Source organism: Nycticebus coucang, chromosome 3 (genome assembly GCF_027406575.1).
Source record: "Nycticebus coucang isolate mNycCou1 chromosome 3, mNycCou1.pri, whole genome shotgun sequence".
Classification (NCBI taxonomy): domain Eukaryota; kingdom Metazoa; phylum Chordata; class Mammalia; order Primates; family Lorisidae; genus Nycticebus; species Nycticebus coucang.
In genome coordinates, this window is record NC_069782.1 from 73,407,410 (window position 1) to 73,468,357 (window position 60,948).

General features: G+C 37.7%; 1 protein-coding gene across 1 annotated transcript; it reads right to left on the minus strand.

The window, feature by feature from the left end:
- Positions 1-2,256: 2,256 nt before the first annotated feature.
- On the minus strand, positions 2,257-60,590 carry LOC128582430 (zinc finger protein 33B-like). Its single transcript, XM_053586351.1, has 5 exons — positions 60,400-60,590; positions 53,947-53,999; positions 50,086-50,230; positions 49,720-49,815; positions 2,257-4,727 (listed from the first exon to the last, which is right to left on the minus strand). The coding sequence occupies exons 1-5, from the start codon at positions 60,446-60,448 to the stop codon at positions 2,641-2,643; spliced, it is 2,430 nt and encodes an 809-aa protein (XP_053442326.1). The 5' UTR covers positions 60,449-60,590; the 3' UTR covers positions 2,257-2,640.
- Between the last annotated feature and the right edge of the window lie 358 nt (positions 60,591-60,948).

Below are 60,948 nucleotides of genomic sequence, written 5' to 3' on the forward strand. Positions count from 1 at the left end.
ACCTAGTCCACCCTTCAAAGCAATTTTGGAACCCTTTTCCTGTAAAGGCCAACAGAGCTGTCATTGTTAATACCCTGATGTCCTGAATGTCATCAAAATGTCTTCCTTTCAATATTTCCTTTATCTTTGGGTAAAGTAAAAAGTCATTGGTGGCCAGACCAGTTAAGTAGGGAGGGGGTTCCAATACGGTTATTTCTTTATTGGCTAAAAACTCCCTCACAGACAGTGCTGTGTGACCTGATGCATTGTCATGAAGAGCCATAAGTTACTGGTGAAAACTTCAGGTCATTTTTGTCTAACTTTTTCACTCAGACTTTTCAGCACTTCCAAAGAGTAAATTTGGTTAACTTGTTTGTCCAATTGGTACAAATTCATAACAAATAATCCCTCTGATATAAAAAAAAGTTAGCAACATCATTTTGACTCTTGATTTGGACAGAACTTTTTTCATTGTTGAGGACTGGCTGACTTCCATTGTGTACTTCGATGCTTTGTTTTAGGGTTGTATTGGTACATCCATGTTTCATCATATGTGATAAAATGGCCCAAGCCATTGTCTTGCCCCTCCAAAAGGTCGTGGCAAACTTCAGCTCTCCTTTGTTTTGGTTCATCGGTAAGCTCCTTCAGGATCATTTTTGTATGCGCCTTTCTCATACCCAGATTTTCAGTTAAGATTTTCCTATTTCTCTATGGATGTTCACTTAGTCTGCTATGCTTCTCACAGTCTGCCAATGATTTGATGCATAATTCAATGAATTTTTGCAATGTTTTCATCAGTTCTGTTTGTTACTGGCCACCTGACCTCTCTTCATCCGTGACACTTTCTCTTGCCTCAGAAAAATGTCCCTTCCCTTCTTTCTTCTTTTTTCAGGTTAAAAAAGGGTAGAAACAACTAGGTTACAATGTTTGCATTTATTAGGTAGTGTCCAGCTTGTACTTGTGTCCTGTACCCAAGAGGTGTGCCATATAACTTTACATTGTGCCCATTACGTGGGAGCACACCAATCCACTCCTGCTCAGGGCTCCCCCCTCTCTCATTCCCTTTCCTCTAACTTGAATTAAATCGAACTTTTCTCTTATGTGGGCATGTATTAGATCATATGTTGGCTTCATATTAGCATTGAGTGCACTGGATATTTGTTTATCCATTCTTGTGATACTTTACTAAGAAGAATGTGTTTTAACTCCATCCAGGTTAATACAAAAGCTTCAAAAAATGTTAATCCATTGTACATTGCTGTTTTCTTCATGGTATTATCCTATAAACTTGGATTAACATGAACCTGATTTTACTTCCACTCTTGCTGCGTTTAACAAGAAATTTGATGTTTGTTTGTTGCTCTAATTCAAGCTCCAGCATTCTTGTAATAGAACATAAAAACATGCCATTCAGCAAGATACTGCCACAGGTTGACATGAACACAGCTGAGAGACAATGATATACCAAATTTATTAAACCTTACCTAGCTGTTTGTACAGTGGTGACAACAGAAGCACATGGTGGCAAGTTCACAAAATTAATTATCAGACCGAGTATCTAAAATACCATTAATATACACATAGGTCCTATGCACTTCCGGGACAATAACGTATGTGTTTAAGTTTATTGTTGATTACTCAATTTATCTATGCCTTTAAAAAGCTTCACATGAAAAGTGGTTACTGGGTTTAAGGCTGCAAAAAGGTATGGTTATTAATACAAGTGAACTTCCTAAAATGAAATCCTGATTCCTTTGTGAATCTTGATGCAATACACATCCCAGATTCCCTTTCAGTTCTATAACCTAATTTTGTTGATGGTTACACAAATCTAAAAGTGGTAAAATTTTTTATAACTAAATACACACACAGGGTATATATAAAAACTGGTGAAATCTAAATAATATCTGTATCTTAGCACCATAGTATCATCAAAATTTCTTTTTTTTTGGCCGGGGCTAGGTTTGAACCCGCCACCTCCGGCATATGGGACCGGCGCCCTACTTCTTGAGCCACAGGCACCGCCCTCAAAATTTCTTGTACTTGAGCATATACTATGAACATGTAAGATGTTATCATTAGAGGATTCCTGGTGAAGGGCAAATGGGAATTCTCTGTACTCTTGTTATAACTTCTTGTAAGTCTGTTTTTTAATTTATTAAATATTAATGAAAACTAAAAACTTTTTAAAAAAGTTTTTAAAGCTTTACATTCCACAATATAAATCTATAAATTACTGTTTGCTATGTTTTCTTAAGACTCCTAGGGCATCAAACCCAAAACATAACTTGTAATATATTATTTGTAAGCAAAATTTTTAATTTATATTTCCCAAATTGACCAATTTCTCCTCAGTGTAAACTCTGACATAATCTTGTTCATGTTTTTGCTAAAAGCTTTCACAAATTCACAAAATCTGTAAGGCTGTATATCAGTATTAACCACCTGACATCAGTGGAATATCACTTCTTAGCAAAGGCTATCTTATAGTTCTTGTAGTTTATGAATTTATCCCCTATCATTATTTTGGAGTAAAATAAACTCACTTTGTGGATGTAGGTTACTGAACATCTGGGATGTCAACAGAACTTCCTCCACAGTGTGAATACTCTTAAAGTGTCAGGGAGGCTGACTTGTGGTTGAACATATCTAATATTCATTTCATTCAAAAGATTTTTCTCCTGTGTGTGTTCTCTGATGTACAATGAGGTTTGACTTTTGAGAGAAGGTTTTTCCACATTTATTACATTCATAAGGCTTCTCCCCTGTGTGTGATCTTTGATGTTTAGCAAGGTCTGATTTACGGTAAAAAATTTTCCCACATTCATTACATTGACAAGATTTCTCTCCTGTGTGAGCCCTGTGATGAACTGTGAGGGATGATTTGTGACTGAAGGATTTCCCACATTCATTACATTCATACGGTTTCTCCCCTGTGTGTTTTCTCTGATGTAAAATAAGCCCTGACTTCACACAGAAAGATTTTCCACAGTCACTACATTTATACGGCTTTTCTTCTGTATGGGTTCTCTGATGTACAATTAGAGCTGACTTATGGCAGAATGCTTTACCACATTCATTACATTCATAGGGTTTTTCCCCTATGTGAATTCTCTGATGCTGAGTGAGTTGTGACTTCTGGCAGAAAGTTTTCCCACATTCATTGCATTCATAGGGTTTCTCCCCTGTATGTGTTCTATTATGTTTGGTTAAGTATGATTTATTGTAAAATATTTTCCCACATTCATGACATTCATAGGGTTTCTCCCCTGTGTGTGTTCTATAATGTTGAGAGAGGGTTGATTTATGGCTGAAGAATTTCCCACATTCAGGACACGCAAAAGGTTTCTCCCCTGTGTGAGTTCGCTGATGTACTGTTAGGTCTGACTTCAAGCAGAATGTTTTTCCACATTCATAACATTCATAAGGTTTCAACCCTGTATGAATTATCTGATGCCTGGTGAGCACTGATTTGTGGTAAAAAGTTTTCCCACATGCATTACATTTATAGGGTTTATCCCCTATATGAGTTCTCCGATGCTGTGTAAGATGTGACTTTTGACAAAAGGATTTCCCACACTCAGAACACTCAAAAGGCTTCTCACCTGTGTGAGTTCTCTGATGTATTGTAAGGTGTGAATTCATACAGAAGGATTTCCCACATTCATAACATTCATAGGGTTTTAGCCCTGTGTGTGTTCTCTGATGTTTAGTAAGGTCTGACTTCTGGTAAAAAGTCTTCCCGCATGCATTACACCGATAAGGTTTCTCCCCTGTATGTGTTCTCTGGTGTAAAGTGAGGGCTGACTTATGGCTAAAGGCTTTCCCACATTCGTTGCATTCATAAGGTTTCTCCCCTGTGTGTGATCTCTGATGTTTAGTGAGGTTTGACTTCTCCCAGAATGTTTTTCCACATGCATTACATTGAAAGCGTTTCTCTCCTGTGTGCACCCTCTGATGACGAGTGAGATGTGACTTCTCCCAGAAAGCTTTCCCACATTCATTACATTCAAAGTGTTTCTCTCCTTTATTAGCTTTCTGAAATTGTGACATATATAATTTCCTCCTGAAATTATTCTTACTTTCATTATTTTCATAGTGTTCCATGTGTACCCCATGAAGTTCCAAAAAGGTAGACTTCATATGTAAGGATTTCTCAGAATCCCTAAATTCATAGTAATTTTCCTTTAAGGGAGGGATCTGATGAAACAAGAGAGATGAGTCATCATAGAAAGTTCTCCTGTATTCATTATATTCACAGCCACTCTCCTTTATATTCTCTCTCTTGTGTGTACTGAACATTGACTTTTCAAGGAAGGTCTCCTGACATGTATTATATTCAAAATTTTGCCCTAAAGTTTGCACCTTCTCAGGCTGCACTGGGTACTCATGATGACTGAAAGCTTTTCTATTGTTAAAACATTCACTTTTCTCTTTACTATAAGTCTTTCCATGCTTAATACTGAGTAGCAATTTCCCACAGGCATTACATTCATTAGGCTTTTTTCTTGAATAGTTGTTCTTACTGACAGCCAATTCTGATATGTTGTTCAAGCTCATTCCAAAAGAGTTGCACTGACAGAATATTTTTCTGGAAGGAAAAGAATTTGTGTCCAAGTTAAATGGTTTTCCTATTACATTACCTTGTACCTTATTCAGCATTTTGTTATTCATGAATACAACTTCCCACAAACGTGTAAGTTTGTTTTCTTGGTTCCTTTCTTTCAGGTGATCAGCTTTCCAAATGTCTAGAAATAAGAAAAATTAATCTTACCATATAAATACTAACACATTACTTATGAAATGAGACCTCTACACAAATGCCCCATGTCACAGCTGACTCTGGTTTTGTCCAATTTCTAAGGATGAAAATAATTGCAAATGCATTATTTTTTCTTATTTTATGGGTTTGAGGTAAAATAAAAGAAAACCAATGACCAGAAAAAAAATTCCTGCATAATGGGAAAAGGAAGAGGAATTTAGGTATTAGAACACATGCATTTGGATTCCAATATATGAATGATAACATCAATTGCTTAAATCTGAATTTCTCCATGCATCCCCCCACATTAAAGAAAAAAAAACTATGAGGAATAACACAAGGAAAATAAATAATATTACCTATAACAATTCATGACTTTAGCATTACTAGGAGACAGAGAACTACTACTAACGTCATATTGCCACTAAGTAAATAAATATTAGAACATAAAACAAATAAAAAAAAACCTTGAGCCGACATCTATGTAGAGACTCAGCTGGAGAGTGTGGCAATCACATGGAATAGAAGAGTTAGAGAGCTCAGAGGAGATGAAACAGAGTTATTCCAAGAAAGGGAAAGTTCTACCTCTGAGGGGGAAAATATTGAAATGTCATCTGAGTTCAGATATATCAAAACAATGGTTACTGGAAAATCGAAACAAAGGAACTTAGAGTATTTGGGAAACAAAGGGACAAAAGGCTGATCAAACTCAGGAATGAAAACAGCATGTAAATTACAAGGAATTTTAAATCTGTAGAACTCCCAAAATTTATATGTTGAAGCCCTATCTCAAAATACAGGGCCTTTAAGGAGGCAATTAAGATTAAATGGGGTTATATGGGTAAGTCTTTAATTAGATATGACTGGTGTCCTTATGTTAACAGGAAGAAACTCCGGAGTGCACGTATGTTCTCTCTCCCAACCCTAAACCACAGCAAAGGTACAGAATAAAGGACATGTGAGGACATAAGAAGGAATAATCTCCAAGTCAAAAACAGAGACCTCACCAGAAACCCAATCCTGCTGGTACCTGGACCTTGGACTTCTAGCCTCCAGAATTGTGAGAAAGTAAATTTGTCATTTAAGTCACCTAGTCTGGGGTATTTTATTATAGCAGCTTGAGCAGACTAATACAGAGCTCAAGGGTAATTTTAGTAAGAAAAATTTTAATAAACAGCATTGAAAAGGGGCATGAAAAGAGAAAGAGTAGCAACAACCAAAAAAGACTATAGAAACCAGTGAGGTGGCTCACGCCTGTACTCCTAGTACTCTGAGAGGCTGAAAAGGGAGGATCCCTTGAGCTCAAGGACTTCAAGACCAGCCTGAGCAAGAGCAAGACCCTATCTCTACTAAAAATATGAAAATTAGCCAGGCAATGTAGTGGGTTCCTGTAGCCTCAGCTACTTGGGAGGCTGAGGCAAGAGTATCACCTGAGCCCAGGAGTTTGAGGTTGCTGTAAGCTAGGCTGATGCCAGGGTAACAGAGCGAGACTCTGTGTCACTCCCCACCCCCAAAGAAAAAAGACTAAAGAAGAAAACAGGACCAGAAAGTTCTAGAAAAAGAAAATCTGCAACTTATCCTATATTATATACAAATTATTACAGCCTCTCGAGAGCAAAAAAGAAAATAATGGAAAAATCAAATATTAAAACTATAACCTAGGCACAGTGCCTCATGCCTGTAATCCCAGCACTTTGGGAGACTGAGACAGGAAGATCACTTGAGGCCAGGAGTTCACAATAAGCCTAGGCAACATACTGAGACCTTGTCTCTATTTTTAAAAAAGAAAAAAATTAACTGATCAAGGTGGCCTACACCTGCAGTCCCAGCTACTCTAGAGGCTGAGGCTACTCTTGTGGCTACAGTGAGCTATGATCACATTATAGTACTCCAGTGTGAGTGAAAGAATAAGACCCTATCTCTTTTACAAAAAAAAAAAAAAAAAGCCAGGCACGGTGGCTCCTGTCCATAATCATAATACTCTGAGAGGCCAGGGCAGGTGAACTGCTTGAGCCCAGGAGTTCAAGACCAGCCTGAGCAAGAGTGAGACCTGTCTCTATTAAAAAAAAAAAAAAATTGAAAAACTAGCTGGGTGTTATGGCAGGCACCTGTAGTACCTGCTGCTTGGGAAGCTGAGGCAGGAGAATCACTTGGGCCCAGGAGTTTGAGGTTGCTGTGAGCTATGATGATGCCAGGGCACTCTACTCGGTGTGACAGAGTAAGATTCTGTCTCAAGAAAAAGACAAAAAGAACCCCGTCCCCCCACCCCCCATCTAAGATAACTGTCCTAAAATAAAAGACTGATCCTGATCCACATATTCAAATGAACCACCATGAACCTAAAAAAAAGTAACGTGGAACAGTCCTAAGAATACCTTGATAAAACTAGAAGAAAAAGTTGAAGAAAAAGTTCCCTGGACAAAAAAGACCAACTCTCAAATTTTACTGTAACTTTATATAATGACTCTTGAAACTTTATAATGACTCTTGTATTACCTCTACAATTCAGCTTTCATTTTTCAGTTTTAGTATTTTGTACTTTCACATAAAGTTTAGAATTAGCTAATCAATTACTACAAGAAAACCTGCTAATTACCTCATGGAATTAGATTGATTTTTTTGAATCTACAGGTTATTCTTTTTGTTTTGTTTTGTTTTTTTGGAGACAGAGTCTCACTTTGTCGCCCTTGCGTCACAGCTCACAGCAATCTCCAATTTGGGCTCAAGCGATCCTCTTGCCTCAGTTTTTCTATTTTTAGTAGAGACCAGGTCTCGTTTTTGCTCAGGATAGTCTTGAACTCATGAGCTAAGGTGATCCACCCGCCTTGGTCTCCCAGAGTGCTGGGATTACAGACATGAGCCACTGCACTCAGCATCTATAGGTTATTTTAAGGAGAAAAACATGTTAACAATACTGAGCTTTCTGACACATAAACAGGGAGCACTGTTTACTTAGGTCTTTAATTTCTCTTGAAATGGGTTTTGAGTGAGGTTTTTCACATCTTCTTCCAGACATATCTCCAAAAAATATTTTGGATGCTACTGCAAACAGAATTTTTTTTTTTTTTTAACAATGAGACATATACAGCTTTATTTAATAATCTGTAACGAACAGAATCTTTTAAAATTTCAATTTTCAATTAACCATTGCTAGTATATAGAAAATTGGATTTTGTATATTTTTCTGCAACCTAGCTATATTCACTTAATGGTTTTAGTCTTTTCATAGACTCTAATTGGATTTTCTACATAGATAATCATGTCTTTTGTTAATAAAGATGGTTCTATTTCTTTTCTACTTTGTTCTCCTTCTATTTCTTTTCATTCCTGATTATACTAGTTGATTAATTACACTATCAAGCAGGAATGAACATCCTTGTCATGTTCCTTGTCAGTAGAAAAGAAACTATTCAGTTCTTTATAATTACATACAATGTCAGGTACAGGTTTCTTTTTTTTTTTTTTTGCAGTTTTTGGCTAGGGCTGGGTTTGAACTCGCCACCTCCAGCATATGGGGCCAGTGCCCTACTCCTTTCAGCCACAGGCGCTGCCCTGGGTACAGATTTCTTATAGATGTCCTTAGAGAAGGCACTTTCTACTCTTTATTTAAAATTTTTTTTCAGATCGATGGGGATACAAATGTTTAGGTTACATTGTTTTTATTTCTAAGGTAAAGTTCAAGCTGTACTTGAGCCCTTCACCCAGGGGGTGTGGGGAAATCCTCACATTGTGTACATTAGGTGAGATCCCACCAATCACTCCTTCTTCCACCTCTTCTTCTCACTAGATTATACTTGTGTTTTTCTTTCAGGAGAGCTTGTAGTTGTTTATATATTGGTTTCTTATTAGTATTAAGTACATTGGATTTTTTTTCCCCATTCATGTGATACTTTACTAAGAAGAATGTATTGAACCCCATCCAGGTAAACACAAAAGATAAAAAAGTCTCCATCTTTTTTTATAACTAACTAGTACTCCATGATATACATATGCCACAGTTTGTTAATCCATTCATGGGTTGATGGGCACTTGGGTTGCTTCCATGTCTTGACAATTATGAAATGAGCTGCAATAAATATTCTAGTGGAAATGTCCTTGTGGAAAAATGACTTTGTTTCCTCTGGGTAGATACCTAGTAATGGGACCGCAGGATCAAATGAAAGGTCAACCTTTAGTTCTTTGAGAACTCTCATACTTGTTTCTAACTAATACAGAAGTTGTATTAGTTTGCAATCCCACCAGTATCTGCACATCCATGCCAGCATCAGCAGATTCAGAACTTTGTGTGTGCACTAATCTCATTGGAGTTAGGCGATATCTCAGAGTGATTTTGATTTGCATTTCTCTGATGAATAAGGATGATGAACATGTTTGCTGTCCATTCATCTGTCATCTTCAGAGAAGTTTCTATTCAAGCCTCTTGTCCACCTATAAATGAGGTTGTTCGTTCTTTTTTTGATTAATCTGAGTTCCCTGTAGATTCTAGTTATCAGCCCTTTGTCAGATTTATAGCATGCAAATATCTTCTCCTATTTTGTCTGTTCACTTTGATTGTGGTAGCCTTTGCTGTGCAGAAGCTTTTCAGCTTGATCATGTCCTACTTATTTTTGGTGTTACTGCAATTGCCAATGGGACCTTCTTTTTTTTTTTTTTTATTGTTGGGGATTCATTGAGGGTACAATAAGCCAATTACACTGATTGCAATTGTTAGGTAAAGTCCCTCTTGCAATCATGTCTTGCCCCCATAAAATGTGACACACACTAAGGCCCCACCCTCCTCCCTCCATCCCTCTTTCTGCTTCCCCCCCATAACCTTAATTGTCATTAATTGTCCTCATATCAAGATTGAGTACATAGGATTCATGCTTCTCCATTTTTGTGATGCTTTACTAAGAATAATGTCTTCCACTTCCATCCAGGTTAATATGAAGGATGTAAAGTCTCCATTTTTTTTAATGGCTGAATAGTATTCCATGGTATACATATACCACAGCTTGTTAATCCATTCCTGGGTTGGTGGGCATTTAGGCTGTTTCCACATTTTGGCAATGGTAAATTGAGCTGCAATAAACAGTCTAGTACAAGTGTCCTTATGATAAAAGGATTTTTTTCCTTCTGGGTAGATGCCCAGTAATGGGATTGCAGGATCGAATGGGAGGTCTAGGTTGAGTGCTTTGAGGTTTCTCCATACTTCCTTCCAGAAAGGTTGTACTAGTTTGCAGTCCCACCAGCAGTGTAAAAGTGTTCCCTTCTCTCCACATCCACGCCAGCATCTGCAGTTTTGAGATTTTGTGATGTGGGCCATTCTCATTGGGGTTAGATGATATCTCAGGGTTGTTTTGATTTGCATTTCTCTAATATATAGAGATGATGAACATTTTTTCATATGTTTGTTAGCCATTCGTCTGTCGTCTTTAGAGAAAGTTCTATTCATGTCTCTTGCCCATTGATATAAGGGATTGTTGGCTTTTTTCATGTGGATTAATTTGAGTTCTCTATAGATCCTGGTTATCAAGCTTTTGTCTGATTGAAAATATGCAAATATCCTTTCCCATTGTGTAGGTTGTCTCTTTGCTTTGGTTATTGTCTCCTTAGCTGTACAGAAGCTTTTCAGTTTAATGAAGTCCCATTTGTTTATTTTTGTTGTTGTTGCCATTGTCATGGCAGTCTTCTTCATGAAGTCTTCCCCCAGGCCAATATCTTCCAGTGTTTTTCCTATGCTTTCTTTGAGGATTTTTATTGTTTCATGCCTTAAATTTAAGTCCTTTATCCATCTTGAATCAATTTTTGTGAGTGGGGAAAGGTGTGGGTCCAGTTTCAGTCTTTTACATGTAGACATCCAGTTCTCCCAACACCATTTATTGAATAGGGAGTCTTTCCCCCAAGGTAAGTTCTTGTTTGGTTTATCAAAGATTAGGTGGTTCTAAGATGTTAGTTTCATTTCTTGGTGTTCAATTCGATTCCAAGTGTCTATGTCTCTGTTTTTGTGCCAGTACTATGCTGTCTTGAGCACTATGGCTTTGTAGTACAGACTAAAATCTGGTATGCTGATGCCCCCAGCTTTATTTTTGTTACTAAGAACTGCCTTAGCTATACGGGGTTTTTTCCGGTTCCATACAAAACGCAGAATCATTTTTTCCAAATCTTGAAAGTACGATGTAGGTACTTTGATGGGAATGGCATTGAATAGGTAGATTGCTTTGGGAAGTATAGACATCTTAACAATGTTGATTCTTCCCATCCATGAGCATGGTATGTTCTTCCATTTGTTAATATCCTCTGCTATTTCCTTTCTGAGGATTTCATAGTTTTCTTTATAGAGGTCCTTCACCTCCTTCGTTAGGTATATTCCTAGGTATTTCATTTTCTTTGAGACTATGGTGAAGGGAGTTGTGTCCTTAATTAGCTTCTCATCTTGACTGTTATTGGTGTACACAAAGGCTACTGACTTGTGGACATTGATTTTATATCCTGAAACATTACTGTATTTTTTGATGACTTCTAGGAGTCTTGTGGTTGAGTCTTTGGGGTTCTCTAAGTATAAGATCATGTCGTCAGCAAAAAGGGAGAGTTTGACCTCCTCTGCTCCCATTTGGATTCCCTTTATTTCCTTGTCTTGCCTAATTGTATTGGCTAGAACTTCCAGCACTACGTTGAATAGTAAAGGTGACAGAGGACAACCTTGTCTGGTTCCAGTTCTCAGAGGAAAAGCTTTCAGTTTTACTCCATTCAGTAAAATATTGGCTGTGGGTTTGTCATAGATAGCTTCAATCAGTTTTAGAAATGTGCCACCTATGCCTATACTCTTCAGTGTTCTAATTAGAAAAGGATGCTGGATTTTATCAAATGCTTTTTCTGCATCTATTGAGAGGATCATGTGATCTTTATTTTTGCCTCTGTTAATATGGTGGATAACGTTTATGGACTTGCGTATGTTAAACCAGCCTTGCATCCCTGGGATGAGCCAATGGGACCTTCTTCATAAAATCTTTTCCCAGGCCAATTTTTTTCTAGTGTTTTCCCCACAATGTCTTCTAGAAATGTTATAGTTTCAAATGTCTTAAATTTAAATCTTTTATCCAACTTGAGTCAATTTTTGTCAGTGGTGAGAAGTGCAGATCCAATTTCAATCTTCTTCCTGTGGCTAACAAGTTCTCTGAGCACCATTTACTAAATAGGGATTCTTTTCCCCAATATATGCTTGTTTGGTTTATCAAAGATCAGATAGTGATATGTAGGTGGTTTAATCTCTAGGTTCTCTATCCTATTCCATAGATCTATATTTCTGTTTTTGTACCAGTACAATGCTTTTTTTCATCACCACAGACTTGTAGTATAATCTGAAGTCTGGTGATGTGATGCTTCCACATTTGTTTTTATTTTTTAAAATTTTATTGGAGGTCTGTATTTTTTACGGTTCCATGTGAGATGAGATGAAGAACCATTTTTTCAAGTTCTTCAAAGTATGATGGTGGTGCTTTGATGAGGATTGCTTTAAATCTGTAGATCACTTTGGGGAGTATGGACGTTTTAACAATGTTGATTCTTCCCAGCCATGTGCATGGTATATTTTTGCATTTGTTAATGTCTTCTGTTATTCTTTTCTCAGGGTTTCATAGTTCTCTTTATAGATATCTTTCATATTCATTGTTCAATATATTCCCAAGTATTTCATATTCTTTAAGAGTATATACCTTTAATTTGATTCTCAGTTTGAATGTTATTGGCATAGATGAAGACTACTGATTTGTGGATGTTGATTTAGTATCCTGAGATGTCATTATATTTCTTAATCACTTCTAAGAGCTTTGTAGTTGAGTCCCTGGGGTTTTCCAGATATAAGATCATGCCATCTGCAAAGAGCACGAGTTTGCCCTCCTCTGTCCCCATTTGAATGCCCACGATTGTCTCTTGCCTGAGTGTAATGGCTAGCACTTCCAGCATTATGAATAGGAGTGGCAATAGTGGGTATTCTTGTCTGGTTCCAATTTTAAATGGAAGTACTTAAAATTTTACTCCATTCAATAAGATATTGCCTGTGGGTTTGTTGTAGATGGCCTCTATCAGTTTAAGAAATGTCTCACATATACCTATTAAAGTGTTCTTATCAGAAAAGGATGCTGATTTTTTTTTTTTTTTTTTGTAGAGACAGAGTTTCACTTTATTGCCCTCGGTAGAGTGCCGTGGCATCACACAGCTCACAGCAACCTCTAACTCCTGGGCTTAGGCGATTCTCCTGCTTCAGCCTCCCGAGTAGCTGGGACTACAGGTGCCCACCACAATGCCTGGCTATTTTTTTGTTGCGGTTTGGCCGGGGCTGGGTTTGAACCCGCCACCCTCGGTATATGGGGCTGGCGCCCTGCTCACTGAGCCACAGGCGTCACCCAGGATGCTGATTTTGTCAAATGCCTTTTCTGCATCAATTAAGAGAACCATATAGTCTTTTTAAAAGTTACATTTGTAGCTTTATGTATGTTGAACCAACATTGCATCCCTCAGATAAAACCTCCTTGATATGATGTATAATTTTTGAATGTGTAGCTGTATCCTGTTTGCTAGGATCTTACTGAATATTTTTTGCATCAATATTCATTAATGGTATTGGCCTACAGCTTCCCTTTTTTGTTAGGTCCTTTCCTGATTTTGGAATCAGGGTGGTATTTGCTTCATAGAATTTGTTGGCAGGATTCCTTCCTTGTCTATGTTATGGAATAAGTTTTGCAATATAGGTACTAGTTCCTTTTTGAAGGTTTGGTAGAATTCTGGTGTGAAGCCATCTGGCTCAGGGCTTTTCTTTTTAGGAAAATTTTACATTGTTGATGTAACTTCAGTGCTTGATATAGGTCTATTAAAATTTTCTAATCCTTTCTGGTTGAGTTTAGGAAGGTGGTATGTTTCTAGGTATTGATCCATTTCCTCTACATTCTCAAATTTCTGGGCATAGAGTTTTTTGTAATAATCATTAGGTTGCGGGTGGCGCCTATGGCTCAGTTGGTAAGGCGCCGGCCCCATATACCGAGAGTGGCGGGTTCAAACCCGGCCCTGGCCAAACTGCAACCAAAAAATAGCCAGGTGTTGTGGCGGGCACCTGTAGTCCCAGCTACTTGGGATCTGAGGCAAGAGAATCGCTTAAGCCCAGGAGTTGGAGGTTGCTGTGAGCTGTGTGAGGCCACGGCACTCTACCGAGGGCCATAAAGTGAGACTCTGTCTCTACAAATAATAATAATAATAATAATCATTAGGTTGCTGATTTGCTTTATGTTTTCTGGATGAAGGCATCTAATGCTATGAATCTGTTGTTTAACACTATCTTTGCAGTAACCCACAGGTTTTGATAGCTTGCGGCTTCATTATCATTTTGTTCAAGAAATTGAATGATTTCCTTTCTAATGTCTTCTTTAACCCAGTTGTCGTTCAGCATAAGGTTCTTTAGTTTTCAAGACTTTATGTGGGTATAAAGATTTCTGTTGATGTTGAGTTCAACTTTTATTCTGTGATGTCCCAAATGATACAAGGAATAATTTCTATTCTTTCAAATTTGTTGAGATTAGATTTATGCCTTAAGATATGATTAATTTTGGAGGATGATCTGTGAGCTTCTGAGAAGAATGTGTACTCAGTTTTAATAGTCTGTAGATGTCTATAAAGTCCATTTGTTCTAGGGTTGTGTTTAAGTCCATTATTTCTTTGTTTAGTTTCTGTGTGAAGGATATGTCCAGTACTGTCAGAAGGGTACTGAAATCTCCAACTATCATGGAGCATATTGTTCAGATCATTTAGGGTTTGTTTTATATATCTGAAGAGTTACTTAAGTTGGTGCATAAATGTTAAGGATTGAAATCTCTTCATCCTGTATGCTCTAAGACGAGTATGTAGTGTCCTAGTGTCCATCCTTATCTTTCCTTACTTTTGTTGGTTTAAATCCAATTGTATCTACAAATACGACTGCAACCCCTGCTTTTCTCTGATTTCCATTTGCCTAGAATATTGTTTTCCAGCCCTTTACCCTGAGTCTTGTTTTATCCTTAGAGGTTAAGTGTGTTGCTTGGAGACAGCAGATATTGTATCCAGTCAGGTAGCTTGTGCCTCTTTGGTGGAGAATTCAAGCCATTCATGTTTACTGAGAGAACTGATAGGTATGGTGGAGTTCTTTGGTTATCCTGTTTTGCAGAGTTCTATTGTTTAGTTTTATCCCTTGCACCATTGTGGAAGCCAGGCTTTGTTCTTTAATTTCTGGTTGTATTTACTTTGGTGATGAATCATCATGCTGGTCAGTATGAAGAAGAGGTCTGAGTACTTCCTGTAGAGTTGGTCTAGTTGTGGCAAATTTCCTCAACGTTTGCATGTAAGTAAAATATTTGATTTTTCCATCACAAATGAAATTCAGTTTAGCAGGCTACAAAATCCTAGTCTAAAATTTGTTTTGTTTAAGAAGGTTAAAGGCTGATGACCACCACCTTCTGGCCTGAAAAGTTTCAGCTGAAAGGTCTCAGGTTATCCTGGTATTTTTACATAAGACTTCTTATGCCTCGTTGCTTGCAGGATTTTCTCTTTCACACTGACTTTGGCAAAATTAGTTACAACTTGTCTACAAGAGGCTTTGTTTGGATTGAGTGAGGCTGGGTTCTGAAACTACTCTGAATTTCTGTGTCTCGCATAATACTTGGGAAATTCTCCACCATGATGTAGAGCTTCACTGCTTTTCGGGCCATTCTCTTCTCCTTCATGAATCCCTGTAATTCTGATGTTTGATCTTTTGGAGTAATCCCATGACTCTCTCAGGGAATATTCTGTTTTTGTTCTCTATTTTTCTGCCTCTTTGAATGTTTGGGTTCATTCAAAAGTCTTGTGTTCAATTTCTAAAATTCTTTCTTCTCCATGTTCTACTCTGTCACTGAGGCTCTCTACTATGTTTTGAAATTCCCCGAATGCCTCTTTCAATTCTGTAAGCTCTGCTACATCTTTCCTAATAACGTCCAGATACTTGGTGACTTCATCTTTATTTTCTCTAATTTCTTGAGACAATTTTTGGATTACTTTTTGGTTTTCTTTTTCTCTCTTCTCCAAAATTCTATCCATCTTATATGCCATCCATATTCTGAATTCTATTCTGACATTTCAACAATTTCTTTATGGATGGTATTTTCTGCTCTATCTCCCTTATAATCTCTTCAGGGAATTGATCTACTTAGATTTTAACTCTTGCCCTATGCATTTTCATTTCAAACACTATAGTTTTCATTTTTAGACATTTTATTTCCATATTTTGTTATATAGTGCTGAATTTTGATCTTCCATGTCTTGAAAGTTTTAAAACATATAGAACCCAGTTATATTACTCTTCCTTTCTTTCCTTCCCTCCTTTGCTCCCTCCCTCCCTTCCTTCCTTCCTTTCTTTCAGACAGAGTCTCAAGCTGTTGCCCTTGATAGAGTGCTGTGGCATCACAGCTCACAGCAACCTCCAACTCCTAGGTGTAAGCGATTCTCTTACCTCAGCCTCCCAAGAAGTTGGGATAACAGGTGCCTACCACAATGCCCAGCTATTTTTTGGTTGTAGTTGTCATTGTTGTTTGGTGGACCCGGGCTGGATTCAAAACCACCAGCTCTGGTGTATGTAACTGGCGCCCTGGCCACTTGAGCTACAAGCACCAAGCCTATAGTACTGTTTCAATGAACTCACTGGCTTATTCTACCATCTATGGCAATTCTGAGTCCTAATTTACTGATTAGTCTCTTCGAGAAGATCCAGGTTTCCCTGTATGTTAGTATATCTGATAATATTTCAACAGATGAAAGATATTGTGAATTTGACTTTGTTGAATGTTGAATAGATTCAACTAAGTATTGTTGGATTCCTCTAAGTATTTATGTGCTTTGTTCTAGGACACCCTTAAGTTACTTGGAAACAATTTGATACTTTAAGGTCTTGCTTTTATAAATTTTTAGGTAATTCTGGGGCACATAAAATCCTATAATGAGACAAGACGTTTCTAAACACTTAACCCAATACTCTGTGAATTGAGTTTTTGCACTCTGGTGGCAATAGTTCTTTCAGTCTCTGTGATTGCTGTAGACTGTTTTCCTCTAATTCTTTCAGAAAACTCTTTCATTAATTTCCTCACACACAAGCTGATTAGTACCTCAGTGAGTAGGAGGTGGCCCCTTTACAGATCTCCAGACTTCAGTCTTTGTGTATGTATCTCCTTTAGGCTACAAGCAATTCCCAACCCTCACTGTTCTATGTTCATCCTCCACCAACCCTACCTGGAAGGTCCATCCCAGCCATGTAGGTCTGAAAATACTGGGGTACTAAAATCCTTGGCAAAGATACCTCATTGAGAATAGATTCCAAAGGAAACCAAGAAAAGCAGAGGCAATTGCTCCCTGCCCAAATCCCCAATTGTAAAGCACAGTGTCACTATGAGAAAAATAGGACACTGTTCCAAACCCCCAGATCCAGAATAAGGATACAGAGCATTTACCCAAGAGCATAGGCAAGCCATAATAATAAAGAGCTCTAAAGCTCTCCTCTAAAAAATTCACTTTGTTCAGAGAAGTGTGCAGGTTAAGTTTAAGCCTAAGGTCAACCCTGAAAAACATGGAATTTCAATGATAACCCCTTAAAAAGAGGCTGGCAGCTCCATGAAAACAAGCTAAACCACACACCAACTAAAAGTTTACCAAAGAGAACAAAGGAAAGTAAAAGCTAAGAAAGGACATCTAGGGCACTTAGTTTTGTTCCTTTCTGTCAGAAACATTTGTACAATTATATACACACCACACACAGACTTTCTCCAATAATGATTTTTAAACTTAATTTTTTTAACTAGATGATTCCTATAATGTCATGAAAAGCAACTTGAAAAACTGACCGCAAAGACTACCCTTTGAGGGGGGCCCACAATTAACTGGACCAAATAGTGAGCAGCATATGGCCTATGGCATTGTTAAAATCAACAGAGCAAGCAATAAGTTAGCAACTAATTCATAGCACAGTGTGATAGCAACAGAGACAGACAAGCTAATACAAGTGATCAGGAAAGGAGAAACTCAAAATGGGATACTCAATCTGTAATTATTACCTTGTATAATTTGTTTCAGATTTAGATTCTTTTCCCCCAAATTTTGGAATATTTGCATTACACTTCCTAACTGAGCATTCTAAATCTGGTAATCCAAAATCTGAAAATTTCCTTTAAGCATCATCATGTTGGACTCGGTATGTTTTGGATTTTAGAGCCTTTCAGATGTTCAGATTTGGGGTGATCAACCTGTATAATAATGCACTGTTGATATTTAAACATATATAGTTGTAATATGTATAAAAATAATGCCACAAATGAAGAAAAGAGATAAGAATTATATAAGTAACAATCCTGTACCTTACTGGAGTTGAGGTAGTATAAATCTGAAGTACATTTTGATAAGATACAATTTAGATAAATTCTAAAGCAACCACCAGGTGAATAATTTTTTAAAGTGAAATAGTCATTAAAGGAATTAGATTATTCTACTGAAATATATCCACTTCATTAAAAAGGCAGAAGTAAAAAGAATAGAAAATCAAAAACCATGAAACAAAGAAAATAAAAAGTAAGATAGCAGATGTAAATCCAACTACAGATGTTTTTGAGCTTATCAATCATACATCCATTCTGAGTTAAAAATACCATAGCTCAAAATGCATTTAATAAACCAATTTAAAGTTGAAAACTTCTAAGTCAAATCATCATCCAGATGCTTTTCCATTTACAGTTAGGCTACATCCTAATAAATGCATCATAAAATCATAAGTTAAGTCATCACAAGTTCAGATGTTTTTCAACTTACAATGAAGTTACATCCCAATAAACTCATTGTGAAGCTGAAAAATCATTAAGCTAAACCATTGTAAGTCAGGGACTGTCTGTATATTGATTATAACAAAATTGGAAATGGATTTATAAGTCCAATCAAAAGGCAGTCATTCTCAGGCTGTACAAAATGTGAAAATCCAAACACATGTATACATGAGTACACAAGAGATATACTTTAGGTTCAAAGATACAAATACACTGAAAATTAAAAAACAGAAAAAAATACACGAGGCATATGGCATTCATAAGGCTGGAGTATCTATCCCAACATCACATGAAATATAATTTAATGCAAAAACTGTTATTAAAGAGGGACATTTTGTAATGATAAAAGGGTCAGTTAATAAAGAGAGAACAATTCTAAACACGTATGTCACTAACAACAGAGCTTCAACATACAAGATGCAAAAACTGACAGAATTAAAATAAAAATATACAAGAAGACAGTAAGTGAGACTTTAATACTCCATTTTCAGTAATGGATAAAACAACTGGACAAAATATAAACAAGGAAGTAGAAGATACGAATGACACCATAAAGCAACCAGATGTAAGAGTTACAGACTGAACACTCCACTTTAAAACAAAGGAATGACATTCTTTCAAAACATACATGAAAATATTCCCTTCCCTGAATAGGTTTAAAGGATTTTCTGACAACAATAGAAATAAATCACAAAACAATAACACAAAGGAATTTTGAAAATTCACAAACAGGCACAAATTAAATAGCATATTCCTAAATTTGAAAAAAAGGATCAAAGAAGCAATGACAAGGGAAATTAGAAAAATATTTTGAGAGAAGTAAAAATGAAGGCATAACATACCAAAACTTATGGAACACAGGTAAAGTAATGCTTAGAATGAAATTTGTAGCTGTAAATAATCATGTTAAAAAGATCTCAAATCAATAAATTAACCTAAGAGCACTAGACAAGAAAAGCACTGTGAACCCAAAGCAAGCAGAAAAAAGGAAATAAGAAAGATTAGAGTAAAAATTAATAAAAGTGAGAACAGAAAAATGATAGCTAATTGTTTGAAAGATGCACAAAAACTGATAAATCTCTAGCTAAATTGATATTGAAAAAAAATGATTCAAATTACTAAAATTGGCTTGGCACCTGTAGCACAGTAATTACGGCACCAGCCACACACACCACGCATGGCGGGTTTGAACCCGGCTGGCACCAGCTAAAAGAACAATGACAACTACAACAAAAAATACCCAGGCTTTGTGGTGGGCGCCTATAGTCCCAGCTACTTGGGAGGCTGAGGCAAGAGAATCGTTTGAGTCTGAGAGATTGAGGTTGCTGTGAGCTGTGATGCCACAGCACTCTACCAAGGGTGACATAGTCTCAAAAAACCCTCCAAAAACCAAATTACTAAAATTGAGAATAAAAGACATCAACATCCCTTTTAAGAAATGAAAAGAATTATAAGAAACTGCTATGAACAATGTATGCTAACAAATTATATGTCAATAAAATGAAAAAAATCCCTAGAATAACAAAAATTAATGAAATCAATTCAAGAAAAAACAAAAGTCTGAAAACACTTATAGAGAGTAAAAACATTAAATTAGCAATTTTAAGAAGTCCCATAAAAAAAAGAAAGCCAACCAGGGGCAGTGACTCAAGCCTATAATCCTAGCCCTCCAGGAGGCTGAGGTGGCTGAATTGTTTGAGCTCAGGAGTTCAAGACCAGCCTGAGCAATAGTGAGATTGTGTCTCTACTAAAAATAGAAAACCTAGCTGGGCAAACTAGCTGGGCATTGTGGTGGCACCATCATCCCAGGTACTTGGGAGGCTGAGGCAAGAGGATCGCTTGAGCCCAAGAGTTTGAGGTTGCTTTGAGCTACGATGATACTATGGCATTCTACCCAGGGTAAGGGAGTGAGACTCTGTCTCAAAAAAAAAAGGGGGGGTGGGCAGAGGCAAGATGGCTCACTGAAGCCAGCTTTCCCCAGAGCCTCCTGTCCAGAAGGAGAGCGAAAGGACAGAAGTTTAGCAAGTAATCTGGTGGATTAGAGCTGAGCCAAGAGAGAAGATTGAAGAACACACATCAACCCTGCTGAGGCAAGCTGTGACCCCCAAGGATACAAACAAAAGATACAAAATCCATTGCCAAGTGGACGGGAGTTCCTCCTCCATGGAGAACATGGAGTACTGGAGAACAGCTTGCAGTACTCCATACAAACAAGCGAGCAGAGTTCAAAAGTCCTCCCATTATATCCCACAGGAGAGACCCTTTAAAAACTGGACCTATTTCCCCTACTAGGGTGCCATGGCGCTCTCCTGCCAGGCATAAAACTGTACAAAACTGTATGTATTCTCTATCTGCAATTCTGAACTCCCAGCACTCCCCTCCGCTCTCACTCTGAGGTCTGGAAGCCTGTCCTCCAGGAGTCCAGATTCTTGGGTATTTTCTCAAGAGGAGTGGACAGGGCATGGACTGCTGCTCGTCAGTGCTAATTCTGCAGAACGGGAGTGAGGAGAGGATGGTCAGCTGAGAGGGAACCATACAGGAGCAGTGGTGCTCCGAGACACAGAGCAGCAACCGCAGTGGCAACAATAGGGCTCACCCCTGGATATTCCGGAGTCACATCCCCTGTCTCTCTGGGCAACCAGAAGATGCCGGGAATCTTCTCTGGTGGCAGCCACTGGTGGAAAATATCTGGGACGGAAATGCAGGCCCCATGAGTAAAGGGTTTGCCTGAGGCGGTACCGGATTGGGCAGAGCGCAGGGACTAGAATAAGCATGTGCAGAGCTGGCAGATTCCCAGGGCGGGGCTCACCCAGAGGACAGCTTTACTGAGCCTAAGATGCAACGCACCTGACCCTCAGGGGATCATCAGCTGAGACAAAGGAGGGCAGGCAGAGGCTGGAACTTACAGCTAACCGTGCCGCTCCAATACAAACTGCAGCCAAGACCAGGTAGCAGCACAGACGGGGCCTGAGTCGCAGGTTCTGTGAACTCAAACAGCGTCTGTTCTGCAGGGGAATATAGCCGGGACAGAAACAAATTCTGTGAAGTTGTTCTGTTCTGTCAGTATCAATCAGGGGCGGGGCTGGAACTGAGTGAACAGCCCCAGCCTCCATTAAGCAACTGAGGTTGTCAGGCCTCACCTACCCCTGCCAGACAGTGGCAGAGAGTAGTGGCCTGGCTGAGGAGACACAGATCTCCCTGTGATTCAGGCAGGTGCAAAGGTCTAGAGTATCTGCTTATTGGAGGCAACTGGGTCACAGCCCTGCAAGGTTACACAGCTCTGACCGGCTGTGACAGAGGTGTAAGGTGGGGAAGGAGGCATCAACCTTTCCAGACTAATCTATTTGCTGGGTGGGTCCTCCTGACCTCACAGAGCACCAGAGTGAGTCATATTTAAGTTGCCAGAGACCTTCTGAATTCTCCCACCTGATACAGGTGCTGACTGACACAAATGATTTGGATCTCTTGAACTGGGTCAATCACCCGATGACTATCCAAGTGGTACCCTGGGTGTATGATTATGGGAAGGTTTGATTTTCCTTTTCCAATTGTTGTCTGGGGGGGGCGGGGTGACTTAATTGCTGGTATTTCTCCACAGCTGAGACTTCAACTCAGAGTAACTGATACACTAGGGTTGGACAGAGACCAGCTGAAAACAAGACAGAACCACTTAGCCCCACCACACCAAGCAGGTCCCCAGTTTCTCAGCACTGTATGGGTCCTTAGCAAAGCCCCAGGGGAAAAAGTACAGACACCAGTCCCAGCTTTCGGGAAAAGGGCTGGTTAATCACTACTCCTGGAGCCCCCAACCCAACTTCTCTTTATCTGCTCATCTAGTCAAACAGTGTAAAATAATCATGGGGCAGAATCAGCGGAAAAAATCCGGTAACATGAATAACTAGAGTCCATCAACTCCTCCAAGGAAAGATATGGCAGAAGGAACTGAAGATCCCATTCATAAACAGATGGCCGAGATGTCAGAAATCGAATTCAGATTTTGGATCGCAAACAAGATTAATAGAATAGAGAAAAAGTTGGAATTAGAAATTCCAGGAGCAATTCAAAAGTTGTCTCAAGAATTCAATGAATTCAAAGACAAAATCACCAAATATTTTGACACATTGAGACAAGAATTTGCAGCCCTCAAAGATCTGAAAAATATACTAGAATCCTGTATAACAGAGTGGAGCAAGCAGAAGAAAGGATTTATGCATTGAAGATAAAGCTTTTGAACGCTCCCAAACTATCAAAGAGGAGGAGAAATGGAGAGCAAAAATGAATCATTCTCTCAGAGAGCTCTGGGATAAGTCGAAGAAAACTAATATTCGCCTCACAGGAATCCCTGAAGGTGACAAAGTGGCTTTGCAAGGCACAGAGCCTCATCTCCATGAAATTATGAAAGAGAATTTTCCAGACATGCCAAGAGATTCTGAAATTCAGATAGCAGACAGTTTCAGAACTCCAGCACGACTCAACCTGAATAAGACATCCGCCAGGCACATCATAATTAACTTCACTAAAGTTAATATGAAGGAGAAAATTCTGAAAGCAGCCACACCTAAGAAAACCATAACCTACAAAGGGAAGCATATTAGAATGACTGCAGATCTCTCTGCTGAAACCTTTCAAGCCAGAAGAGGGTGGTCATCGACTTTTAATCTCCTAAAACAAAATAACTTTCAACCCAGGATCCTGTATCCAGCTAAATTGAGTGTTTCATTTATGATGGAGAAATTGAATACTTTAATGACATTCACATGTTGAAGAAATTTGCCATAACTAAACCAGCTTTCTAGGATATTCTCAGACCTATCCTCCATAATGACAAGCACAATCCTCTACCACAAAAGTAAACTCACTCAGAAACTTTTGATCAAACTCCAACTTCCATAGTGGTGAAAGGATTAAAAATGTCCACTGGACTTTTGAAAAACTCAATACCCAAAATTCTACCAGGCTTATCAATATTCGCAATTACTGTGAATGGCTTAAATTGTCCTCTTAAGAGGCACAGGTTGGATGACTGGATATAAAAACTCAGGCCAGATATCTGCTGCATACAATCTCATTTTACATTAACAGATAAATATAGAATCAGGGTGAAGGGATGGTCATCTGTGTTTCAGGCAAATGGAAATCAGAAAAAACCAGGGGTTGCAATTTTATTCGCAGATACAATAGGTTTTAAACCAACAAAAGTAAGGAAGGATAAGGATGGTCACTTCATATTTGTTAAGGGTAACACTTAACATGAAGAGATTTCAATTATTAACATTTATGCACCCAACCAGAATGTTCCTCAATTTATAAGAGAGACTCTAACAGACATGAGCAACTTGATTTCCTCCAGCTCCATAATAGTCAGACATTTTAACACTCCTTTGGCAGTGTTGGATAGATCCTCCAATAAGAAACTCAGCAATCGAATTTTAGATTTAAACTTAAATCATTCAGCATTTGGATTTAACAGACAACTACATAACATTTCATGCCAACAAAACTGAACACACATTCTTCTCATTAGCCCATAGAACATACTCCAAAATGAATCACAACTTAGGTCACAAGTCTAACCTCACTAAATTTAAAGGAACAGAAATTATTGCTTGCATCTTCTCAGACAACCATGGAATAAAAGTTGAACTCAGTAACAACAGGAATCTGCATATTCATACAAAAACATGGAAGTTAAATAACCTTATATGAATGACAGCTGGGTCACAGACGAGATTAAGAAGGAAATAAACAAATTTTGAGAACAAAACAACAATGAAGACATGAATTATCAGAACCTCTGGGATACTGCAAAGGCAGTCCTAAGAGGGAAATTTATAGCACTGCAAGCCTTCCTCAAGAGAACGGAAAGAGAGGAAGTTAACAACTTAATGGGACATCTCAAGCAACTGGAAAAGAACATTCCAATCCCAAACCGAGTAGAAGAAAAGAAATAAGCAAAATTAGAGCAGAATTAAATGAAATTGAAAACAAAAGGATTATACAACAGATCAATAAATCAAAAAGTTGGTTTCTTGAAAAGATCAATAAAACAGATAAACCTTTGGCTAATCTAACAAGGAAAAAAAGAGCAAAATCTCTAATTTCATCAATCAGGAATGGTAATGATGAAATAACAACAGACTACTCAGAAATTCAAAAAATTCTTAATGAATATTATAAGAAACTTTATTCTCAGAAATATGAAAATCTGAAGGAAATTGATCACTACTCGGAAGCACGTGACCTTCCAAGACTTAGCCAGAAACAAGTGGACATGTTGAACAGGCCTATATCAAGTTCTGAAATAGCATCAACTATACAAAATCTCCCTAAAAAGAAAAGCCTGGTACCAGATGGCTTCACGTCAGAATTCTATCAAACCTTTAAAGAGTACTAGTACCTATATTACTCAACCTTTTCCAAAATATAGAAAAAGAAGGAATACTACCCAACACATTCTATGAAGCAAACATCACCTTGATCCCCAAACCAGGAAAAGACCCAACAAGAAAAGAAAATTATAGACCAATATCACTAATAAATATTAATGCAAAAATATTCAACAAGATCCTAACAAACAGAGTCCAGCAATACATCAAACAAATTATACACCATGACCAAGTGGGTTTTATCCCAGGGTCTCAAGGCTGGTCCAATATACGTAAATCTATAATATACATAATCTATATAAATATAATTCAGCACATAAACAAATTAAAAAACAAAGACCATATGATTCTCTTAATTGATGCAGAAAAAGCTTTTGATAATATCCAGCATCCCTTTATGATCAGGACACTTAAGAAAATTGATATAGAAGGGACATTTCTTAAACTGATAGAGGCCATCTACAGCAAACCCACAGCCAGTATTATATTGAATGGAGTTAAATTCTAATCATTTCCACTCAGATCAGGAACCAGGCAAGGTTGCCCATTGTCTCCAGTGCTCTTTAACATTGTAATGGAAGTTTTAGCCACCACAATTAGGGAAGAAAAGGCGATCAAGGGTATCCATACAGGGTCAGAAGAGATCAAACTTTCGCTCTTCGCAGATGATATGATTGTATATCTGGAAAACACCAGGGATTCTACTACAAAACTCTTAGAAGTGATCAAGGAATATGTCAGCGTCTCAGGTTACAAAATCAACACTCATAAATCGGTAGCCTTTATATATACCAACAATAGTCAAGCTGAAAAAACAGTCAAGGACTCTATTCCGTTCACCATAGTGCCAAAGATGAAGAAATATTTGGGAGTTTAACAAAGGACGTGAAAGATCTCTATAAAGAGAACTATGAAACTCTAAGAAAAGAAATAACTGAAGATGTTAACAAAAACATACCATGCTCATGGCTGGGAAGAATCAACATTGTTAAAATGTCCATACTACCCAAAACAATATACAATTTTAATGTAATTCGTATTAAAGCTCCATTGTCATACTTCAAAGATCTCGAAAAAATAATGCTTTGTTTTATATGGAATCAGAAAAAAACTCAAATTGCCAAGACATTACTCAGAAATAAAAACAAAGCAAGAGGAATCATGCTACCAGACCTCAGACTATATTATAAATTGATGGTGATCAAAACAGCATGGTACTGGCACAAAAATAAGAGAGGTAGATGTATGGAACAGAATAGAAAACCAAGAGATGAACCCAGCTACTTACTGTTATTTGATCTTTGACAAGCCAATTAAAAACATTCAGTGGGGAAAAGATTCCCTATTTAACAAATAGTACTGGGTGAACTGGCTGGTGACCTGTAGAAGACTGCAACTGGACCCATACTTTTCACCATTAACTAAGATAGACTCTCACTGGATTAAAGATTTACACTTAAGACATGAAACTATAAAAATACTAGAAGAAGGTACAGGGAAAACTCTTGAAGAAATCAGCCTGGGCAAATATTTTATGAGGAGGACCCCCCCCCCCGGGGCAATGAAGCAGCATCAAAAACACACTACTGGGACCTGATCAAACTAAAAAGCTTCTGCACAGCCAACACAGTAAGTAAAGCAAGCAGACATCCCTCAAAATGGGAGAAGATATTTGCAGGTTATGTCTCTGACAAAGGTTTAATAACCAGAATCCACAGAGAACTCAAACGTATAAGAAAAGAACAAGTGATCCCATCTCAGGGTGGGCAAGGGACTTGAAGAGAAACTTCTCTGAAGAAAACAGGCACACAGCCTACAGACATATGAAAAAATGCTCATCATCCTTAATCATCAGAGAAATGCAAATCAAAACTACTTTGAGATATCACCTAACTCCAGTAAGATTAGCCCATGTCACAAAATCCCAAGACCAGAGATGTTGGTGTGGATGTGGAGAAAAGGGAACAGTTCTCTACACTGCTGGTGGGAATGCAAATGAATACATTCCTTTTGGAAAGATGTTTGGAGAACACTTAATAGATCTAAAAATAGACCTGCCATTCTATCCTACAATTCCTGTACTAGATATATCTCCAGAAGACCAAAAAGATATATAACAAAGATATTTGCACCAGAATGTTTATTGCAGACCAATTCATAATTGGTAAGTCATGGAAGAAGCTCATGTACCCATCGATCCACGAATGGATTAATAATTTGTGGTATATGTACACCATGGAATATTATGCAGCCTTAAAGAAAGATGGAGACTTTATCTCTTTCATGTTTACATGTATGGAGCTGGAACATATTCTTCTTAGTAAAGTATCTCAAGAATGGAAGAAAAAGTATCCAATGTACTCAGCCCTACTATGAAACTAATTTATGGCTTTCATATGAAAGCTATAACCCAGTTATAACCTAAGAACATGGGGAAAGGGGCAAGGGAGAGGAGAGAAGGAGGTTAATTGGTGGGACATCTACGGTGCATCTTACAAGGGTACATGTGAAACTTACTAAATGTAGAATATAAATGTCTTAACACAGTAACTAAGAAAATGCCGGGAAGGCTATGTTAACCAGTGTGATGAAAATATGTCAAATGGTCTATAAAACCAGTGTATGGTGCCCCATGATTGCATTAATGTAGACAGCTATGATTTAATAATAATAAAAATAAATTTAAAAACAGTCAAGTTGGCTTCACCAGTGAATTTCCCCAAGCATTTAAAAAGTAACATCAATTACTAAAAAGTAACATCAATTACTAAAAAACTGAAAAAACAACAAAGAAAGAAGGAAAGGAAAAGGAAAAAGGGAAGGGGAGGGAAGAGAACTGGGAATTGCATTATCTTGTTTCTGTTAATTTGAAGGCTAATTCATGTTGCTGATTAGTTATGGTTCTCCTTTAAAGAGGCAGCAGTTTGTATTTTGAAACTTTACCAGGGTCTAAGCATCCTACAACTTCAACAATGTATTCTTTCACATTCCTAAATGGCAGCCTGCTTTCTCTTGAGTATATAAGCTATTTACAAGTTCTTTCAATGGCATTATTACTAGGTCTTAATGCTACTTGAAAGAACTGTCTTTGATTTTGCTTGTCATCTTTTAATTTCTCCAATACAACTTTTCATACCTTTCCTGCTAATTGAAAATATCTGTGGTCCTTATGAGTGTTAATAATGCTGACAAGCAACAACTTTCTTTAGTGTTAATATTCCAGTATCACAAAGTAACCAAATCATCTTATCTTTAGCAGAAACAAGACAATAATGCAATTACCAGTTCTCATTAAAAAATCTGTTTCCTGGCTTGGAGCCTGTAGCTCAGCGGCTAGGGAGCCGGCCACATACACCAGACCTGGCAGGTTCGAATGCAGCCTAGGCCTGCCAAACAACAATGACAACTACAACCAAAAAAACAGCCAGGCTTTGTGGTGGGCATCTGTACTCCCAGCTACTTGGGAGGCTGAGGCAAAAGAATCACTTAAGGTCAAGAGTTTGAGGTTGCTGTGAGCTGTTATGCTACTGCACTTTACCCAGGGTGACAGCTTAAGACTCCATCTCAAAAAAAAAAAAAAAAAGTTTCCTTTCTTAAGTATTCTCTCTCTCTCTCTTTTTTTTTTTGTAGAGAGAGTCTCACTTTACCGCCCTCGGTAGAGTGCCATGACGTCACAGGACTCACAGCAACCTCCAGCTCTTGGGCTTATGCGATTCTCCTGCCTTAGCCTCCTGAACAGCTGGGACTACAGGCGCCCGCCACAACCCCCGGCTATTTTTTTGTTGGCCAGGGCTGGGTTTGAACCCATCACCCCCGGTATTTGGGGCTGGCGCCCTACTCACTGAGCCACAGGCACTGCCCTCTTCAGTATTCTCTTAGTCTTAGTCTTCTTTACCATGATGGGCTATTACCACAAATTCCACTTCAGACAAAATCACAGTGCACCACTGTCAAAAGCTAATAACAGACTGGCATACTTGAGTCCCATAAGCTCTCACCAACTAGGCTGGTATGGTAGTGGCACCAGTCAGGCAGGGGAAGTTAGAACTAAATCATAAGCATAGCAGCCATCAATTTTGCCCTTATAGCTTACTAACATTGTATTTGTGCCTATCAATCTAGAGGATTACTTTGTTAAAACCTTTTTATTCTAAATGCATTTAAAAATAAAATAAAAATATAAAAGACGAACAAAAATGTATTAATAAAAAGAAAAGGATTTGGTCAGTAACATTTGGAATCGGTCTAAAGGCTGCACTTAAGGACCAAAAAGGCCACAGATTTTCCACCCCTGCTACAGACCAATGTGATAGGAATATTGACCTATAATTCTTCAAAATACTAGAAAATTTTATCCAGTAACATAAAAAAGATTACACACTGTGGCCAAGTGGGATTTATCCAGGTAATGGAAAGTTGATTTATCATTTGAAAATCAATTAGCATAATATACTATATGTAGGAAAAAGACAACCACAAGATCATCTTAACATCCCCAGAAAAAGCACTTGACACAATCTAATACCCTTTTTCTTGGTAAAAATAATCAGCAACTTTGGAACAGACATAAACTTCCTCAATGTGATAAAAGACATCTGTAATAAGTTCATAGATACCATCAGTAACTAAATGATGAAATGTGGAATGATTTCTAAGATTAAAAACAAAAATTAGAGATCTAAAAATAGATCTGCCATTCAATCCTATAATTCCTCTACTAGGTATATACCCAGAAGACCAAAAATCTCATTATAACAAAGATATTTGTACCAGAATGTTTACTGCAGCCCAATTCATAATTGCTAAGTCATGGAAAAAGCCCAAGTGCCCATCGATCCACGAATGGATTAATAAATTGTGGTATATGTACACCATGGAATATTATGCAGCCTTAAAGAAAGATGGAGACTTTACCTCTTTCATGTTTACATGTATGGAGCTTTCATATGAAAGCTATAACCCAGTTATAATCTAAGAATATGGGGAAGGGGAAGAGGGAGGGGGGGAGGATGGGCAGAGGGAGGGTGATTGGTGGGATTACACTTACAGTGCATCTTACAAGGGTACATGTGAAACTTAGTAAATGTAGAATATAAATGTCTTAACACAGTAACTAAGAAAATGTCAGGAAGGCTACATTAACCAGTGTGATAAAAATAGTCAAATGGTATATAAAACCAGTGTATGGTGCCCCATGATCGCATTAACGTACACAGCTATAATTTAAAAAAAAAAGAAAAAGACAAGAAATGTACTCCTGCCACTTACATAGAACATGCTAACAAGGAAAAGTGGGTACGGAGTGAGGAAAAAGATGTTTTAATAAAGCTATCTGTATTTGCAGTTGACTGGTCTTAAATATATAGAAAGTCTTAAAAATTCCACTGAAACACTATTAAAATAAACAGTTCAACAATATTTTAGGGTACACATTCACTAACAATGAATAGATGATTATTTTAAATAAAATGAAAATAATTCCATTTACAATGACATCAAAAAGAACAAAATACTTACAAATAACCTCAATGATGAAGGTACAGAGCTTATAGTTTGAAAGCCAAGAAACAATGCTAAAAAATGCTAAAAAAAAATTAAAGATAGCCCAAATAAACGGAAAGGCATCACATAAAGTTCATATTGTTAACATGGCATTAATTGCCAAACTAAATTCAATACATTCTCTACCAAAATCTCAGTTGCCTTTTTGCAGAAATAAACTGGTCTAAAAATTCATGTGGAAATTTAAGGAACTGAAAATAATTAAAACAATCATAAAAAAGTACAAAGTTTTAAGACTCATACTTCCCTATTTAAAAATTAGCTACAAAACTGCAACAATCAAGACAGTGTGGCAATGGCATAAGGATGATCATATGAAATGAAACACAGTTCATAAATATATACTATAAATAAATATATACTATATATTTATATACTATAAATAAATATATACTAACATATATGTTCAGCTAATTTCCAACAAGGATGCTGAGAATTCAAATCATTAAGAAAAAATCTTTTCAAGAAATGATGCTGAGACAACTATTTACATGCAAAACAATGAAAATTATCCCTTTCCTTACCATACACAAAAATAATTGAAAATGGATCACAGATCTAAACTGAAAAGCTATTTACCTGGCCAGCTGTGGTGGCTCACACCTGTAATCCGAGCACTTTGGGAGGCAGGAAGATCATTTAAGGCCAGGAGTTCCTGACCAGCCTAGCAAGACCCTATTTGTATAATAAGAAAAACTAGCATGATGTAGTAACACGTGCCTTTAGTGTCTGCTACTCAGGGGTTTGAAGTGGGAGTTCTCTTGAGCCTAGGAGAAGGAGACCATCAACTACACTGCAGCCTGGGTGACAGAGCAAGATCTTATCTTTTAAAAAACAACAACAAAACATTAATTTTTAATTCAACTTGTTAATATGAACAAATTGTTCAGGATATTGCATCCTCATTTATAAGTGAAATATGTTTGTAATTTCCCTTTTATAATAATATATTTTCTCCAATTTTAATATCAGGTATACCCAGATCAAGTAGAATGATTTTGAAGTATTTCTTCTTTTTCTATTGCCTATAAGATTTGGCATGATCTGTTTTTTAAAATTATCTTTTTATTTATAAATATTAGTTATCTATTTTTTGAGATTAAAAAAAAATAAGAAGTTAACTGATGATTCCATACTGAATCTCAGAGTCAAAGCATTCTATAATAGACATACTCTTATTTGACAATGTGAATGTTACTTTCTTTGCATTATTATTATTATTATTGTTATTGCTTAATATTTCGATGTAGCAATTGCTTGATTCCTTTTCTGAAAGTATTTATGTTCATTCATTCTTTATGAGGTTTTCGTTTCTAGTCCTTATCTTAAACATTGTTATTGTTATTAAATTTCAAGCCTTTTTAATTTTGTGAAGGCAAAAAAATGGAAACCTAATAAACACATGTATATGTAAAAATAAAAAAGTGTTAAATCTATTTTTAACACTATTATGTTTAATGGGTTAGAGATATGGGTGAAAGATCAGGGACAGAAGTAGCTTAAGCTGACATTCTGAAGGATCTGCTGATAACACTACAGATTCCTCAGCCCCACCCCACTCCCATCTCCCTGCATGCTGGACATAGTGCAGGGTTGGAAAAACCTGGGGGTTTAAATGGAATATTCAGCAACAAGACTGTCCATAAATAACATTCCCAATTCCGTGGACAACAGTCTAGACTCCTATGACCACCCCTGTGCTGCACACAGCATCAGCTGTGGTCTGAACAGCATGTTTAGCAATTATAAATTAAGATCTGCTGGGCAAGTCAAAGTACAGAATGGGACCAATAGGGAGAGTTAAGGAAACTAAAAACTTTACCCTCTAAGCATTGTACCCATTTCTTTTGTAACTTTTTGAACTTATGCTTGTATGATATTGTTCTTAAGATGTTCTCTGTTGCTTTTTTCTATTACTTCCCTGTTCTTTACTGTCGTGGTAAAAAAAAAAAGACTCTTATCCTTACGTTGAGTAATGAGGTTAGAGTTTCTTTTTAATTAAAACTTTTTGTTCCATGCTGTGTTACATGTATACATTTTTCATGTTCAATAAAAGATCCCTGAGGTTTTTGTTTATGGGAGCAAACATTTCCTTGCTTCTTGCTGAGCATGTGAAGTTGCTTGCCTCTCCCAGTCCCATCAGTTATTCCTTTGAAAGTAACTGAGTGTAAGAATTTTCTTTCTGAACTGCTGCCTTGCTGGCTCATCCACTAGAGTAGAACAGCAACAATTAAGGACTGGTACAACAATTAGGGACTGGTAAATAACTCTTACAACTCAAAAGAGGACAAGTAATCTAACTATATAATGAAAAAAGCAATTGTCCTTTTTAATATTAGGCGTGTATCTTTCAACTTTGCAATAATAATATATTCGTTTTGGGAGTTGTCAATTCTTTAGGATTTTCTGCTTCAACAATCATGCCTCTGAGTATAAGGGGTTTTATTTCTTCCTATTCATCTGTATACCTTTCATTTGGTTGCTGAATAAGAGTTCTAACACTGGACATTCTAGCCTTACTACTTAACTTAGGGAAAAAGCATGCCGTTTCTCACCATTAAGTATGATGTTAGTAGTAGATTTTTTAAAATAATGTTGAAGAAGTTCACCTCTATTCTACTCCTTGTTTGCTCAGTTTTTTTATCATGAATTGGTAGTAGATTTTGTGAAATGTTTCTTCCACATCAGTTGATATGCTTATATGATTTTTCTTTTGTAACCTGCTTGATGTGGTAGATTGATTGATTTTCAAATGTTGAACCAGCCTTGCATGCCTGAAATAAATGCCAAATGATCATAATGTCTAATTCTTTTTTATACATGGTTGGATTCTATTTGGATTTTTGTATCTATGATCATGAGATATATTGGTCTGTGATGTTTCTTCCTTGTAAGGTCTTCATCTGCTTTTGGGATTAAAAAAATAATGGCCTTAAAGAATAGAAAGCTTCCCTCTACATCTTTTTTGTTAAAGACATTGTAGAGAACTTTTATTCTCTTCCTTAAATGTTCCATCAGTGAAACTAATAAAGCCTGATAATCAGAGAGACAGAGAGACAGAGTCTCACTTTGTCACCGTCGGTAGAGTGCCATGGCGTCATAGCTCATAGCAACCTCAAACTCTTGGGCTCAAGTGATTCTCTTGCCTCAGCCTCCCTTATATTTGTATATTTCAAGGAATTGCCCATTTTGCCTAAGTAAGGAGACTGGGAAGCCAGGAATGAGTGCAAACTGTACCAAAACAATCTACTCCATTCAAAGTAGGAGGAAGTGCTGATCTAAATAACATTAGAAATAGCATTTATGAGACAAAAGTCAAATCTGCAGACAAGAATTGTATTTTACTTGATAAAAGTATAAAATTTCCCATATGGGTATAATTAACAATTCTGAATTTCTTCCACATCAGCTAATATAATATATACAAGGGAAGAAAAATTAAAGTAAATGGATGATGGATGGTTGGAACCAGATTTCTTCCTTTTGGGTGTGGTCATTTACAGATAAGCAAGGAAGAAAACTAGAATGTTCCATGTGGGAATTAAGAATTAAAAGACAAAAGTATAAATGCATGTTTAATTTAATATTGCAGATGGTTACACATAGAAAAACTCACAGATACATACAATTATAGGGGTTAGTATGCATATGTGTATTTCCCTGCTCTGTCAGTTAAGAAGGCCAACGCCCTATTAGGACAAGCACACCTTTAGCATAGATCTTGGTTTCTACCATAATTTTTAAGTAAAATTACCAGGGTTATGTGCAGAAATGGCTGGTTTTAGAAAGAAGGAGGAAAATATACAAGATGAGCCTGAAGCATCTTATACTGCTAGAAAGAAGGGAAGTGCTCCAAAACAGAATCCCCACTTCTTAGGTGATAGCTGTGCAAAGTGACATTTTCCCAATGTGTACAATATGGAAAGTGAGAAAAAACATAGCTTGATAGTGGAGAAAACTTACAAAACATTATCTCAATTAAGTCATTAAAGCCAAAATCAAGTCATTAAAATATGGTGATAGTATGAATGCTTGATACAATGTGACAAAAAAGGTACTTTACCACTGTGGCCTTCCTCCTCAAAACCCATAATCCCAGTCTTATCTTGAGAAAAACATCAGACAAATTCCAGTAAGTGGAATTTATATATACCTCACCAGGAATCTTCCAAACTGTCAAGGTCATCCAAAACAAGGAAAGTCTGGGAAACCACCATAGCCAAGAGGAGCCTAAAGAGACATGACAACTAAATGTAATATGGTACCCTGGCAGGGATCCTGGAACAAAGAAGGATTAGGTAAAAATTAACAAAATCTAAATAAAACTGTGGACTTTAGTCAATAATAATGTATCAATATTGGTTCAATAACTGTCACAAATATACCATATAATATATTAGCAATGGGGGAAAAGGCGTCATTCTTTCTACTATCTTATATATTTTTCTATAAATTATGAAATAAAGTGAACTTTTTAAATGGATAAAGAAAAATTTAACTACCCAATGAACACAAAAAAGATGTTCAACATTGTTAGCCATTAGGGAAATGAAAACAAAAACCACAATGAGATACCACTTTACAATTACTGGATTGGTATAATCAAAAAGACATAATAAAACGTATTGGTAAAGGCCTGTACAAATCAGAAAACTCACGTACTGCTGGTGGGCATGTATTCACATATTGCAGCTGCTATTGAAAACCTTCCCAGAAGGTTAAACACAGAGGCACCCCATAACCCAGCAACCTACTTCTAGGTATCTATCCAAAATGTATAAATGTCCATATGTAAAGATGTACACAAACAAGCAGGGCATTATTCATAAACACAAAGAAGTGGGAAAAAAATACAAATGTCCACCAACTGATAAATAGGACAAATAAAATAAAATGTGCTATTTCCATATAACATAATATCATATGGCCATAAAAACAAGTGAAATATTGATACATTCTACACAAGGAGTAGGGCGTCGGTCCCATATGCCGAAGGTGGCAGGTTCAAACCCAGCACCGGCCAAAAACCACAAAAAATAAATAAATAAATAAAATGATTTAAAACAGATTTAAAAAAAAAAATGTTATGCTAAATAAAGGAAGCTAGTCAGAAAAGGTCACATCTGATTCAATTTATATGAAACATCCAGATGAGGCAAGTCCATACAGACAGAAAATTGATTAGTGGTTGCCAAGGGATATGGGGAAAGGAAAATAGAAAGTAACTGCTAATGAATATTGTGTTTGTTTTAGGAGTGATAATAATGTTCTAATAAAACCACTATAGTGATGGTTACACAATTATGCAAAACACTGAAAATGATTAAATCATATACATTAAATTTGTAATGTATATGGTATGTGAATTAAATTTCCATAAAACTATCAAGAAAATTATTTACTATATACCTGTTTGATGGTGTATAGATGACATGTGATTGATATTATATATTGTTCTTATAGCCAATCACCTGCCTAAACTAACATTAATTTAAATCACTTTTTTTTTTTTTTTTGAGACAGAGTATCACTATGTTACCCTTGGTAGAGTGCTGTAGCATCACAGCTCGCAGCAACCTCAAACTCTTGGGCTTAAGCAATTCTCTTGCTTCAGCTATCCAAGTAGCTGGGACTACAGGCGCCCGTCACAATGCCTGGCTATTTTTTTTGTTGTTGTTATTGTAGTTGTCATTGATGTTTGGCAGACCTGGGCCGGGTTCAAACCTGCCACCTCCGGTGTATGTGACCATGGCCCTAGCCACTGAGCTACAGGCACCAAGCCAATTTAAATTACTTTTGTATAAATGATTTACTTTCGTTTGTATACATCACAAATCATCTAAAAAAATAACAATTTGACTTCCCAATATTTATGTTTTATTATTTTTTCTTGTCTGCATAATGGACAGAATATCCTCTATGATATTTGTTAAGATTGGCAGTACTGAAGAACTATTATCCCTCATTTGGAAGATGTACTCTAATTTGTGAACAAATACTATATCGTACCATGCTTTGTACATGTTTTTTACTTTTATTAAAGATCAAGAAGTTGCACTATTCCTCATTTGATAAGCAATTTACAAAACTTTTTATTTGGAGATAATTTTTAGAGTGATATGCAGCTGGAAAAAAATAATACAAAGATCCTGAATATCCCCTTGCACTCAGTTTTCCCCAATGTTACCCCAATGGTAACATTCTCTGTAACTATAAAGTTCAGTATCAGCCAAGTACTGATATTGACTCTTCAAATCAACCTTATCATGATTTCACAAGTTTTACACGTATTAGTTACCTGTATTTACCATATGTATGTGTAGATTTGCATGAAAACCACAACAGTGGAGATAAAGAATACAAGGATCCCACAAGCCCCCCTTTTGTAACTATAGTCATCTCCTACCCTCCGTGCCTTCCTAATACTGGTGACCACTCATTCGTTCTCCATTTCTATGTTGTCATTTCAAGAATGTTATGCAAATAAACCCACAAGGTATTAAAATAAATAGCCAAGCTCCATTTTCTACATTTGGCTGATAACAGATTTCAAATTCCACCCCTCTGTCTCCACTCCTATCCAACATTGAGGCAAGCCAATAATAAAGCCTAGGTGCTCCTTCTCTCTTTGTACTGGTAGGAAATTCCAAATACATAAATTCCACACTTCTTCTGTGGAATCACCTAAGCCCAAATTCCTAATGCAGTGATTTTCAACCAATATGCCTTGAAAATTTTTAAAGATCATTAATTATATTATTTTTGAAACAAGTTCAAAGTATAGTAAGTATATTCTTTTTTTATTCTTTTTTAAAAATCAACATAACTTAAGTGTGGCACGGAAGTTTAATTATAGGTTCAAGTGTGCTGTGAGATTAAAAAAAGTTGAAAAACACTGTCCTAATGACAAAAAAGCAAGCCATTCTTCTCCCTTCTTTCTCAAGCCATTTCAGACCAGCTTGGGAGCCTTCTCTGCCTGTCTCTATGAGTAATAAATGCTTTTTTTACACTCTAGACATATGTGGACCATTATCAGTCTCCATAGCTAACCCAAATTAGGGGAGGAAGGGAGTACATCCCTACCCTGGAGGTAACCAAAACAAGTACGTAAATTTTTGATATTGGTTTTCTTTAATTCTGCTTAATCTCTTAAGATTCATCCAAGTTGTTGCATGTATTAATAGTTCATTCCATTTAATCATGAATAACACTTCATGATATGGATATACCAGTTTAACTACTTGTCCATTCAAGAATATCTGAATTGTTTCAGCTTGGGGCTATTACCCATGAAACCACTATGAAATTTGTGTACATGTTTTTGATAAAATAAATTAAAAAAAATTTTTATTGCTCAAATATAAATGCCTAAGAATACAATTAATAGGTCATGTTAAGTCTGTATTTAGTTTTAAAAGGAATTGACAAGGTAGGGCACGGTGGCTAATGCCTGTAATCCCAGCACTTGGGAGGCTGAGGCAGGTGAATTGCCTGAGCTCACAGGTTCAAAACCAGCCTAAACCAGAGCGAGACCCCATCTCTAAAAACTAGTTGGGTGTTGTGGCAGGCGCCTATAGTCCCAGATACTTGGGAGTCTGAGGCAAGAGGATGACTTGAACCCAGGAGTTCGAAGTTGTTGTGAACTAAGATGCCACAGCACTCTAGCAAGGGTGACCAAGTAAGACTCTGTCTCAAATAAATAAATAAATAAATAAAAAGAATTGACAAACCATTTTCCAGAATGACTATACCATTTTATGATACCTTCAAAAAATGTATGAACAATCCAGATTCTCTACATCCTCACCAGCATTTGTATTACCACATTTATAAGGTATATCTGCTAGCAATGAATTATGTACGTTGTCTTCATTTTGGTGTACTTATTGAAAGATGATTTTGTTGGATATAAGACTGTTGGTAAAGTTTCATTCAGCCCTATGAATTTTGATCTCCGTTGTCATGAGTAAAAACTTAGTTGTTCTTTTTTTTTTGAAACAGAGTCTCACTCTCTTGACCAGGCTCGAGTTCCATGGCGTCAGCCTAGCTTATAGCAACCTCAAACTCCTAGGTTAAAGCAATCCTACTGCCTTAGCCTCTGGAGTAAGTATGACTAGAAGTGCCGACTATGATGCCCAGCTAATTTTTCAATTTTTAATAGAGATAGGGTCTTGCTCTTGCTCAAGCTGTTCTCAAACTCTTGAGCTCAAGCAATCCACCTGCCTCGGCCTCCCAGAGTACCAAGATTATAAGCATGAGCCACCATACCCAGCACCTCAGTGTTATTTTGATAATATAAGTAAGTGTAAAATATTTTAATTATGATATGTCTGGGTATAGGTCTCTTTAGATTTATCCTCCTGTGAGTTTGCTCAGCTTCTTGGATGAGTACATTAGTGTTCTTCAACAAATTTTAGATGTTTTCTTTTCCTTTTTTTTGGAGACAGAGTCTCACTTTGTTGCCCTCGGTAGGTACCGTGGTGTCATAGCTCACAGCAACCTGAAACTCTTGGGCTAAAGCAATTCTCTTGCCTCAGCCTCCCAAGTAGCTGGGATTACAGGCACCCACCACAATGCCCAGCTATTTTTAGAGATGGGGGTCTCGGTCTGGCTTAGGATGGTATCGAACCTGTGAGCTCAGGCAATCCATCCGCCTTGGCCTCCCGAGTGCTAGGATTATAGGTGTGAGCCATTGTGCCTGGCCCAAATTTTATTTTATTTTAATTTTTTTTACTTAATTTTTTTTTTTTTGAGATAGAATCTCACTATGTTGCCCTGGATAGAGTGTGGTAGCATCACAGCTCACAGCAACCTCAAACTCTTGGGCTTAAATGATTCTCTTGCCTCAGCCTCTCAAGTAGCTGGAACTACCTGCACCCACCACAACACCCGGCTATTTTTTGTCATTGTTATTTAGCAAGCCTGGGCCAGGTTCAAACTCACCAGCCTGGTGTATGTGGCTGGTGCCCTAACCACTGAGCTACAGATGCTGAGCCAGGACCAAATTTTAGATGTTTTCAGATTTTGTCAAATAGTTTTTCTTTCCCTTTGTCTTCCTCATTCTGGTATACCCATTTTGCCTATGTTGGTGTACCTAATGACATTCTGTATTTCTCTAAGGTTTTGTTCATTTTTCTTCATTATTTTACTGGTGTTTTTCAAACTACATAATCTACATTGATCTGTACTTGATTGCCTGATTTTCCCGCCAACTCAAATTTACCATTTATCTTAATTAAATGTTTCAGTTTGATTACTACACTTTTCTATTGCGGGATTTCTGTTTGATTCTTTTTTATATTTTCTACATATTTACTAAAATTTTTATTTTATACATTATTATTATATCTTCTTTTAATCTTTTAAAAATCATTTCCTTTAATTCTTTAAATATGTCTACAACAGCTGCTTTTGAAATCTACTAACTCCAACTTCTGAGTCCACGGGAAGGCAGCTACTATGGCATACTGTTATTCCTGTGTGTGGGTCCTAGTTCCTTGCATGTCTCAAAATTATTTTTGCTGTTGAACAAGGGACAACAGGTCCATTCAGTTAATGTTGTTCCATGACTTCACCAACAGGTGGGGTGGGCAACTCCGAGCTGATCACCCCACAGAAACACCAAAAAACAAGGAGAAACTATAAAAACCAACTTTGTCAGAACTCTGGAAAAGAAAGGTTGACAGTAACCAAGGTAATACTAAATTAAGAAAAAGGCAACTTCAAAATGATAGGAAAGCTTTGTGGCATTTTCACTTGTACAAGGGATCTTCAATAAGATTAATAGCTGAGTACTTGTCAGAAAACAAATGAAAGCCAGGAGACAGTTAAGATTTAAATTGCTGAAAGAAAACACCATCATCCAAGAATTTTATATTTGGTAAAACTGTCCTTAGAATAAGAGAGAAATAAAGACATTCCAATGTCTTAAATGAATTTAGAAAACAAATGCTAAGTGAGCTTATTACTACTGTAATTGCCATACAAGAAATTCGAACAAGTACCCTTCAGAATGAAATGAATGGACACTACACTCAAATCCAGGTGAATCAATAAAGATCTCCAATAAAGTTATTTGCACAGTAGACCTCAGACAAATGAAAACTAAATATAAACTGACATTACTAGGCATATGATGTATAAAGATATAATTCGTGGCAACAACAACAGAAAGGGAAGGGAGATGCTATACAGAAGCAAGAGTTTTCATATGCTATTGAAGTTAAGGTGGAATCAATCTGAACTAGATTGTTCTAAATTCAGGATGCTAAATGTAATCCCCAAGACAACACCTAAAAAGTATACCTAAAAAAGAAAATGAGAAGGCAATCAAAATGATTCCCTATAAAAATCAAATGAACATAAAAAAGGCAGTCATAGAAATACGGGATAAAAAAGGTATAAGACAGGGCGGTGCCTGTGGCTCAGCTGGTAAGGCGCTGGCCCCATATACCGAGGGTGGCGGGTTCAAACCCGGCCCCAGCCAAACTGCAACCAAAAAATAGCTGGGCGTTGTGGCGGGCGCCTGTAGTCCCAGCTACTTGGGAGGCTGAGGCAAGAGAATTGCTTAAGCCCAGGAGTTGGAGGTTGCTGTGAGCTGTGTGATGCCATGGCACTCTACCAAGGGCCATAAAGTGAGACTCTGTCTCTACAAAAAAAAAAAAAAAAAAAAAGGTATAAGACATACAGAAAACAAGTATTATGGCAGAAGTACTTCCTTATCAGTAATTAAATGTGAATGCACTGAACTGTGCAATCAGAAGGCAGAGGCTGGAAGAATGGATTATAAAAATATGATCCAGGCTTGGTGCCAGTAACTCAAGTGGCTAAGGCACCAGCCACATACACCTGAGCTGGTGGGTTTGAATTTAGCCCAGGCCCGCCGAACAACAATGATGGCTGCAACCAAAAAATAGCCAGGCGTTGTGGCAGGAGCATGTAGTCCCAGCTACTTGGGATGCGTAGGCAGGAGAATTGCTTGAGCCCAGGAGTTGGAGGTTGCCGTGAGCTGTGATGCGATGGCACTCTACCCAGGGGGACAGCTTGAGGCTCTGCCTCAAAAAAAAAAAAAAAAAAAAAAATATATATATATATATATACACATATATGATCCAACTACATGTTGTACACAAAGCCTTACTTTAGATCAAAAGCACAAATAAATTACGACTGAAAGGTTGATAAAAGATTCTCTATGCAAATATTAAAAAGAGAGCTGGGATGCTATACACAAAACAGATTATGTCATGAACTGTCACAAAGAAGACAAAGAAGGGCATTATATGGTAAAGGGATCAATTTATCAGTAAGATAAAAAAATTACGTATGCATCATAGAGAACCTCAAAATATTTAAGGCAAATACTGACAGAACTCAAGGGAGAAAACACCACAGTAATATTAATAGTTTTAGATTGCAATATACCACTTAAAATCATGGACAGAAGATCTATAAAGAAAAAGCTTGAACAATACTATAAATCAATTGTACCTAACAGACATATACAGTACATTCCACCCAACAAAATAATACACATTTCTTTAAAGTGCATGTGAAATATTCTCCAGGATAAACCAAAAAACAAGTTTTAATAAATATGAAACCACTGAAACTACACAAAGTTATCTTTTTAAATCATGATGGAATGTAGTTAGAAATCAATATGGACAACAAATACTACAGAAATTAAACAACACAAACAACCAACAGTCAGAGTATAAACACAAAGGAAATTAGAAAATATTTAGAGATGATTAAAAATGGAAACACAATATACCAAAACTTATGGGATACAGTGATAGCAGTGCTCAGAGGAAAATTTATAGTTATAAATGCCTATACTAAAACAGAATAAAGAACTCAAACAAATAACCTTACATCTTGAGTAACCAGAAAAAGAAAAAATTAAGCCCAAAGCTAGAAGAAGGAAATGAAAAGATTAAAAGTAAATATAGAAATGAAATAATGACTAAAATATAGAATAGGAAAAGAGAAATAAAACCAAAAGTTGACTCATTGAAAAGATCAGTAAAATTAACAAATCTTTAGCTAGACCTATTAAAAAAAAAAGATAACACAAATAACTAAAAAGAGAAATAAAAATGCAGATACGATTTACTAACCTTAAAGAAATAAAGATATTTAGAAGAGAATAATACAAACAACCACAGGTTAACAAATTAAACTAGGTACAACAGGCTAATTTCCAGATACTCAAAAATTCCCTAAACTGACTCAGGAAAGAAATAGAAAATCTCAAAATACCTGTAACAAATAAAAAGATGTAATCAGTCATGAAAAACTGTCTGACAAAAAAACTCAAGGAAGAGGTAATTTCATAGGTGAATTCTACGAAATATTTAAAAAAAAACAACTAAACTTCCTCCACAAAATAGAAGGGGAGGGAAGACTTCTTAATAGCCTGATACAATAGCTAAAGACACAGCAAGAAAAAAAAATTATAGACCAATATCCCTTATGAATGCAGATGCAAAACTACATACACACAAACACACAAATGTCACCAAAATTTATCAATAGTACGTTGAAAGAATTATATACCATGGGGCGGCGCCCGTGGCTCAGTGGGTAGGGCTCCAGCCACATACACTGAGGCAGGCCTGGGGCTGTTAATCAACAATGACAACTGCAGGGCGGCACCTGTGGCTCAGTCGGTAGGGCGCCGGCCCCATATACCGAGGGTAGCAGGTTCAAACCTGGCCCCAGCCAAACTGCAACCAAAAAATAGCTGGGCATTGTGGCGGGCGCCTGTAGTCCCAGCTACTCGGGAGGCTGAGTCAAGAGAATCGCTTAAGCCCAGGAGGTGGAGGTTGCTGTGAGCTGGGTGAGGCCACGGCACTCTACCGAGGGCCATAAAGTGAGACTCTGCCTCTACAAAAAAAAAAAAAAAAAAAACAACAATGACAACTGCAATAAAAAAATAAGCCGGGCGTTGTGGTGGGTGCCCGTAGTCCCAGATACTTGGGAGGCTGAGGCAAGAGAATTGCTTAAGCCCAAGAGTTGGAGGTTGCTGTGAGCTGTGACGCTAGTCAGTTTCTAGGTGGAACTTATAAAATACTAGTGTGGTTTAGCATAAGAAAATCAATATAAACACTATATTAATAAAACGAATCATTTCAACTGATGCAAAAAAGGGCATCTGACAAAATCCAACACACTCAGAAAACAAAGAATAGAACTTTCTAAACATGTTAAAGAACATTTACAGAAAATTCATGGCTTACCTCATACTCAGTTAAAGAAAGGTTTTCTCCTAACATCAGGAAAAAGACAAGAACACCAATTTTCACCAGGCTATTCAACGTTGTAGTAGAAGTTGTACAAACAATTAAACATGAAAAAGAAATAAAGGCACCTGGAAAGAAGTAAAGCTATGTCTACTCACAGATAATATAATTCTAAATATAGATCATAAAGAATCTTAAAACTATCACATGTAATCAAAAAATTCAGCAAAACTGCAGTGTACAAGATCAACAGACAAAAACCAGCTGTTTCTACCCATCTTCAAAGAACAATATGAAGAAGAAATTAAGAAAGCAATTTTATTTATAGTACCATCTAAAAGAATAAAATACTTAGAAGTAAATTTAACTAAGAAGGTACAAGACTTGTTTGTATACTGAAAACTTCAAAACACTGCTAAAGGATCCAAAAGAAGTCATAAATACATCAAACAATATCTCATGTTCATAGCTTGAAAGATTTCATATTTTAAAGATAGTGGTGGGTAGAGGGAGGGGGATTGGTGGGATTATACCTGTGGTGTATCTTACAGGGGTACTTGCGAAACTTGGTAAACGTAGAATGTAAATGTCTTGGCACAGTAACTGAGATAATGCCAGGAAGGCTATGTTAACCATTGTGATGAAAATGTGTCAAATGGTCTATGAATCGAGTGTATGATACCCCATGATCATATCAATGTACACAGCTATGATTTAATAAAAAAGAAAAAAGAAGCTAAAAAAAAAAACAATACCCTTTGATACAACAATTCCACCCCAGGTATATACACAAAAGAATTGAAAACATGGACTTCAACGGTAATTATTTGCCAGTGTTCACTGCAACATTATTCACGATAGCCAAAAGGTATACAACCCAAGTTATACATCAACAGATGAATGAATAAACAAAATGCAGTACACACACACAATGGAATATCTATCCAGGAAAGAAAAAGAAGTTCCTATACTTGCTATAATACAGATGAACCTTGAAAGCATTATACTAAGATAAGGGAAATACAAAAGGACAAATATTTGCTATAATTCCACTGATATGAAATGTTTACAATAATCAAAATTGTAAGAGACAGAAAGATAAGCAGTTACCATGGGCAAGTAAGTGGGAGGAGTGGAATGAGTAGTTACTGCTTACAGGCTATAGAGTTTCTTTTTTTTTGAGACAGAGTCTCTAGCCCTGGGTAGAGTGCTGTCATAGCTCACAGCAACCTCCACCTTGGGCTCAAGTGATCTTCTTGCCTCCGTTTTTCTATTTTTAGTAGAGACAGGGGTCTCACTTTTGCTCAGGCTGGTCTCAAACCTGTGAGCTCAAGCAATCCACCTGCCTCGGCCTCCCACTGTTCCTGGCTGGCTATAGAAATTCTGATTGGAATGATGAAAATGTTTTTAGAAATAGTGGTGATGATAGCACAAAATTGTGAGTATAATTAATGCTACTGAATGGTATACTTAAAAATGGTTAAGAAAGGGCCCGGCATGGTGGCTCATGCTTATAATCCTAGGATTCAGGGAGGTGGAGGCAGGAAGATCAGTTGAGCTCAGGAGTTAGAGACCAGCCTAAACAAAAGTGAGATCCTGTTTCTATAAAAAATAGAAAAATTAGCCAGATGTGGTGGTGTACACCAGCAGTCTCAGCTACCTGGGAGGCTGAAGTAGGAGGATCACAATGGACATTATTAAAAAGTTAAAAAAACCAAATAAGTAAAAAACAAGAGATGTTGCTATGGGAGGAGATGAAAAGGGAATGCTTATACACTATTAAGAGTACACTATACACTAGTGAGAATGTACACTAGTATAAGATCTATGGAAAACAATATGGAGAATGGAGATTCCTCAAAGAACTAAAAGTAGACCTATCATTCAATCCCACAATCCCACTATTGGATTTCTACCCAAAGGAAAATAAGTCATTATCAAAGACACACCTGTACTTATATGTTTATTATAACACAACTCAGAATTGCAACCTAAGTGATATCAACTGGTAAGTGGATAAAGAAAATATAGTGTATGTATATATACACCATAGAATACCACTATTCAGCCATAAAAGGAATGAAATAATGTCTTCTGCCATAATTTGGATGGAATTGGAAGTAACTCAGTAATGGAAAACCATATACCTCATGTTCTTACTTGTAAGTGGAAACTAAACAATGGCTATGTATGGTCATAAAAGTGGTGCAATGGACATTGGAAACTGGGGGGGGTGAGGAGGGTAACTACCTATTAGGTGCAATGTACACTACTCTGGTGATACATACACTAAAAGCACTGACTTCAGTTCAGTTTACTATTTTAAATTGCACACAAACTTTATGGCCACCCTGTACAGTTCAACCATGTAATAAAAAAACAACTGTACTTTCTAAATCTATTGAATTTTTTAAATAAAGAAATAAAAATTTTAAAATAAAAATAAATAAATAAATCTTCTGAGGTTTGTTTATGGTCCAGGATAGGGTCCATCTTTTTTTTTTTTTGAGACAGAGTCTCACTATGTCACCCTGGGTAGAGTGCCATGGCGTTACAGCTCAAAGCAACCTCCAACTCTCAGGCATAAGTGATTCTCCTGCCTCAGCCTCCCAAATAGCTGGGACTACAGGCACCCGTCACAATGCCTGGCTATTTTTTAGTTGTAGTTGTCGTTGTTTAGCAGGCGGGGGCTGGATTCGAACCTGCCAGTTCCAATGTAAATGCCTGGCGCCATAGCCACTACGCTACAGGCGCTTTATCCACATTGCCGATGTGTTTTAATTGATATTTTTGCCTAACAGAACAATATTTACCATTAAGGCAAAATCCGTTTTCTCCGTTTCTTATTCATCTGTTCCCCTACTCTTTTTTTTTTTGAGAGAAACTAGAGTGCTGTGCCATCACAGCTCACAGCAACCTCAAACTCTTGGGCTCAAGTAGCTAAGACTACAAGTGCCCACCACAATGTCCGGCTACTTTTAGAGATGCCATCTTGATCTGGCTCAGGCTGGTCTTGAACATATGAGCTCTGGCAATCCATCCCCCTTGGCCTCCCAGAGTGCTAAGATTCCAGGAGTGAGCCACTGTGCTGGCTCTATTCCCTTATTTTTATTTTTCTACTGGTTAACACTTGAGTATTTTTTTAAAGTCCATTTTGGTTTATTTATAATGTTTCTTTTTTTTTTTTTTTTTTAGAGACAGAGTCTCACTTTGTCACCCTTGGTAGAGTGCTGTGGTGTCACAGCTCACAGCAACCTCCAGCTCTTGGACTATTCTCTTGCCTCAGCCTCCCAAGTAGCTGGGACTACAGGTGCCCACCACAATACCTGGCTATTTTTTTTTGTTACAGTTCAGCTAGGGCTGAGTTCGAACCCACCACCCTCAGTATATGGGGCTGGCATCCTACTCACTGAGCCACAGACACCACCCTATTTATAGTGTTTCTAAGTATACCATTTTTTATAGTTTCCTCTTTTTTCTTTTTTTTTTGAGACAGAGTCTCAAGCTGTTGCCATGAGTAGAGTGCCTTGGGGTCACAGCTCACAGCAACCTCAGACTTTTGGGCTTAAGTGATTCTCTTGCCTCAGCCTCCCAAGTAGCTGGGACTACAGGTACCTGCCGCAACGCTCAGCTATTTTTTTTGTTGTTGTTGTTGCAGTTGTCATTGTTGTTTTAACAGGCCCAGGCTGGGTTCGAACCTGCCAGCCCCAGTGTATGTGGCCGGTGCCCTGCCCATTGAGCTGTGGGCATCACCCACTTTTCTTAGTAGTTGTTCTAGTGTAACTTATCACAGTCTGTTAGCATCAACAGTTTACCACTGCAAGTGAAATGTGCAAAGCTTAACTCCATTTAGATCCCTTAACCCTCCTAACTTTTAAATGTAATTGTCTTAAGAATTCCTCCACATGCAGAGCATCATATCTTATGATACTATAATTTTTGCTCTAACCATCAAATACGATTTCAGAAACTCATGAGAAAAATATTCTATACATTTATCCCTATTTTTGTCAACTTCTAATATTTTTTCATTTCTGCATTCTAAGCATTTTTGTGTTATTTCCTTTCTATTTAGAGAACTTCCTGTAGCTATTTTTTAAAGGTACTTTTCCCAGCAACATTTTCTTAGTTTTCCTGTCTGATAATGTCGTTAGTTCTCCCTCATACATGAATATATTATCTCGAGATACAGAATTTGTACTTGGGGATACTTCATTGCAATGAAAAAAATACACGACTTCCTTCTAGCTCTCACAGCTTCAGATGAGAATTCCACTTCATTCCCTGTGTACGGTACTGTGCGGTTTCCAAACTCTGGCAACTCTGAAGATTTTTTTTTTTGTCTTTACTCTTCATAAATTTAATCCATACCTTCAGTTGGATTTTTTGTATTTGATGTTACCTCAGATTCTTAAATGTGTAGTTTTGAATTGCTGCATATGGGACATTTTCAGCCATCGTTATTATTATTTATTTTTTTTAACTGAGACAGAATCTCACTATGTTACCCTCAGTAGAATGCTGTGGCATCACAGCTCACAGCAACCTCGAACTCTTGGGCTTGAGTGATTTTCTTGCCTCAGCCTCTCAAGTAGCTGGGACTACAGGTGCCCACCACAACACCTGGGCTATTTTTTTGTTGTAGTTGTCAATGTTGTTTAGCAGGCCCAGGTGTATGTGGTGTCGTTGTCAATGTTGTTTAGCAGCCCCTGGTGTATGTGGCTGGCGCTATGGGCACCAAGCCTATTTTCACATTTTCCAACTCTAAGCTACCACATCACTTATAAGGAAAACTACAATAGTCCCTTAATGATTCCCTATACCCTTCTGCCCTTTCCAGTATTTTCTCTATAGAGGTGAGAATGACCTATACAAATATAAATCAGATGTTCATTTGCTGAAAATCTACCACTAAATTAATAACAATATGAACTTATTTAACAAGGCTTATCAGACTCTTGCTTTTGGACTCCAGCTGCTTCTCTGACATCACCTCCTGCCACTCCTCCTGTCAACCCTCCCTTTCAGCCACTGACTTTCTGTTTTTCCTTAAAACTAGCTAGCATGTTCCTACCCAAGACTAGCAGCTGCTATTACCCCTCCTGAAAAGAGGCAGAATCCTCACAGCTTACAGTCATTTCATTCAAATTTCTCCCCTAATGTTTATCTTATTCAGATTTCCTGTTGTTCTAAAAGTAGCACACTCTATTATCAATCTAACCTTCTTTAATTTCTTTGGCAGCCTTTAACACCACGTAACATTTAATACACATACTTACTGAATCAAAAGAAGTGTCTATAAAAGAATGTCTGATAAAAGAAAAAATGCAGGATAATGAAGGTAAAGTGAGCAAATGAATTGCTTTGAAAAACAGATAAAAACCAAGAAAAACAATAGTAAAGATGTGGTGGGCAAAAATTGGACTATAGGCAGATAAAAGGATGGTAAATATTTAAAAAGAAAGAATCAAAAAGGAGAACATTTTTTGTGAGAGTGGTATTTAGTGGTCTGATTTAGGAATCAGTATTCTAAGTTTTAAGACCTTTTAAGAGATACTCTTGAGGGCGGCGCCTGTGGCTCAGTGAGTAGGGCGCCGGCCCCATATACCAAGGGTGGCGGGTTCAAACCCAGCCCCGGCCAAACTGCAACAAAAAAATAGCCGGGCGTTGTGGCGGGCGCCTGTAGTCCCAGCTGCTCGGGAGGCTGAGGCAAGAGAATCACGTAACCCCAGGAGTTGGAGGTTGCTGTGAGCCGTGTAACGCCACGGCACTCTACCCAAGGGCGGTACAGTGAGACTCTGTCTCTACAAAAAAACAAACAAACAAAAAAAAAAAGAGATACTCTTGAAAAACATTTCCAAGGTGACAACCCCTGAACAAACAATAGGGAAATAATAAATCCCCAGATGTTAATCTGTGCAGTGCGGTGCACATTAACTTACCTGGGTGGCTCAAATGTGGGCACTCTTCCTCCATTATCCATGGTTCCTCTCCTTGTTCTAGCCTGAAGATCACCTCTGGTTTAGCAACACAATACCCTGTTAACAGGAAATAATTTAGGACTTGAACCAGGCAACCTAGACTTCTTGGCCACTGAAGTGGGGGAAGCTTCTGGAGCTGCTCAATGAAGATGCCATTAGAACACTTCACTGGAGTGGTGGACATAACTATCTTCTTGCAGTGAAAAGTGACCCACTGACACTGATTGTCTTAAAATTAAATATCATTAAACTACGTAAGTACCCCTGGTCTTCATAAGTAAAAAAATAAAAAACACTATTGGGAATTATGTGGTAAACAGGACTTACCTACTGAGACCAGGTTGCTGTAGTTCTCCAGCATCACGTCTCTATACAGAGACTTCTGACTAGGGTCCAGGTGCTGCCACTCCTCCTGGGAGAAGCCCACAGTCACATCCTTAAATGATATTAATGTCTGGAATTTGTGTTCACTCTGAAATATTCAGAATTAGATGACATGGAAAAAGACATATTGCACTAATTCTTACCAAGATTATTGTTTACAGATTAACAAAATAGTTTATAGAATATCTGTACTGCTTTATACTCTGGGAGGAAAAGAGAAATCATAACAGATTGTCTACCATTGCACTAAGGTATTAATTCCTGCACAAAAATTATCATTTTTCCACAATGTACCAGGAAATACAGTAGAACCTCTATCATTAACCACCTCCCTACGTTGACCAGAACCGCCTTAATTTGACCTAATTTTCACAGACTGGACATGTATCACATGTACATTTCGGTACAGTAGGCCTAGTTCCTTATGTTGACCACCTCCATACGTTAACCAATTTGTTACAGTCACTTGGGCGGTCAACTTGCAGAGGTTCTACTATACTAAGATTAATAATCAAGGAACATACAATCTGCTAAGTACAGTAGAACCTCTGTATTTGGGAAGAATTGCTTATCTTTTTGATTTTAAATCTTCTAACCTAGGAACATGGTATATTTCCTACACTTATGCCTGTAGTAGTTCTAGTTTTTTGTATATCTATTGTTAGTTATTTATATGTTTGTTGTAAACATGTTTGTTGTAAACATGTTTGTTGTAAATATGTATATCTTATTGCATTTTCTAACTACTTCTTGCTAATATGTAGAATTTTTTTGTATTATATATTGACCTTTTATCCAACAATTTTTCCACCCCAATTTATCAGATAACTATACATTAGTTTGAACTCTATGTATAAACACATATTCTGGGAATGATACTTATTTTTTTCCAATTCTTATGTCTTTTTTTATTGAAGTGCTAGGTCCTCTAATATGTGATAGTGAATAGAAGAATGGGTGTGCTTGTCTCAATTTTATTCTCAAAGAAAAAGTTTTCCCTTCAATATGTGGTTTTTGCTATTTTTTCTAGTATTCTTATTGCACTGAGGATGTCCCATTCTATTCTTATGTAGTTTTCTTTTAATCATGAAAACCTATTAAATTTTACCAAATGATTTTCTCCATCTATTGAGGCTATCAGATGATTTGTCTCCTTTTTAATTTACTGAATGACATTGACTTTTCAGATATAACCTGATATTCCTGAAATAAGCCCAACTTGATCACAGTATATTTTGGGTTTTTTTGAGACCCAAGTCTCACTACGTCACCTGGGTAGAGTGTTGTAGCGTCATAGCTCATAGCAACCTCAAACTCTTGGGCTTAAGTGGTTCTCTTGCCTCAGCCTCCCAAGTAGCTGGGACTACAGGCACCTGCCACAACACCCAGCTACTTCTTGGTTGCAGTTGTCACTGTTGTTTGGCAGGACCAGGCTGGATTTGAACCCACCAGCTCTGGTGTATGTGGCTGTCATCCTGCCCTAGCCGCTGAGCTATAGGCACTGAGCCCACAGTATACTTTTTATACCCTGCTGGATTTTTCTTTTTTTTTCCAGACAGAATCTTATCTTTGCCCTGGGTAGAGTGCCGTGGCATTATCATAGCTCACAGCAACCTCAAACTCTTGGGCTCAAGTGATCCTCTTGCCTCAGCCTCCTGAATAGCTGGGACTACAAGTGCCTGCCACCACACCCAGATAGTTTTTTCTATTTTCAGCAGAGATAGGTGTTGCTCTTGTTCAGCCTGGGCTTGAACTCCTGAGTTCAAGCAATCCACCCACCTTGGCCTCCCAGAATGCTAGAATTACTGGTATGAGCCACCACACCTGATCTCCACTACTAGATTTAGTTTGTTAATATTTTATTTGGGATTTCTATGTCCCTGAGATTGATCTTTAATTTTTTTGTGATATGTTCTTGTTAGATTTCATAGTCAAGGTTATACTGACTTTATAACATGAATTCTTTTTTTTTTTTTTTTTTTTTTTGATGCAGTTTGGCCGGGGCCGGGTTCGAACCTGCCACCCTCGGTCTATGGGGCCGGCGCTCCATACTCACTGAGCCACAGGGGCCGCCCCATAACATGAATTCTTATGCTTCCTCTTGCTTTTCTCTGTAAGATTTTAATTTGGTAATATTTCTTCCCTAGGTATTTATTCACTTATGAGGTCAACTATGCCTGAAATTTTCTTCATAGAAGACTTTGTAGATTCAATTTTCTTAACAGATAAGAGACATTAGATTTCCTTTCTTTTTTTTATTAAGAAAGTCTTGGTAAATTGTATTTTCCTATGAATGTGACCTTTTATCCCTAAATTTTCAATGGAAGGAAGGGGAAGGTGCCAGAATCTTTATACCAAATCTTTTGGGAATTAATAAAAGCAAGAACTTATCATCTATTGTTGATAATATCTTCTTCATTATATTTTCATTGACTGTAGGACCTATATGAATATTTTTTTTCTTCATATCAGATATTGGTGAATGGGCCTTTCCTCTGTGTATCTTGATCAGTCTTACAAAAACATTGTGAAGTCCATCAGACTTTTCAAAAAACAGACCTGGCTTTATTATTTCTCTATTTTATGTTTATATATATATATATATAATATATTTTATAGAGAATAAAATATATATATATATTTTGTAGAGACAGAGTCTCACTTTATCGCCCTTGGTAGAGTGCTGTGGCCTCACACATCTCACAGCAACCTCCAACTCCTAGGCTTAAGGCGATTCTCTTGCCTCAGCCTCCCGAGTAGCTGGGACTACAGGCACCCGCCACAATGCCCGGCTATTTTTTGGTTGCAGTTTGGCCGGGGCCGGGTTTGAACCTGCCACCCTCGGTATATGGGGCCGGCGCCTTATCGACTGAGCCACAGGCGCCGCCCAAGGTTGATTTTTTTAAATTAGGTTATTCATTCTAAATATTTTTGACCATCTACTATGAATTATTTTACATGTTTGGATCACATGCTGCGAACAAAATAACCTGCTATTCTGCAGTCTGCATTGCATGCATGCTGAATTACTCTTAGGATTAGTAGACTGTAATAGATGGAATTTGTTAATGTTTTCTTTAGAATATCTGCATCAAAAATTAAGTATGAACTGTTGATCAACATTTTGGTTTGGTATTAAGTTTATGATAGTTAATAAATATTTTCAGTCCATTATGTGTTGCTATAAATGAATACCAGAGGCTGGGTAATTAAAGAAAGGTTTATTTGACTCATAATTCTGCTGTCTGGAAAAGTTCAAGATTGGGTATCTGGTGAGAGCCTCTGGTAGAAGGGCAAGAGGGGGCCAGGTGTGTAGAGATAACAGGTGAGGGAGAATGCAAGAGAAGGAAGGAGAAGGTGCCAGATTCTTTATAACAACCACATCTTTTGGGAACTAATAAAAGTGAGAACTTACACCTTCTTCCCCAGAGAGGACATTAGTCTATTCAAGAGGGCTCTGCCCCCATGACACAAGCACCTTTTAGTAGGCCCACCTCTAATACTGGGATCAAATTTCAACATGAGGCTTGAGGGACAAACATCCAAGTAATAGATGTATGGAATATTTAAATTACATAAATTATCATTTTACTTAATGGTGGCTATAATTTAATTCTAAAAACTTCTGGACCTAGTGATTTTTCCATGGTAGATCTTCAAGATCTTCAACTTATTAGTAAGTCATATTTTTGATTATTGGTCTTTAAACCAATTTTCTATTACTCATCTCTCAAATATATTAACACTTACAAATCTAACACAGTCCACTGTAAAATAAAGTGGTGAATAAATAAAACATTTTACCTTTTTCATTTTGTGCTGTTCTTGAGAAGATGTAGACAAGTTTGAAGATATAGCTAGGTTAGAAAAAGAGGAATGAGGTCATGAAAGATCTGGTCTGCCCTATAGCTCCTGAATAATCTTGCCCTAAAATGCTATACTCCCTGGAGAAGAATGATAATGACCATTTGACCCCTCAGAATGGGTAGGGGTAATGGTGAATAACCATATAACATAACTCTAATGTAATCAGATCACTCTTGGGCATAAAATTTTTCACGGGGAGAATTTAAATATTTCCTTTCTAAGGATTTTAATAGTTTAAATTTCTCTTGGTGTTCACACAAAATTTAAAATGACAGTATTGGTTAAAACAGTTAAGAATACATTTAATAAGGGAACACAAAGAATTCACTAAAACTGCTATACGTAAGCCATCAATTTTCTTACTTATGTTATTTAACCTGGTTAGTGATTCCACAGAAAGCCATAAAAAGCAGTGCTTCAAGGGAAAAAAAAAAAACCTGTTTTAATTTCTTTACTTATCCTTGTTGCTATTTCTCAAAAGGAAGTTTTATAGGACACTCTGAAGTATCTAAAAGGCCAGACTGATTACTCCATTTTGGTATAACTCCATTTTGTGACAGACCTAATGCAGGTCCCCAACTTGACCCCCCTCCAACATCCTGCTTGGCCAGTGCATGTCAAACTGCATCCTGTGTTGCACAATATCTAGTGGGCAAAGAAAGGCCGAAACCCCAGAAATAGCATAAGTTCTCTCTCCTGCAAGCCTTCCTGTTAACTGCACAGAATTCTGCTTCTGTAAAATTCTGCTTTGCTCCCCCTGCATCCTCCCCAACTAGAAAGAGACTATAAAACTCCAAGAGAACCTAACCTCGAATGGAGAAGCATGAATCGTATGTATTCAATTTTGATTTGAGTACAATTGATGACAATTAATGACATGGTAGGGGTGGGAGAAAGGGAGAGGAGCAGAAAGAGAAAGGAGGAAGGGGTGGGGAAAGGAAGAGCAGAGAGGGAGGGGGGTGGGGTCCTGGTGTGTGCCACACCTTTTGGGGGCAAAACACGATGTAGGAGGGGCTTTGCCTGATAAATGCAATCAGTGAAACCTGGTTTCTTGTACCCTCAATGAATCCCCAACAATAAATAAAAAAAGAAAAATTAAAAAAAAAAAAAAAAGAGAGAACCTAACCTCAGAGTCCAGAGTTCTTTGGGCATGAGCCTGCTGTGGACCACTGGCAATAAAAGGACTCAAACCCCCTTCGGTTTCAGAACGCTGGCGCTCTGACTATAATCCCGTTCTTGCCTGGGTACATTTAGAGCCCCCAGCAAGATAGCCAGCTGGAGGGTCCTACTCCCTGTGGGCCCAGGATGGCCAAGGAATTACAGAGGAGGTACCCCTGAAACATTCCAGGGCCCCGTAATTTCCTGGCACTACCCTGAGAGCCCTGGAAGGACAGCAGCCATCTCAACCAAAAAAAATTAGCCATCTGGTTCTCCTAGGAGGTAAGGTGGCTGGTTCTTTTTGATTCTGATTCCAGACACCCCGATGACAGCCCAATCTCCTGCTCTCTGCGTGATCGTCAGGATGCTGACTGCTGAAGGAGGTGGCCCCTGGTCTGTAAGTTTGGTTGATGCACATTGTTGGTCTCTGTCTCTCACGTTGCTGTTTTTGTCCATAATTATTGTGTCTACTGTCCTCTTATTGTTTTCTGTCTTGGGAGGGGGCCAGTCCAAGGCCCTGATGCCCCTCCAATGTATGGCGAAGAATTTTTTGGCCAGATTCGCAGATGACTATCGCATGAAGTTGTCTAAAAATCGGCTATGGGTCCTGTGTGAAATTGAATGGCCCTGTTTAATGTTAAGTTGGAAGTCTCTTTCATATAGGGTTTTGTCTAGGGGTAGATATCACATTTCGGCCAGGACTTGGTAGGTGGAAAAACACCCTTTCAAAGTTAATGAGTGTATTAATGAATGAATGCAGTTCCTCCACTGGGGCAAGGTTATTAGGTCTTAGCAGTTTTTGTCTCAAGGAAGGAATTACGATATATGCTCTCTACTCAAGGTGAAACAAAACACTAATCCCCCCATCCCCAAAAAGTTTCAGGCTGCTTTATTCACAACCTTGCTAGAGCCCAAAGGGTGTGGCCTAGAAAAGAAAGCCTGTTTATGCCTAGAGATGGGGTTCTGATTTCTGAATTCTGTATCAATATTCTAGAAAATGTCTCTCATTTGTAAAATGTAATAATTTGGTTGTTTAAATTGTTTGGAAAACTGAGTCTTTGTCAAAGAATAAGACTCTTGCCTTTTAAATCTTCTAATTAACAGTTTAGCCAAGTGAATAATTAATTTAATAGTAAACTGTGATCCTGTTCTGTAAAAAGTGGTTTTTTGAGAGTAAGAAAAATTAGACAGAAAGGAAAATGGCATTGGGTAAGAAAGGTTCTTGTGTGATAAATTTTATCCTGAAACAGAATGTTAATTTAAGAAAGTGAAAGGGAGGGCAAACCAGGAGGTTTAGGATGTTTGTAAATTGTCTGTGCAGGTTAGATAAGCTGAAATTTGTGAAGGAATTTATATGCTACAGTTGACTATGTATTGCCTTTAGAATTTTTGACTTGTAACCCTATTTGAACAAATGTTTTAAGCCAGTGGTTCTCAACCTTCCTAATGCCACGACCCTTTAATATAGTTTGTGGGTTGCGACAGGAACCTGCTGCTTTAAACCTTAGATATTTGACAAACCTTCCCAAAATCCAAACTCTAAATTTGGTCTTTTTGAAATATTAAGACCACTGGGCAGGGCGTGGTGGCTCATGCCTGTATGTAACCCTAGCACTCTGGGAGGCGAAGGCAGGTGGACTACCTGAACCTGAGCCAGAGCGAGACCTCATCTCTAAATAGCCGGGTGATGTAGTGGGTGCCTGTAGTCCCAGCTACTTTGGAGTATGAGGCAAGAGAATCACTTGAGCCCAAGAGTTTGAGGTTGCTATGAGCTATGACACTATGGCACTCTACCAAGGGCCACAGTGAAATTCTGTCTAAGAAAAAGAAGAAAAAACACCACTGAAAGTCTCAGATAGACATATTAGGCTTATTCAGTATGTTACAACTGTATAGGAAATATTATAAAATATAAAATGGTTAATTTTCTGTGGATTATGTTTATGTATGTTCTAATACTATAAAATATTGGTCAGTCTCACTGTATGTTGTCAGTAATAAATTTAATTCATCTCAGAAAGTGATTTTATAACTGGCCAAGTCCAAAGTTTGTCCTTCAAAGAAAGTAGTGGAAAAGGCTGGCAAGTTCTCTAGAATTCAAATTTTTGGTGATTTTGGAGATATTTAAATACATTGGATTAGAAGCAAACTTCCAGGACTTTAATTAGAAAACTAACACGTTCATGAGTATTGCTAATCTAACTTTAAACAGAACAGAAATCAGTTACATGAAACCGCGCTGATTTGTTAATGCTTTTTGTTTGAAATATTGCTGATTCTTTCTGTTTTCCAGAAGTCAAGAAAATCATTTTCTATCTTTTAAGCTATTTACAGCTTTTGGCAATATGTGTACTTATGAGCAAAATTTGAAACATTTATTTTTTTCTCTCTCCTTGATTTCTCCAGAATTTGAAAACCATTTGTAAGTATTCTTAATTTCTGACAATACAGATATTCGTATAAGTTCCATAAGAATCTTTTTTGTTCTATAGGACACAATGAAAAGCATAATTTTACCAAGTCTTTGACTGGAATAGCATTTTCAGAGGTATCCAGATTGAGTTAAGGAATTAAGGTTCACTTTTTAAAAAGGCCCGTTGAAAGACTGGCCAGGTACCACATCAATAACATTTCCTGATCTGTGGTAAGTAAAGAATGCACTTTCTGAAAGATCTGGGAATCACAATTTGCTGTAGGACCTCAAGAGAGGGGGAATTTAACCAATGCATACAGGCATCTAATGGCACACATGAAACCTGGGCTGGAGAAAGGCTTTCAAGTCTAACCCAAGATCCCTTATGAAAGTTTCTAGCAAAGCCAAATTTTAAAGGGAAGACAAGCACAGATGGCTAATAATTATTCTTGCTGCCCTTTATATAAATAATCAGACCCAGTATACTGAAATTACAGTTTATTTTGGCAATTAAATTAATTCTGCTATAATTTGTTTTTAGTAAAGTGAGAAATTAGAGAGAAAAATGGTTCAAAAGGGAAAAAACTGCAGCCCACTTGTATTAAATTCCAGCCTTGTCTGCAATGCCAGCTCATAAAATGAGACACAGCTGTTTGTCTAAACTGATCTGTTAAATGGGTCTAAGAGACTAGCCAAGGAATACAGAATTATATACAGTAGTTATATTTGCTCTGAAGCCAAAAGGCTCAACAAAGGTTGCCTGTTGGCTACACTGAAAAAATTTGTTTAGTATTAAACACTATCTGCTGTGTCTGTATCAGCAGTTCTCAACCTGTGGGTCATGACCCACAGGAACTGTATTAAAGGGCCACAGTATTAGGAAGGTTGAGAACCACTGGTCTATATAGATAACTCAGGAGAAATTGGAACCTGAATAAAAATTTCCCAGTAAGTGGTGTGGCTGCAACATGGCCTCATAAGTGGCCCCACACCCAACCGATGTTCAGGAGTACTGACTTGAATTGCCCAGAACTTTGCATCAATTCTATAAGGACTCTTAAAACTAAGTATTTTAAGAACTGTGCTAAAAATGTAAAATGTTTCCATTGGGCGAACCTTCGCCTCAAAATCCAGAACTTGTACACATTTGCGGGAGACTGCTAAATGGTTTCATTCTCTTACCCTGAACCCAATCTTGACTTCATCCCTGTCAGTGTAGGAAAGCCAGAAAGCCACAAACATAAGCAAGGTGGCTCAGGTCATGTAGAAGCCACATGAAAGCCATGGGGATTTCTATAAAAAACTGTGTGAAATATAGAGACTGGCCACAAAGGAGAAAGAAAAAAGACCAATTAAGCAGAAATTTGACCAACCAAAAGCCTTCAAGGCACTAAAGGAAAAACTGTAGGCAGCCCTGGTTCTAGGACTCCCAGACCTGGCCAAGCCTTCTGAACTGTATGTATCAAAAAGAAATAGAAATCTGAGGGAATACGTACCCAGAATGTAGAATCTTGGGCAAGACCAGTCACTTATCTCTCTAAGCAACCTGACAAAGTGTTAAAAGGATGGCCCCTGTGCCTAAGAACACTCACAGATAATGCCATGCTGGTGCTAGAGGCTGGTAAGTTGACTTTGGAACAATACTGAAAAGTCTGGGTACCATATGCAGTGGTCACTGTTATGAATACCAAAGGGCACCATTGGTTAACCAACTCATGGAACATCAAAGCTTACTGTGTAAAAATCTGAGGTTGGTTGCAGAGGTTGTATGCATGAGGCCATGCACTTAGGATAGAAGAAAAAAAAATTAAGCTTCTGGGGATCTTCTGGGGAGATACTACAATATTCCTCTGTTGGCCACCCTTGCCAAGAAAGTCATCCAGCATTGTGTGGCATGCAACCAACACAATGCTAAACAGGGATCATCCCTGCCACCTGAAATTCAGTCCGACAGGGAAGTCCCTCTGAAGATGTGCAAATGAACTATATTGAGTTGTCCAGATGTAGAAGAAACCAGTACTTACTAATCCTACCCAGCATGTACTCAGGATAGGTGGAAACCTTCCCCACCAGGATAAAGAGCGCTCCTGAAGTAGTAAAAGGGTTGTCCAGAAAAATCATCCCACAGTTTAGGGTGCCACTCCAGATTGGATCTGATAATGGATTGGCCTTTGTAACAGAGATAGTGCAAATGACAGCCAAAGCCTTGAATATCTCCTGGAAACTACATGTGGCATATAGGCCTAAAAGCTCAGGCAAGGAAAAGCACATGAACAGAACCATAAAAGCAGAATTTGTAAACTCTGCTAGGAAGCAAAGCTTAATTTAGTACAGGACTTGCCACGGGTCTTGTTTAATATTAGATGTACCCCTTCTAAGGGGTCAGGGTACCCCATTATAAGATAACATATAACAGGCCTCCCCTAATCCTCGACAATTTACCAGGGACTCCTAAAAGAACTGGGAGAGACTGAATTAAACAGGCAGTTAGAGCCCTAGGAAAAGTAGCAAAGAAGATCTCCACTTGGGTAATTAACCATGTTCTGTTTAGTCTTTTGTAACTTACACTCTTTCTCTCAAGAGGATCAAGTCTAAGTCAAGGATCAGAACCTGGTTCCCCTCAAACCAAGGTAGAAGGGAACCTATGGCGTCACCCTGACCACACCCACAGCAGCATTGGTAGAAGGGATCCACGCCTGGGATTCATCACAGCAGGCTGAAGAGAGCTTCACTGCCCCCATGGGAAGCAAAAGACAGATCCACCAACCCCTGCAAAGTAACTTTTGAGGCAGTCAAGGTGCCCTGCTCCAGTGACATACCGGGAACTGGCTGGTCAATGCAAGGCAGAAGTCTGAGAAAATTCCTCATGGAGCTTGTCTTAATTGGTCTTCGGACTTAGGGAATGGGGGAGGAGAAACGTTATCTGTGCACCCACACCAAGACACAAAAAGTGACTCTTTTATGGCTTTTATGAATGCAAAGGCATTCCCCCCCTTACAACATAGGCATGGGCATAATGCCCTCCCCCCCCAGTAATCCAGACCAACCTCTCCAGTTGTCCCTACATGGCTCCCTAGCCCGGAAGACCTTGTTGGGAAAGCCACCTGTGTCTGGTTATCTCGGGATATAACCAGTCAAACTTCCCCTTCACTAATACATATAATTCAATCACAATTCTAAACCTCTCTCTGGCCTACTCTGCGCCTGGCCAAATGGCACCTGGCTGGCCTCCACCTCGCGCTTAACCCTGTGCATCACTGCTACTCTCCTGAATGGCCAGCCCACTCTTTTTGCCATAGTCCATGTGCTTCCTCAGGTCTATGTTTATAATGGCTCAGAAAGAGAAAGCCTGAGGTCTCCTCGCCCTG

What these genes read in the sequence shown, in the direction of transcription:
- LOC128582430 (XM_053586351.1), bottom strand. Translation starts at nt 60,448, where the DNA reads ATGAGGAATTTTCTCAGACTTCTGCCTTGCATTGACCAGCCAGTTCCC. An exon ending in AACAGCACAAAATGAAAAAG is followed by an intron (nt 50,231 to 53,946) that starts GTAAAATGTTTT and finishes TGAATATTTCAG; the next exon opens with AGTGAACACAAATTCCAGAC. An exon ending in CCCACATTTGAGCCACCCAG is followed by an intron (nt 4,728 to 49,719) that starts GTAAGTTAATGT and finishes TCTTATTTCTAG; the next exon opens with ACATTTGGAAAGCTGATCAC.